The sequence below is a fragment of the Pinus tabuliformis genome, chromosome 7 (assembly GCF_031772625.1).
Source record: "Pinus tabuliformis cultivar Carrire ecotype Pingquan chromosome 7, CPIR1, whole genome shotgun sequence".
In the NCBI taxonomy this organism is placed as follows: domain Eukaryota; kingdom Viridiplantae; phylum Streptophyta; class Pinopsida; order Pinales; family Pinaceae; genus Pinus; species Pinus tabuliformis.
In genome coordinates, this window is record NC_142293.1 from 1,508,088,775 (window position 1) to 1,508,160,863 (window position 72,089).

The 72,089-nt window shown below is 37.5% G+C and overlaps 1 protein-coding gene across 1 annotated transcript; it reads right to left on the bottom strand.

Moving 5' to 3' along the window:
- Positions 1–27,272: 27,272 nt before the first annotated feature.
- Positions 27,273–28,769, bottom strand: LOC149253563 (endochitinase 4-like). The gene is made up of 3 exons (XM_089459958.1): positions 28,067–28,769; positions 27,805–27,919; positions 27,273–27,721 (listed from the first exon to the last, which is right to left on the bottom strand). The coding sequence occupies exons 1-3, from the start codon at positions 28,488–28,490 to the stop codon at positions 27,427–27,429; spliced, it is 834 nt and encodes a 277-aa protein (XP_089316084.1). The 5' UTR covers positions 28,491–28,769; the 3' UTR covers positions 27,273–27,426.
- Positions 28,770–72,089: the final 43,320 nt, after the last annotated feature.

A 72,089-nucleotide genomic window follows, 5' to 3' on the forward strand; every position in this document is an offset into this window, starting at 1 on the left:
CAGTAGTTGTAATGGCACATACCATAGTTTGCAACTAAACTTTATATGTCTTTCAAACACACTAATTGTAATTTCTTTTCTAGAGATAGAAGAGATGAAACATAATAATCATAAGACCAAGAAAATAAATTTTGATCAATTGCTCACCATCATACCATAGTTACCAAGCTGAACCACATGACATCTTGTTGCAAAATTACCTTGGAATTGTAACATCTTTTTATATAAATATTCCTTGGGTGCTTGCAAAATGAGGAAATAGGGTTCACTCATAATTATGTAGCTACAAAAAGAAACCAAAACAAATTCAGCAAGACTTCCATTTCTAAAATGGTAAGGATTCTAATAAATCTGAGTTCCATAGCCATAATATATATGATTAAACATCCTTTCAGGATTAAAATTAATCAAGTGAAAGAGAACGAGAGTTAAGAAAAATATCAAAGGTTCGGAAATATAAATATAGTTCTCTTTGTCTCATACCAAGCATCAAGATTTGACTATACACACTCATTGGTGTGTCAAGTTGTGCCATCATTTATTCATTTTTTGATTTTTGTTTCTCAGAGACATATATTCATCATTTTCAGATTAAATTATACTCCTCTTGTTAAAAATTTGTGCTAAATAAACCTTCTGATTTCTTTGTTGCTTCCCTTCAGTGTCCTTAGATCCATGTTATTTATCTTTACAGACATCTCTTATCTCCTTTTTCAACTACCCTTGTTGCACTAGGAAAATATCCTCTTAAGGCTGGTGTTGAAGCTATTCGACAAGTCTTCAATGTGCACCATTTATCTTTGATATACCTTTTTCAGCTTCATGTGCATCCTTCACCTTTTTATTTGCTAAATCTTTTCGAATTGCACACGATTCCAACACATCTGTCTTTTATGAGGCCTTTTCAAGAGAAATTGCTTCATCGACATTCAACTTTTCTCAACCATTTTCAGTTGACTGAGATTCAGTTCCTCCCAAGTGTTTATTAGTATATGTCAAGCTCTCATTAAACACATACCAAATGTATTTTACATAAAAAATGCTCATTACAAACAAGAACTTCAATAATGTACAATAGTAAGACCAGAAGTACAATTAATTTGTGACCAGCAAAATTCAAAGCCTCATATGATAAATATAATCAAAGTAGGAAGAGGCACAATAATAGTTAATATTTCAAGTTTAATCATTTCTAATATATATAAAAAATACAACTCTGTAATTAATGTATTAGCAGTCAAACAAGGGTTTTCAAAGGAAACCCTAACATAAAAATCCAGTCTTAACATAGAGTATCCAATTGAGCTTAAGTAAGTTTAAGGCAAATGGACTGTGTTTGGAGACTTCACAGTATATATATATATATATATATATATATATATATATATATATATATATATATATATATATATATATTTATTTATTTATTTATATATGTATGTATGTATGTATGTATGTATGTATGTATGTATGTATGTATGTATGTATGTAAGGCCTTTTTATATAACTTTTAATAACCATGGGGCCTTAAAGATCTCTACGCCAACTCTAACACAATCAATCAATTCAGGAAAATGTCGAGAAACATGCCAGCGTACGATCGACAAAAAGGGGGACCTATGGAAATGAAACAAAAGAGTCAATTTAGTAAGGAGCGTGGTAACATAGTGTGGTCATGCTCTTAACAACATTTGGTTGCGAATCAAACTTGAAAGTATCCAAGGGTTAGGGTTAGTAAAATTCATGGAAGGAAGAAAATCATAATCAATAATTGTTGCAACAAAAGAGTGGCTGAAAGATTACCTATATTTTGAGGTAAATAAGGGTCAAAGTCTCCAGAACCCTCTGCAAGGAGAACTAGAAATTAAAATAATTTACAGGAAATTAAGATGGTGATACAGAGTCAATAAGAATTTAGTTGCAAGAGTACATGATGAAGAGGCATGGAACATCACCCACAATCCTTGTCGTAGCTCGCACGATGCTATAAAGGGTAAAAAGACCAAGAAAATGCTTGAAAACACTAATAAAATTCTTTAATAACCCTAAGGACGAATTATAGGTAGCCATATTTGTTTAGAAAATGATTGGAAGGAGTAAAAAAAAAACTTGAACAAGTTCATAAACTACCAACAGAGTACCGAGTTGCAAAGTCGCTTCTCCAATTTCTTAGGGTTCAAATGAACTGGGGATGATGAGAGAGAAATGGGGGGTTTTCAATCCCACACAAATCTCTTGGTGTTTGAGAGCGCAAAATAGGCAGCACAACCGTGATACTGTAACCCCGTTGTCGCAACTTATGCAAATTGGGAGCAAAGTCCACATCGCTAGAAATCAAATGAATCAAAGAAGGAGGCCATACGGTTGACATCATTGGACATAAGGTTGTAGTCTTCATAGGTAGAGAAGGTAATGATGGTCTCTTCACTCTAGCATGAAAAATCAGTGAGTTGCAAATGTTTCCTGAGAAAGCCATTGAACGCACTCCCACCAGTATAGAGTAGTTTTCTATGTTCCACATAATGGCCACTGGCCCTTCCATGTCAAGGCCATCCATTTCTTATGTTGCTTTTGCGATGCCCATATCAAAGTTCCATGTCCTTGTTCCTCCTCTTCTAGAGTCCCCATTTTCATGTTCTTCACAGATATTGAAACCAGGTTATATCAGAGACAAGAAAGGCTCCTACCGAACTCAGAGATAAAAAGAATAGAATAAACCCACCTCATGCCATGGAGCACAGAGACCCGCACCATCTTGTGCCATGTGATCGAGGTGGTTTTGGATAACCATGCCAAGGATGTTGAAAATGAAACAATAAAATCCTAATTTAATTTTTTCCTTCAATTGAATTAGGAATAAAATTGTAATTCCACATCACATGACAACTTGTATTAGTTAACTAAGTTAATTTGACTTAGTTGGCTCAATTGATTCGACTAAGTTAATTTGACTTATTTGGCTCAATTGATTCGAGTTGAGGGTTTAAATTCAGTCATATAGAGCGTCTCCTAGATTATAGGAGCCCTGGTTGAGTTTATTTTGAGTTGTAATTAAATAATTCACTTTAACTCAGTTAAAGTCATTTAAATTAGTTTGAACTATTGGAGGAACTAGTGTCAGTCTAGTAGTGTGGTGTGCCTATAGTGATCAACCAGTTAACTGATGATTCACTCATAAATAACTCATGCATGTCAAATTTGAGAGTTACCCATTTGAGATTGGAGTTCAGGGACAATGTACTATCAGTTGTATAATCATTTGAATTGTACAGGTGGTGCATGCAATCAGAGGAAGACCTATGAGGATTGCACAATTCCAATTGAGGAATTTCCCTAATCAATAAGGGGATAATTCCCAAGGAAATAGTGCAAGGAAATAGGGACTTGGGCAAGTGATAAATTGGTTAAGTATTGGCCTGGGCTTGTCTATAAAGTTGTGAGGCAGATAGAGATAGTACAGAGGTTGCTCGGGCTTGAGAAAAGCATTGTAATCTTCTCATATTTTCTAACTAATGTAATATACAGATAACATGGCCTTTTAGTTGTGGCTTTCCCCAGGAAATCATTGTGTAATGCGTTGATTGAATTCTTTCTCTTGTATGATTCGTGATTTCACGATCATTTAATTCTTTTTGTTGATGAGTATAGTAGATTCAAGTATATTGTTTTAGTAAATTACAATCTACAAGGAATTTCTACATGGTATCATAGTAGAAATCACTCTAGAAGAGGAGAATATGATTTTGTCTTTTGTAGGTGAAATCGAATTTGCAGTATCATTCTTCAAAGTTAGCAGGATGTCGTTCTACGGATTGAGACTTGAATATGCCCTTGAGGGTAATTCGAACCATATTGCTTGGAAGGAGAAGATGAAGGCAATGTTGGAAGACAATGAGCTTAATCAATTCAAAGAAAAATATATTCCTAAGCCTCCAGCAACTGATGCTCAAGATCTGGCATAGTGGAGAAAATGTGTTGCAAAGGCAAGAAGGATTGTCCTAGAAGGAGTTCGGGATCATATTTTCTTGAACCTCTATGGTAAGAAGACTCCATATGCAATGTGGAAGGCCTTGACAGACCTGTTTCAAAACAACAATGACCACAAGAAGCTAGCATTGAAGGACAAGCTCAAGAAAATCATGATGGAGAAGGGCAACACAATACCAAACTACTTGACCAAGTTCACCCAATCTCGGGATGAGGTTGGAAGTGTTGGTGTTACAATTTTTGAAGATGATCTGGTCATCCTAGCACTTCTAGGCCTTCCCAAGAGTTGGCACAACTACCAAGATTCACTAGATAAGAGGGAGAATCTACCAGAGTGGGAGTGTTTGTGGTTTGACTTGGTGCAAGAAGAGATTTGACGGAACATCAGAGTTGGATCTTCATCAAAGCATGATGATGAGGAGAACTGTGCCTTAGATGGAAAGGAAAAGAAATGGAAATGGAAGTCATCCCATTCCAAATCATATTCTAGTCAGGGCGGCAAGAAGGACTTGTCGAATATTAAATGTTTTCATTGTCATGAGATGGGACAATATGCCACGAAGTGTCCACACAAGAAGGTCAGAAAGAATCGCTCGGGAGGAGCGGAAAGTGAAGCTCTTGCTTCAGAATTCGAGTCTCATCGCTTGCATAGTGAAATCGGGGATGGGTAGTGTGTGGTATCTGGATAGTGGGGCCTCATTCCATATGGTCGACAACAAATAATTCTTCAGTGACTTGGAGGAGAAGGACCTCCAGATGCACATTGAAATGGGAGATGATGGAAGTTATAGTGCGACCGACATGAGTGTTATGATGAAAAATCGCAAGTGTGGACACAAGCAATCTCCCTGGATTTTAAAGAACCCTAGTAACAAACAAGAAATCAAGCTAATTCCTTCCCTGAATCTAACTTCTCTTGAATCATAAGCTAACAAGGTGAGAAAAGGAAATTCATACCTTATTATAACATGCTTGATGAAGATCCCCCTTTGTGCTTCAATGGAACTCCTCCATGCTTGAATCCAATCCCGCACACATGGAAACAACAAAGGAGGAAAGGCATATGCAACATAAATGATTCAATAATTAAAACTAGTGATCAAGGAGAATAGTATCAAACATCATTCCTATGGACAAATAGAAATAACATAAACCATTCATGAGATTCATGAATTAATCCATTAAACAACGTAGTGAGAAGAAACGTTTATATGTATTAATTTCATAAACATAAAAGAGCTACAAAACTTGTGCCTTGATTTTGTGAATGTCCTCCCATTGATTTCAATCCTCTCCAAGAATGATAAGCTCTCCATCCTAATTTCTCCAGCATAAACTTATTCTTAGTAGCCTCCCTCAACTCCCCCACCTATGGCTTGATTAATAGGCCAAAAGGAAGTAATTTGAAATCCTTAGTCCAAGGATGAGATCCACTAAAAGAGGGATGAGGGCTCCTTGAAGAATGGGGATTAGCTCCATAAAAAATGAGGTTAGGCTCGAATAAACATGAGTTCAAGGCTTTTTGTTGGGACTGAATCGCACAAAAATGCTTCTAGATATCACTTGTTCTTAAGTCATGTACACACTTTTTAGTGGCATACAGAGCACACATCTGCGTAGGGATCAATATCAGTAACTGCCCATGCGTGAAAACTGACTAGAAAACTGCGCAGGAGACTAAAAGTGGGTTTATGGACCATGTTTCCCAGAATTTTTATTTTATTCAAGGTATATAAGTTGTTGAATTACAAAAGAGTGCTTCATGACACTTGTTGATCCATAAACTGTCGTGGATATTCCACTGGACAGTTCGTCACAATAGGTCTGATAATGCTATATTAAAAATATAAGATTCTACACTAATACAGTTTTATTTAATTTCTAGATCTGTAGATCTTACTGTAATTAGTGCATGCATGTAAAAGTAAATTATGCAGAAAATAAGAGAACTACAAAATAAGCACACACATCCACACATAATACACAAGATATTCTCTCTAGGAAACCCTTTCGGGAGAAGACCCAGCTAGAACGTGAGTTCGCTTCGCTCTCTTTCTTTGTCTAGAAATGTGGCTGCAGGTACAAATAAGTAATGCCTGTGGCCCGTGGGCTACTACAGTGCATAGATCCTCTCCATGGGCTCTACCTCCTATCTCTCTTGGCTATCTTTTCTCATCTATGGAAAAAATGCTCTCAAAATAATGGAATGCCTCTTCCTCCTAGTGGCCCAGTTATAACACAGCCCGATAACCTACTAGTGGTTAAGTTTGATGACATCAACTCTTAACTAGAGTTACAAAATAGACTCTTCTAGAGTCTTCTACATCACAAAAATGTGGCTAGCCCATTTTCCATGAATAATGGGGGCTGACGCGACATCCTCCCGAACTATAGGTGTGAAAACATGAAGGTTAACTTCTGAGTGGCATAACTTTTGCATATGGACTCCCATTGACACAATTCTTGCGTTGTTGGAAATATTTATGTGTAATCAGGCTAATTCCTTCCCTTAATATATCTTTTCTTGAATCATAAGCTAACAAGGTGAGAAAAGTAAATTCATACCTTATTACGACATGCTTGATGAAGACCCCCCTTTGTGCTTCAATGTAACTCCTCCATGCTTGAATCCATACCTGCACACAAGGAAACAACAAAGTATCAAAGGCATATGTAGCATAAATTATTCAATAATTAAAACTAGCAATCAAGGAGACTAGTAAAAAACATCATTCCAATGGACAAATAGAAATAACATAAACCATTCGTGAGATTCATGAATTAATCCATTAAACAACACAGTGAGAAGAAATGCTTGTATGTATTAATTTCATAAACATAAAAGAGCTACAAAACTTGTGCCTTGATGTTGTGAATCTCCTCCCATTGATCTCAATCTTCTCCAAGAATGATAAGCTCTCCATCCTAATTTCTCCAGAATAAACTTATTCTCAGCAGCCTCCCTCAACTCCCCCACCTATGGCTTGATTAATAGGCCAAAAGGAAGTAATTTGAGATCCTTAGTCCAAGGTTGAGATCCACTAAAAGGGGGATGAGGGATCCTTGAAGAATGGGGATTAGCTTCATCAAAAATGAGGTTAGCGTGAATAAACATGAGTTAGAGGCTTTTTGTTGGGACTGATTCGCACAACAATGCTTCTAGATCTCACTTTTTATTTTCACTTTTTATTGAGTCAAGTGCACACTTTTTAGTGGCAGATGGAGCACACATATGCGCAGGGATCAATATCAGTGAGTGCACAGGAGAATAAAAGTGGGTTTTTGGACCATGTTTCCTAGAATTTTTTATTTTATTCAAAGTATATAAGTTTTTGACTTATAAGGGAGTGCTTCATGACACTTGGATTGATCCGTAAACTGTTGTGGATATTCCACTCGACAGTTCGTCACAATAGGTCTAATAATATTATATTAAAAATCTAAGATTCTACACTATTACAATTTTGTTTAATTTCTAGATCTGTAGATCTTACTGTAATTAGTGTATGCATGTAAAAGTAAATTACGTAGAAAAGAAGAGAACAAAAAAATAAGCACACACACATAATACACAAGATATTCTCTCTGGGAAACCCTTTCGGGAGAAAACCCAGCTAGAAGGTGAGGCAGCTTCTCTCTCTTTCTTTTTCTGGAAATATGGTTGCAGGTACAAAGAAGTAATGCCTGTGTCCCGTGGGCTGCTATAGTGTACATATCCTCTCTATGTGCTCTACCATCTATCTCTCTCCCTAGCTTTGCTCATATATGGAACAAATTATCTCGAAAGAATGGAATGCCTCTTCCTCCTAGTGGCCCTATTATAACACAACCGATAACCTGCTAGTGGTTAAGTTTGACTACATCAACTCTTAACTAGAGTTACAAAATAGACTCTTCTAGATTCTTGTACATCACAAACACATGGCTAGCCCCTTTCCATGACTAATGGGGGTTGACGCAATATCCTCCCGAACTATAGGTGTGAAAACATGAAGTTCAACTTCTGAGTGGCATAATGTTTGCATACCGACTCCGATTGACACAATTCTTCCGTTGTTGGAAAGATTTCTATGAAATCAGGCTAATTCCTTCCTTGAATTTATCTTTCCTTGAATCATAAGCTAACAAGGTGAGAAAAGGAAATTCATACCTTATTATGACATGCTTGATGAAGATCCCCCTTTGTGCTTCAATGCAACTCCTCCATGCTTGAATCCAGACCTACACACATGGAAACAACAAAGGATCAAAGGCATATGCAACATAAATTATTCAATAGTTAAAACTAGTGATTAAGGAGACTAGTAAAAAACATCATTGCAATGGACAAATAGAAATAACATAAACCATTCATGAGATTCATGAATTAATCCATTAAACAACACAGTGAGAAGAAACACTTGTCTGTATTAATTTCAAAAACATAAAAGAGCTACAAAACTTGTGCCTTGATGTTGTGAATCTCATCCCATTGATCTTAATCCTATCTAAGAATGATAAGCCCTCCATCCTAATTTCTCCAGCATAAACTTATTCTCAGTAGCCTCCCTCAACTCCACCACCTATGGCTTGACTAATAGGCTAAAATGAAGTAATTTGAGATCCTTAGTCCAAGGATGAGATCCACTAAAGGAGGGATGAGGGCTCCTTGAAGAATGGGGATTAACTCCATAAAAAATGAGGTTAGGCTCGAATAAACATGAGTTCGAGGCTTTTTGTTGGGAATGATCCGCACAACAATGCTTCTATGTCTCACCTTTTGTTTTCTCTTTTTATTGAGTCATGTGCACACTTTTTAGTGGCAGACAGAGCACACATCTACACAGAGATCAATATCAGTAACTGCACATACGCGGAAACTGACTAGGAAACTGCACATAAGACTAAAAGTGGGTTTATGGACCGTGTTTCCTAGAATTTTTATTTTATTCAAGGTATATAAGTTGTTGACTTACAAGGGAGTGATTCATGGCACTTGGATTGATCTGTAAACTGCCGTGGATATTCCACAGGACAGTTCGTCACAACAAGTCTGATAATATTATATTAAAAATATGAGATTCTACACTATTACAGTTTTATTTAATTTCTAGATCTGTATATCGAATTGTAATTAGTGCATGCATGTAAAAGTAAATTATGCAGAAAATAATAGAACGAAAAAATAATCACACGCATAATACACAAGATATGCTCTGTGGGAAACCCTTTCGGGAGAAAACCCAGCTAGAAGGTGAGGTCATTTCGCTTTCTTTATCTATCTGGAAATATGGCTGTAAGTACAAAGTAATAATGTCTATGGCATGTGGGATACTACAGTGCATAGATACTCTCTATGTGCTCTACCTCCTATCTCTCCTAGCTATCTTTTCTCATCTATGGAACAAATGCTCTCAAAAGAATGGAATGCCTCTTCCTCTTTGAGACCCGGTTATAACACAACTCGATAACCTACTAGTAGTTAAGTTTGACTACATCAACTCTTAACTAGAGCTACAAATAGACTCTTCTAGAGTCTTCTACATCACAACACATGGCTAGCCCTTTTCCATCAATAATGGGGGCTGACGTGACATCCTCCCGAACTATAGGTGTGAAAACAGGAAGATCAAATTCTGAGTGGCATAACTTTTTCATACGGACTCTGATTGACGCAATTCTTGCGCCGTTGGAAAGCTTTCTATGTAATCAAGCTAATTCATTCCCTGAATCTATATTTTCTTCAATAATAAGCTAACAAGGTGAGAAAAGGAAATTCATACCTTATTACGACATGCTTGATGATTCATGAAGATCCCCCTTTATGATTCAATGCAGCTCCTCCATGCTTGAATCAAGACCTGCACACATGGAAACAACAAAGTATCAAAGGCATATGCAGCATAAATGATTCAATAATTCAAACTCGTGATCAAGGAGACTAGTAACAAACATCATTCCAATGCAAAAATAGAAATAACATAAACCATTCATGAGATTCATGATTTAATCCATTAAACAACACAGTGAGAAGAAGCACTTGTCTGTATTAATTTCAAAAACATAAAAGACCTACAAAACTTGTGCCTTGATGTTGTGAATCTCATCCCATTGATCTCAATCCTATCTAAGAATGATAAGCCCTCCATCCTAATTTCTCCAGCATAAACTTATTCTCAGTAGCCTCCCTCAACTCCACCACCTATGGCTTGACTAATAGGCTAAAATGAATTAATTTGAGATCCTTAGTCCAAGGATGAGATCCACTAAAAGAGGGATGAGGGCTCCTTGAAGAATGGGGATTAACTCCATCAAAAATGAGGTTAGGCTCGAATAAACATGAGTTTGAGGCTTTTTGTTGGGAATGATCCGCACAACAATGCTTCTATATCTCACCTTTTGTTTTCGCTTTTTATTGAGTCATGTACACACTTTTTAGTGGCAGACAGAGCACACATCTACACAGGGATCAATATCAGTAACTGCACATACGCGGAAACTGACTAGGAAACTGCACATAAGACTAAAAGTGGGTTTATGGACCGTGTTTCCTAGAATTTTTATTTTATTCAAGGTATATAAGTTGTTGACTTACAAGGGAGTGATTCATGGCACTTGGATTGATCTGTAAACTGCCTTGGATATTCCACAGGACAGTTCGTCACAACAAGTCTGATAATATTATATTAAAAATATGAGATTCCACACTATTACAGTTTTATTTAATTTCTAGATCTGTATATCGAACTGTAATTAGTGCATGCATGTAAAAGTAAATTATGCAGAAAATAATAGAACGAAAAACTAATCACACACATAATACACAAGATATGCTCTGTGGGAAACCCTTTTGGGAGAAAACCCAGCTAGAAGGTGAGGTCGTTTCGCTTTCTTTATCTATCTGGAAATATGGCTGTAAGTACAAAGTAATAATGTCTATGGCATGTGGGATACTACAGTGCATAAATACTCTCTGTGTGCTCTACCTCCTATCTCTCCTAGCTATCTTTTCTCATCTATGGAACAAATGCTCTCAAAAGAATGGAATGCCTCTTCCTCTTTGAGACCCGGTTATAACACAACTCGATAACCTACTAGTAGTTAAGTTTGACTACATCAACTCTTAACTAGAGCTACAAATAGACTCTTCTAGAGTCTTCTACATCACAACACATGGCTAGCCCTTTTCCATCAATAATGGGGGCTGACGTGACATCCTCCCGAACTATAGGTGTGAAAACAGGAAGATCAAATTCTGAGTGGCATAACTTTTTCATACGAACTCTGATTGACGCAATTCTTGCGCCGTTGGAAAGCTTTCTATGTAATCAAGCTAATTACTTCCCTGAATCTATATTTTCTTGAATAATAAGCTAACAAGGTGAGAAAAGGAAATTCATACCTTATTACGACATGCTTGATGAAGATCCCCCTTTATGATTCAATGCAGCTCCTCCATGCTTGAATCAAGACCTGCACACATGGAAACAACAAAGTATCAAAGGCATATGCAGCATAAATGATTCAATAATTCAAACTCGTGATCAAGGAGACTAGTAACAAACATCATTCCAATGCAAAAATAGAAATAACATAAACCATTCATGAGATTCATGAATTAATCCATTAAACAACGCAGTGACAAGAAACACTTGACTGTATTAATTTTAGAAACATAAAAAAGCTACAAAACTTGTGCCTTGATGTTGTGAATCTCCTCCCATTGATCTCAATCCTCTCCAAGAATGATAAGCTCTCCATCCTAATTTCTCCAACATAAACTTATTCTCAGTAGCCTCCCTCAACTCCCCCATCTATGGCTTGATTAATATGACAAAAGGAAGTAATTTGAGATCCTTAGTCCAAGGATGAGATCCACTAAAAGAGGGATGAGGGCTTCTTGAAGAATGGGGATTAGCTCCATAAAAAATGAGGTTAGGCTTGAATAAACATGAGTTCGGGGCTTTTTGTTGGGACTAATTCACACAACAATTCTTCTAGATCTCACTTTTTATTTTCGCTTTTTATTGAGTCATGTGGGCACTTTTTAGTGGCAGATACAGTACACATCTACGTAGGTATCAATATCAATAACTGCACATGCGTGAAAACTGACTAGGAAACTGCACAGGAGACTAAAAGTGGGTTTATGGACCATGTTTCCCAGAATTTTTATTTTATTCAAGGTATATAAGTTGTTGACTTACAAGGGAGTGCTTCATGACACTTGGATTGATCCATAAACTATCGTGGATATTCCACTGGACAGTTTGTCACAACAGGTCTAGTAATATTATATTAAAAGTATGAGATTCTACACTATTACAGTTTTATTTAATTTATAGATATGTAGACCTTACTGTAATTAGTGCATGCATGTAAAATTAAATTATGCAGAAAAGAAAATAACGACAAAATAAGAACACACACACATAATACACAAGATATTCTCTCTGCAAAACCCTTTCAGGAGAAAACCCAACTAGAAGGTGAGGTTGTTTCACTCTCTTTCTCTGTATGGAAATATGGGTGTAGGTACAAAGAAGTAATGTCTGTGTCCCATGGGTTGCTACAGTGCACAGATCCTCTCTGTGGTCTCTAACTCCTATCTCTCCTAGCTATCTTTTCTTATCTATGGAACAAATTCTCTCAAAAGAATGGAATGCCTCTTCCTCCTTGTGGCCCGGTTATAACACAGCCTGATAACCTACTAGTGGATAAGTTTGACTACATCAACTCTTAACTAGAGTTACAAAATAGACTCTTCTAGAGTCTTCTACTTCAGAAACATGTGGCTAGCCCCTTTTCCATGAATAATGGGGGCTGACGCGACATCCTCCCGAACTATAGGTGTGAAAACATGAAGGTCAACTTCTGAGTGGCAGAACTTTTGCATACGGACTCTGATTGATGCAATTCTTGTGCTGTTGGAAAGATTTATGTGTAATCAAGCTAATTCCTTCCCTGAATATATATTTTCTTTAATCATAGCCTAATAAGGTGAGAAAATAAATCCATACCTTATTACGACATGCTTGATGAAGATCGCCCTTTATGCTTCAATACAACTCCTCCATGCTTGAATCCAAACCTGCACACATGGAAACAACAAAGGATCAAAGGCATATGCGGAAAAAATGATTCAATAATTCAAGCTAGTGATCAAGGAGACTAGTAACAAACATTATTCCAGTGGAAAAAAAGAAATAAGATAAACCATTCATGAGATTCATGAATTAATCCATTAAACAACGCAGTGAGAAGAAACGCTTGTCGGTATTAATTTCATAAACATAAAAGAGCTACAAAACTTGTGCCTTGATGCTGTGAATCTCCTCCCATTGATCTCAATCCTCTCCAAGAATGATAAGCTCTCCATCATAATTTCTCCAGCATAAATTTATTCTCAGCAGCCTCCCTCAACTCCCCCACCTATGGCTTGATTAATAGGCCAAACGGAAGTAATTTAAGATCCTTAGTCCAAGGATGAGATCCACCAAAAGAGGGATGAGGGATCCTTGAATAATGGGGATTAGCTACATCAAAAATGAGGTTAGGATCGAATAAACATGAGTTCGAGGCTTTTTGTTGGGACTGATTCGCACAACCATGCTTCTAGACCTCACTTTTTATTTTTTCTTTTTATTGCGTCATGTGCACACTTTTTAGTGGTAGATAGAGTGCAAATTCACGTAGAGATCAATATTAGTAACTGCACATGCGCGAAAACTGACTAGGAAATAACACAAGAGACTAAAAGTGGGTTTATGGACAATGTTTACCAGAATTTTTATTTTATTCAAGGCATAGTTGTTGACTTACAAGGGAGTGCTTCATGAAACTTGGATTGATCCATAAACTGCTGTGGATATTCCATTAGACAGTTCATCACAACAGGTCTAATAATATTATATTAAAAACCTGAGATTCTACACTATTACGGTTTTATTTAATTTCTAGATCTGAAGATCATACTATAATTAGTGAATGCATGTAAAATTAAATTATGCAGAAAAGAAGAGAATGACAAAATAAGCACACATGCACACACACATAATACACAAAATATCCTCTCTAGGAAACCCTTTCGGGAGAAAACCCAGTTGGAAGGTGAGGTCGCTTCTCTTTCTTTCTCTGTTTGGAAATATGGCTGCAGGTACAAATAAGTAATGTCTGTGGCCCGTGGGCTGCCATAGTGCACAGATCCTCTCAGTGTTCTCTACCTCCTATCTCTCTTGGCTATCTTTTCTCATCTATGGAACAAATGCTCTTGAAAGAATGGAATGCGTCTTCCTCCTAGTGGCCCGATTATAACACAACCCGATAACCTACTAGTGGTTAAGTTTGACTACATCAACTCTTAACTAGAGTTACAAAATAGACACTTCTACAGTCTTCTACATCACAAAACCGTGGCTAGCCCCTTTTCCATGAGTAATGGGGGTGGATGCGACATCATCCATAATTATAGGTGTGAAAACATGAAGGTCAACTTCTGAGTGACATAACTTTTGCATATGGACTCCGATTGAGAATTGCGTCGTTGGAAAGCTTTTTGTCCAATCAAGCTAATTCCTTCCCTGAATCTATCTTTTCTTAAATCATAGGCTAACAAGGTGAGAAAAGGAAATTCATACCTTATTACGAAATGCTTGATGAAGATCCCCCTTTGTGCTTCAATGCAACTCCTCCATGCTTGAATCCAAACCTGCACACATGGAAACAACAAAGGATCAAAGGCATATGCAGCATAAATGATTCAATAATTAAAACTAGTGATCAAGGAGACTAGTAACAAACATCATTCCAATGTACAAATAGAAATAACATAAAACATTCATGAGATTCATGAATTAATCCATTAAACACAGTGAGAAGAAACACTTGTATGTATTTATTTTAGAAACATAAAAGAGCTACAAAACTTGTGCCTTGATGTTGTGAATCTTTTCCCATTGATCTCAATCCTCTCCAAGAATGATAAGCTCTCCATCCTAATTTCTCCAGCATAAACTTATTCTCAGCAGCCTCCCTCAACTCCCCCACCTATGGCTTGATTCATAGGCCGAAAGGAAGTAATTTGAGATCCTTAGTCCAAGGATGAGATCCACTAAAATAGGGATGAGGGCTCCTAGAAGAATGTGGATTAGCTCTATCAAAAATGAGGTTAGGCTCGAATAAACATGAGTTCGAGGTTTTTTGTTGGCACTGATTCGCACAACAATGCTTCTAGATCTCACTTTTTATTTTCTCTTTTTATTGAGTCATGTGATCACTTTTTAGTGGCAGGCAGAGTGCACATCTGCGCAGGGATCAATATCAGTAACTGCACATGCACGGAAACTGACTAGGAAACTCCACAGGAGACTAAAAGTGGGTTTATGGACCATGTTTCCCAGAACTTTTATTTTATTCAAGGTATATAAATTTTTTACTTACAAGGGATTTCTTCATGATACTTGGATTGATTTGTAAACTGCCATGGATATTCCACTAGACAGTTCGTCACAATAGGTCTGATAATATTATATTAAAAATCTGAGATTCTACACTAATACAATTTTATTTAATTTCTAGATCTGTAGATCTTATTATAATTAGTGCATGCATGTAAAATTAAATTATAAAGAAAAGAAGAGAATGATAAAATAAGAACACACACACATAATACACAAGATATTCTCTCTCGGAAACCCTTTCGGGAGAAAACCCAGCTAGAAGGTGAGGCCGCTTCAATTTCTTTCTCTATCTAGAAATATGGTTGTAAGTACAAAGAAATAATGTCTATGGCCTGTGGGCTGCTACAGTGCACAGATACTCTCTGTGTGCTCTACCTCCTATCTCTCCTGGATATCTTTTCTCATCTATGGAACAAATGCTCTCTAAAGAATGGAATGCCTCTTCCTCCTAGAGGCCCGGTTATAACACAACCTGATAACCTACTAGTGGTTAAGTTTGACTACATCAACTCTTAAATAGAGTTACAAAATAGACTCTTCTAGAGTCTTCTAAATCACAAACATATGGCTAGCCCTTTTCCATCAGTAATGGGGGTTGACGTGACATCCTCCTGAACTATAGATGTGAAAACAGGAAGGTCAACTTCTGAGTGGCATAACTTTTTCATACGAACTCTGATTTGACGTAATTCTTGCACCGTTGGAAAGATTTCTATGTAATCAAGCTAATTCCTTCCCTGAATCTATCTTTTCTTGAATAATAAGCTAACAAGGTGAGAAAAGGAAATTCATACCTTATTACAACATGTTTGATGAAGATCCCCCTTTATGATCCAATGCAGCTCCTCCATGCTTGAATCCAGACCTGCACACATGGAAACAACAAAGGATCAAAGGCATATGCAGCATAAATGATTCAATAATTCAAACTAGTGATCAAGGAGACTAGTAACAAACATCATTCCAATGGAAAAATAGAAATAACATAAACCATTCATGAGATTCATGAATTAATCCATTAAACAACGCAGTGACAAGAAACGCTTGTCTGTATTAATTTCAGAAACATAAAAGAGCTACAAAACTTGTGCCTTGATGTTGTGAATCTCCTCCCATTGATCTCAATCCTCTCTAAGAATGATAAGTTCTCCATCCTAATTTCTCCAGCATAAACTTATTCTCAACAGCCTCCCTAAACTCTTCCACGTATGGCTTGATTAATATGACAAAAGGAAGTAATTTGAGATCCTTAGTCCAAGGATGAGATCCACTAAAAGAGGGACAAGGGCTTTTTGAAGAAATGAGATTAGCTCCATAAAAAATGAGGTTAGGCTCGAATAAACATGAGTTCGAGGCTTTTTTTTTTGGACTGATTTGCACAACAATGCTTCTAGATCTCACTTTTTATTTTTGTTTTTTATTGAGTCATGTGTGCACCCTTTAGTGGTAGACAAAGCACACATCTGCGCAGGTATCAATATTAGCAACTGCACATGTACGGAAACTGACTAGGAAACTGCACAGGAGACTAAAAGTGGGTTTATGGACCATGTTTCCCATAATTTGTATTTTATTCAAGGTATATAAGTTGTTGAGTTACAAGGGAGTGCTTCATGACACTTGAATTGACCCGTAAACTTCCATGGATATTCCACTGGACAGTTCGTCACAACAGGTCAGGCAATATTATATTAAAAATCTGAGATTCTACACTATTACAATTTTATTTAATTTCTAGATCTGTCAATCTTAATGTTATTAGTGCATGCATGTAAAAGTAAATTATGGAGAAAGAAAATGAAAAAATAAGCACACACACACACATGATACACAAGATATGCTCTTTGGGAAACCCTTTCGAGAGAAAACCCAGCTGGAAGGTGAGGTCGATTCTCTCTCTTTTTCTGTCTGGAAATATGGCTACAGGTACAGTGGTTTGTAGAGATGTGAAGTTCGCTGAAGAGAAGGCCATGAGATGTTCCCTTGAGAGGGAGCTTCAATTCCATGCAGATGAGTAGCTTTAGCTCCAAAGGAAGAACCTCAGGATGATGTGGACTAGCCACATGCAGAGGAGAAGAGAGTAGATGCACCCACTCATGAAAAGACTTCTAGAGATGGAAGGAAGCACAACACAGAGGCTATTAGATTGATGCATGATGCTAGAGAGAATGTGGGAGCACCCACATCACATCGCAGGCAAAGGAAGTCACCAAATCAGTACACTGGCTACATGGCTCTGATGAGTGAAAGTGTAGAGATTGAGCCATCCTCATTCAAGGAAGAAGTGCAGCAACCAATACGGGTTGATGCCATGGTTGAGAAGTATGACTCCATTATCAGAAATAGTGTTCGGGAAGTGATCCCAAGATCATCAAACAATTGAATCGCGAGTTCCAAATGGGTTTACAAGGTAAAGCAAGTAGCATATGGGAGTGTGGAGAAACACAAGGCTAGATTTGTGGCTAGAGGATTCTCTCAGGTGGAGGGAATTGATTACGAGGAGACCTGTTCTCCAGTAGAAAGCTATTCTTTAATCAGATCTATTCTAGCACTTTTAGCACAGATGGGATGGAAGATACCTCAGATGGATGTAAAGACAACATTCCTCAATGAAGTGATTAAGGAAGAGTTGTACATTGAGAATTCGAGAGGATTTGAGGCCTTCAACAGGGAGCCACATGTGTGCAGACTCAAGCAAGCAATGTTTGGATTGAAACAAGCACCTCGTGCTTGGTACACCTCGTGCTATTTCACCAGGTTGGGCTTCACCAAAGGTAAAGTAGATGTGAACCTTTACCATATTGTGGTTGAAGGTAAATCATTTATTATAATATTATATGTCAATGATTTAATTCTAACAGGTGATGAGAATTTGGTAAAATATTGCAAAGAGGATCTTGTAAGAGAAGTCAAGATGAAGGACCTGGGGCTCATGCATTATTTCCTTGGTATGGAAGTATGACAAGGAGATGAGGAACTGTTTGTCTCTCAAGGTAAGTGTTCTAATGAGATAATGAAGAAGTTTCACATAGAGAGAAACAAACCCATGGAGACTCCTCTAGCAAGAAATTGGGGGAAGGAAGATGCTATTTTAGGTGAAGTAGTGGAGGCTACTATCTACATGCAACTTGTCGGTTCACTTATGTATTTGGTGAACACACGAATAAACATATGTTTTGAAGTTAACCAGCTTAGTCAAGCAACAGTTAAGACAACCAAACTCTATTGGAAGGCATATAAACATGTGTTGAGATACCTCAGAGTCACCACTCAGTTTGGTCTTTGTACAGAGGGAGTGAAGCTGCAAGGCTTCACAGATGCATATTGGGCAGGGAGTCCATCAGACATGAAGAGCACATCAGAGGGAATCTTCAGTATTGGGTCAGCAGCAGTTTATTGGTATAGCAGGAAGAAGAGATCAATTGCACTCATTTCAATAGAAGCAGAGTACATGGCTGCTAATCAAGCAACTTGTGAGGCTACTTGGATGAGGATGATCCTTGTTGGGTTATTTGGTAAGAAGATGGATCCTACAATGATTTACTGTGACAATCAGATTTGTATCAAACTCTATAAGAGTCGATTTTTTCATGATCAATCCAAACATATCAAAATTTGGTATCACCATCTACGAGATTGTGTGCAAAGGAGAATCATGTTGTTGGAGTACATTCCTACAAAGGAACAAGATGCAAATATTTTGACAAAGGCATTGTTAAGATACTAATTTGAGTTTCATAGAGGCAGGATTGGGGTAGAAGATAATCCCCTTCTTGTTGAGAGGAAGCGTTGAAAATGCAATAAGAAAATTCTAATTTAATTTTGTCCTTGAATTAAATTAGGAATAAAATTGTAATTTCACATCACATGACAACTTGTATTAGTTAACTAAGTTAATTTGACTTAGTTGGATCAGTTAATTCGAGTTGAGGGTATAACTTCATGTAGAGTGTCTCCTACATTATAGGATCCTCAGTTGAGTTTATTTAGAGTTGTAATTAATTAATTTAGTTTAACTGAGTTAAAGTCAGTTAAACTAGTTCCAACTTGGAGGAACTAGTGGGAGGTCTATTAGTGTGGTGTGCCTAGAGTGATCAACCAATTAACTAATGATTCATTAATAAATAACTCATGCATGTCATATCTAGGAGTTACCCAGTTGAGATTGGAGTTCAAGGATAGTGTATTATCAGTTGTATAATCATCTGAATTGTACAGGTGGTGCATGCAGTCAGAAGAAGGCCTCTAAGGATTGTGCAATTCCAATTGAGGAATTTCCCTGATTAATAGGGGAATAATTCCCAAGGAAATAACCTAAGGAAATAGGGACTTGGGTAAGCAAGAAATTGGTTAAGTATTCGCTTGGGCTTGTCTAGGAAGCTGTGAGACAGATAGAGATAGTGCAAAGGTTGCTCAAGCTTGAGCAAAGCATTGTAATCTTCTCATATTTTCTTAATAATGCAATATACAGATAGTAGGGTTTTTAGCTGTTGTTTTCCTCGAGAAATCATTGTGTAATGTTTTGATTGAATTATTTCTCTTGTATTGTTTAATTGTTTCCGCTAATGAGTATAGTAGATTCAATTCTATTGTTTTAGTAAATTAAAATTAGCAGTTTGAATCTACAAGGAATTTCTACAAAGGAATTCAGTGCAACCACAGACGATTGTTCAATCGTCTAACATTCGATGTGATGTTGTAGACTAGTGCACAGTGGAAACACTGAATTTTGTTTCCAAAGGGGAACACCTTACGACATAAATAAAATATTTATAAACTATGTTAATTTTAAAATGAATTATGGTTTTGGGCATGTGGTATTGATAAGAAATAGTATTGCCACATGGTATTGTAATAAAGCCTATTTACAAGTTAATAATATCCATGGTAAAATAGGGTGAATATCCATGGTTAAAAATCTTGTAATATTATAATTATTATGTTTTTATTTTAATTTAAATGTTAAAAATGGATCTTAATTTATAACTACTATTTATGTCAATTTATAACTATTGTTTACATGTTATATATTTTAATGCTATATGTATATTATACTTTTATTTTATTTAAAAAACTGTTTCTGATTTTGTTGATAGAAACAAAATTAGAATATAACAAATTGAAATAATTGAGCTAATATTTAAATGTTTACACTCATTTATGGACACTACAATATGGACACTACAATATATGCACCATATCTTCTTATTTTTCCTTTTTTTAAAATATTTTAAAATATTTTGATTTGGAAATCACTTATGGTTATTGGGCATTCGCTATTCATAGGTCATGGTATTAGACTATGTAAATATTCATGGTTAAAAATCTTGTTATAGTATAAGTTTATTGTAGGTATTAAGTTTTTATTTGTTAATTAATTAAATTTAAATATGTTAGAGAATGAATATAAAATGAATATGCTATGATAAAAAAAATATACATATGAATAATGTATTATGATTTTCTTTTTTACTTAAAAATTGTTAGTAATTTTATTAATAAAAACAAAATTACAATATAAAATAATTGAACTAAAAAAACATACATCTCTTTTATACTGAACTTCAAGATAAAAAGTATTATATTTTACCTGCTCCCAAGTGGGAAACCTGTTTTAATGGTTCCAGCAAGATAAAAATTATTATATTTTACCTGTTTTAATGGTTCCAGCCCTCCCCCCGAGCTTTCAAACTGTATGGGAACGTTCTCTTTTGAGTGGGAGCTACAATGGAAGCTGGGAAAAGTTCTGAGAGCTTTCAAAACTGTCTTTTTTAGTTCTGACGTTCCCTCGAGTTGGGGAATACAAAGCCAGTAGAGAAATATGTTGAACTGCCCACAAAACATGAGCCTATGTTGAAACCTTCCCAGGAAGAAAGACCAAATATATCCTTAACACCATAACTACCAAGTTCTAATTCCTCGGGTTGGTGAATACAAAGCCAGTAGAGAAATATGTTGAACTACCCACAAAACATGAGCCTATGTTGAAACCTTCCCAGGAAGAAAGACCAAAGATATCCTTAACACCACAGTTACCAAGTTTTAATTTGAATTTGATTCAATACTATAAAAATTCGAATGAAAAATTTCCAATTCCGAAAAAAAATGATAGTATACATCATTAAGATTTGAATATATATACTTTATTTTTTCTAATAATAAGATATTTCCATTATTTTTTTCTAATTCATTTTAGATTTTGAATATTTTTTATTAACTCTAGATTATATAACCACCTTTAAGATACAATTAAAAATAAAATACCCATACTTGTTCTTCCCACTAAGAAGTTAAATCCAGAAATTCTAATAGATAAATACATTTGTGGAATTGAGGCTTCTGTGATCTATATGAAGTTTATGAAAAGTTCTTCTGCGTAAATCACATGATGATACATTTGTCTACGCGTTTCGAACCAAGTGTGGTTCATCGTCAGGACAAGTTGAAGAATGCGATAATGGCTACATATTAAATAGGGAGAGTAGTTGGAAGTTGAAGAATCTGATAATGGCTACATATTAAATAGGGAGAGCAGATCTTCCAATGGCTAGGTATTCCTGGAAAATGGCTAAATTAGGTAAAAAACTATACACTGTTAAAATTGACTAAGAGACGGCTAGATTTTACTATTCAAATTGTTTAAATTATAATAATATTAATATGATAACATAAATATTATTTCAACCCTATCAAGTGTTATTATAAGGGAAAGGTTACCAAATGGAATATAATAATAGATTTAGGGAAAATTACGATAAGTAATTGAAAAAATTAATAATAATAATAAATATTGTATTATGGTTATAGTAATGTTATAGTATTAATCTTAATATTAATGGCTTGTATAATTAATTAATATAAATTCAAAAATAAAGTTCTTTAATCGGAGTAAGTATTAATGGAAATTAATAATTGTAAGGATTAATAATAAGATCACTATTCTAAATAAATACATATTTAAAAATCACTATTCTAAACTTATTTACTTAAAATCTATCAAAATATAAATATATTTAGAAAATGAATAGTAACCATTTTCATAGATTTTCTTTTTTCTATCTTTTGTAGGGTTCAACCCTACAAAACAGAGTGAAATTGAAAAATATAATTTTTCCAATTTACACTTTTTTCTATTTCCTTTCCTTTTCTAAATAGACAAAGCTATGTGTTCAAACTTCAAACCTTAACCTTATATGTTTATATGTGTTTATATGTCCAAGAATCTTGAGCAAAGATCTTAACGTTTCGAAACTAACCTAACCCCTGACTCCTTAAAAAGCTAACGTTTCGAAGCCAGTTCCCCTAACCATGAAGTATTGCTTTATTTGTTTATATGTCCAAGAATCTTGAGCAAAGATCTTAACGTTTCGAAACTAACCTAACTCCTGACTCCTTAAAAGGCAATAACGTTTCGAAGCCAGTTCTCCTGACCATGAAGTATTGCTTTATTTGAGGAGGCTCAAATGAATAAAACTGTAAACAAACCGACTCTTAGTTGAGGTAATGTGGCAGTGAGGCTGTTAATTTTTTCGCAAATTAAAGTTTAAAGATTAAACAAAAGTATTATTATTAAACGTATTACCTTCTAATTCTAAAATATACCCACTTGTGATTTATCAATCTAATTAATAATTATTAATAAAAAATGTATTTTTAAAATTATAATACATGTAATAAATAATAAAATCTTTAAAAGAAATTTTAAATAGCTTTTAAATTCCTCCGATTTTAGAGTTATATTTTGATTTTCATATAATTTATAATTTAAGATCAGTGTAAATTCTCTTTTTATGTTGTGTAATAATTTAAAATATAAGTGATGGAAATGTTAAAAATAAATAAATAAAATATAGTATTGAGATAAACAAGTTATTGATAAATATTTTTGGCCTATGTACTTTTTGCCACAAAATATTTAACATGGTAAACAATTCAAGTATATTAACAAGTGTAAGTGTAATATGTAACGTTGTTACAATTTCAGCGTATTAACAAGTGTAATATGTAATATTGTTGCTTAGTACTTGCTTTTTATGTAAAAGGTATTTAATAGAAAAATAAATAATAATAGGGTAGTATAATATAGAGTTATTATATTAAGATTTTGAATGTATAGATGATGAGATTTATATGTAGAAAGTATTTGATAGCAAAATAATCCTCGTGAGATTAATTAGAGTAGTATAATATAGAGTTACTATATTAAGATTTTGAAATTATAGATGATGAGATTTATGTGGACAAAACATGTGAAACTTAGTATCCCAACCATGTTATGTTCCCACCCCAATAAAGTTGTCAAAAAGAGTAGTAATTTGTGCTCACCCTAGTTAAGTTGTCAAAAAAAACATATTAATTTAAGGTCACTCTTATTGAGAAGGTTTACATATCACAAATGTAATATAAATTTTAATTTGTATATGCTTTATAATTTATAAATATCTTAGTGAATAATAATGAGTTTTACATTGTAAATGAAGAAATAAAAAAGAATGAAGTTGAGTAATAATCTACATTTTAAACTTTAATTTTAAAGCCATGTCAATATTTGCATAAAACTACAATTTTTAATACAAATAATATTCAAAATTACAATTTTGACTCCAAAAATTAATCAAATTTAATAATAATAAATAAATTTAAAATAATATAAAATATTATAATATTATAATTGGTATAAAAATATACCTTTTCTGTCAGGCCAGGGTAACTCCAGACTTGGCAGAAAAGACTGATTGATTATTTCATTAGGTAACTATTGTTTATATACATGAATGTGACTGATCAGTTCATCTCCTTGATGACTGTTCACATTCCAGTTTACCCAACCGTTGAGGATTAGGTGTCAACATTCCCCCCCTTAATCTGAAGGGATGTTGGTGAGTCCAAGCATCGTTCTCAATCTTTCAAGTTTTTCTCTTCCAAGCGCTTTGGTGAAGATGTCTGCAATTTGCTCATTTGTGGAACAATGACGGAGATGGATTGTTTTGGCATCAACATGATGTCGGATCAAATGATATTTAGTATTGATGTGCTTAGTACGATCATGGAACTTTGGGTTCTTGGCCAACTTTATTGCAGAGGTGTTATCAATCATGAGTGGAGTTGATTGTAATTGTTTTACCTGCAAATCTTCAAGAATTTTTGTGAGCCACACAATTTCTTTCGTTGCTTCAGCTGCTGCCACGTATTCTGCTTCTGTTGTGGAATCTGCTGGAACTGATTGTTTGTGTGATCTCCAGGAGACAGCTCCTCATCCAAGACTCATAGTATATCCTGAAGTAGATACCCCAGTTTCTTTGTCTCCATCGAAGTCTGAATCAGAGTATCCAATCAAGCTGAAGTTGTCCACCTGTGTATACTTGATTCCAAGGTCTTGAGTTCCCTTCAAGTACCTTAGAACTCTTTTTGCAGTAGACCAATGTCCCTCACAAGGCTTTTGCATAAACTTGGAGAGGATTCCAACAGCAAATGAAATGTCTGGTCTGGTAGTAGTGAGGTAGATGAGACTTCCTACAAGCTGTCTATATTTTGTTGCATCCTCAAATTCCTTTCCTTCAATAGATGTGAGCTTCAAGTTTTGTTCCATTGGAGTAGAAAGAGGATTGCACTCTGTCATGCCAAATCTGTTTAACAAATCTCCAATGTATTTCTTTTGAGAAAGAAATATGGATTTTGGATGTTGGGTTACTTCAATGCCAAGATAGTAATGAACATAGCCAAAATCAGTCATTTCAAAACTTTTTCCTAATTCTTTCTTTATGGATGCAATATAGCTTTCATTGTTCCCTGTCATTAAAAGATCATCTACATATACCATAAGATATACAACTGTTTTGCCAACTTTCTTGACAAATAAAGTTGCATCATCAAGATCAAAATGATTGAAGTTGAGTTTCAGAAGATGCTCAGTTAGTTTTTCATACCAGGCTCGTGGTGCTTGTTTGAGGCCATACAAGGACTTCACAAGTTTGCATACTTTGTGTTCATGTCCTTTCACGGCAAATCCTTCAGGCTGGGACATAAAAACATTCTCTTTTAGATCTCCATTCAAGAATGCAGTTTTTACATCCATTTGATGGACTTTCCAACCGTTCTGAGCAGCGAGTGCAAAGAGTGTCCAGATGGTGGCCCATTTTGCTGTGGGGGCAAAAGTTTCCTCATAATCGACCCCTTCCTTCTGTGCAAAACTTTTTGCCACAAGCCTAGCTTTGTGCTTGTCAAGTGAGCCATCAGCGTTGTACTTGTTCTTGTAGACCCACTTGTAGCTAATTGGTTTGGTTCCAAATGGAGGATCAACCAGCTTCCAAGTGTCATTCTTTATGAGGGCATCATACTCCTTTTGCATCGCTTCTTTCCATTCATCATGAGAAGCAGCTTCTTTGAAGGAAGTTGGTTCAAAATCTGTAGACAAATTCAATTCACAATCATAAGTAACATCCATATCAACAGGTGAATTAGAGTCATCTACATCACCTCCATTTTGTCGGTTTGAATTTATGGTTCATGTTTTTCCAATTTCATCAGGATGAACACTTTCAAGTGTCTTTGTCAGTGTCAGGCCAGGGTAACTCCAGACTTGGCAGAAAAGACTGATTGATTATTTCATTAGGTAACTATTGTTTATATACATGAATGTGACTGATCAGTTCATCTCCTTGATGACTGTTCACATTCCAGTTTACCCAACCGCTGAGGATTAGGTGTCAACATTTTCTTAATATTTTCTAATTAAATTAAAAATTTACCTTAAACAAAATTTATTATAACTTAAAATAATTTACTATATTACAAAATTTATCAATATAATATTAACATAATCCAATATTTATTTTGTTAAAAGCAAAAAAAAATTGCAATGAAACATGTGCTCATGTCCGGATCTTCTACAATTCATTCAAACAAACCCTCCACCTACATGAATAGAAATGTGCTCTTACAAGATTTAAAATTCTAAATTAATCTATCAATTCTCTCTCTCAATTTAAAATTTTATTATCATTATAATAGGATTATTTATTTTCTTATTAATATTTTTAAAAATGTATATTATATCAACACTGTCAATTTTTTTTTTTTCCGTTCTTTTTTGTAAAGTTTATTCTACAGCCAAGTATGATATATAACACTGGTCATCAAAATTGAAATTTTACTATATCTTTTAACAAAATAAAAATTTAAAATAATAAAAAAATAACTATAAAAAATATTAAAATAATATAAGCTCATACAAAAATTTGTGAGATCCTTCTAAATTCATATTAGATCTATATTTAAAATAAATCGAATGAATGCCTCACGTTGCAAATTTCTGTGTTGACTATATACGACGAAAAATCCATCGGCTTTTCTTCAAAGTAGTGTATGCAACTTAGCGTGATCTTCAACGTACAATGTGTGCAAAGTACGTACAATCGATAAAGTAGTTGTTGCTCTTCTTTGAATAGTAAGGTGCTGACCATTTGAAAAACTCAGCCATAACACAGAAGAATGGCCGCCTCAAACAACTCTTTAAAACAATAAAAGAAGCAACAACCCTATTTAAAACCAATCTATTATCTCAGTATTAATATTAAATATTCTGTGTTTTATTGTGCCCAGAAGGAGGCCATTAATATTTTGCCAGACTTTACCATTTTAATAACTGGAGCAGAATATCGAAACACAGGAAGACGCGTTCCTTGCAGCGCTACATTTTGAAACTTGTATGCATGGAATTTTAGTATGACCAACCTTACATATTCCAACTTTAATATTTGAGGTTCTTAATATTCAAGTTTTAATTTTACATCATATATAACAAAAATCACATTAAAATGCAAATAGTGAATGATAAATTCGAAACTGTTTAATTCAAAGAAATTTCATTAGTAAGATGAAGATGATATTTGCAAAGAGATGTGCAGAGCAATTTTTATTTACTAGGTGGCCATGGCCATGGACATCAATGATCATTGATGTCTTATTCATATTTTTAGTAGCCATGAAGAAAAAGAGAGATTTAGCACGAGACGTTGGCTCCAGGATCCACACCCAACTGGCTACAGATATTCTTGTAGTAGTTCACTCTGCTATTCACTTCCCCACTGTTTCCACCGTTGCATTCCTGGCTGTTGATGGCTTTGATTGTGCCACCGAAGCCCTGCCCTGACGTTATGGCGGTGTGGCAGTTGCTGTTGTCCATCCAGAACCAGACCGCCGTCTTGAACGAAATGGTGGAGTCTTGCCCCACCTTCTCTGGGTTGTTCACCCCGTCGAACCCAATGTTCTGCCCAGCCGCTCCATAATTGTAATTCCTGTAACAATCTAATTGTTAGTCTCAATCTTTTACAGAAGAGATGAGATGTGATTAGTGGGTGTAGAGTTTTCACATACATACCAGCTCAATTGGAGAGGGCCACGTCCATGGTAGCTCTTACCGCTCGCACACGGCCACGTGGCTGAACTCATACAGTAGTTCATGGGAGGGTTTCTCTCATTGATGTAGCACATCCCTGACATGACACACAAATTAATCAATTATCAGTGAAAAAATTGAAACCAAATTATAGATCGATCGGAAGGTAAATGGCAATTAAAGCTTTTTCTCATAAAGAAAAAGGATTACTAGGTAAATAATTATGATAGAGCAGAATATAGACCTCCAGTTTCGTGCATGACATTAGCGAAGAAGGCCGCGAGTTCTCTCTTTGTGACGTCTGCGGATCCGGTGGTGCCAAATCCAGAATACGCATTGGCCGCTGCGATGAAAGCATCGTAAGTATAGAATCCCTTGCCCTCGCAGGAGCTGGGAGCTCCGCCCGCGAGACCATTGAAGAAACTCTGGGAAATTATGGTACCCACGCTTCCACCTCCGCCACTTGGAGATCCTCCTCCTGAACTGCTACAAGGACCGCTCTGGCAGCCATCGCCGCAGTAAGCAGAGGTGGTCCCGCAGTATCCATACTTGCTGCAACACAGTCCGCTGGCACAGCCACAGTTTTGAGCATTAACACTGACACCCGCCAGTAGCAGGACTAGCACCACCACCAGCACCATTACCGAGTTACCGCTACTACTCCCCATTGCCAATAATTTCTTAAGACTCCCCACTCACAGAGATTATTTGATTTGTTGATTCAAGTTCGTTCTCTATTTATACAGAAACCCCGACCCACTCTGCTCCTCATTTTCTTCTTTGTGTCGGCAAGACTATTAAGGACATTGATTTTTCGAAACAATTGCAACCGGTCAATACAGGGCGGCTGCGGTCCTGATCGTTGAACGTAACGAGTTTTATAGTGCGCCGCCTTCGACTTACTTGCTCCTTACCGGTCTTCCACGCTCTTATCCCATCCATAGCATAGACTTCGCTTCTATGAGAGAATTTCTACAAGCTGAACACGCTGCGGAACGCTCAGGATAGTTGAATGTACCCATTTTCACAGTGTTGCTCCACACCAATGTGCCACGATAAAGATAATGTTTCACCGACTTTCATTGATTTAGTGGTTGTGAGAAGTCGCGAGATAAAGATGCCATGACTTTTGTGCTTTTTGGCCGAGTTAAATATTTTGGGGTAGAGATGTATATTTTGTTTACCAATGGCTTCTCCTGCTTTTTTGTCCATCTTAAATATTTTGTCTGTACTTTCGTGTGTAGTTTTTAACAATGCTGTACTTTGATTTTACGAAAAATTACAACATCTCAATGCGCGGGGGGACGCACTTCGCTCCGGATCTTTGAACAGAACCACTTTTTGTTTGTAGTGCACTGCCTTGCTCCACGCCAACGTTTAACAGTAATAATAGTTTTGTTCATTGATTTAGCGGTTGTGAGAAGTCACGAGATAAGATCACTGGCTTCGAGATGAGATTCTCCCACTTGGATAGCATGGTTTCTTTGCTTTTTGGCCCTGCTAAATATTTTGTAGCGGACATGCAAATTTTTAATTTGCCCAAATTGTAACCAATTATTGGTTGATCTAAAATAATAATTGATCTAAAATGTTGTTGTACATATATATTTTTAGTCCCTGTCATCTACCAATGGCATGGGATTATAGTAATCAGAATGGTCGCTATTTATATTAATATTAGTTTGAGCTGCTTACGATTAAAGTTTTGGATTCGGGATATATTTTTTACAATGAAAATTTTTCCGCCGTCTTATTTGGCCTCTTAAGGGGGAGAGGCCAGAACCATATGTTATATTTTTTTTATTTCCTTAGCATCTTCATTTTTCCCATCAACATTTAGAATTGTTGAACTAATGCTAACATTAATTCAAGACATTAGATATCCCATGCAAATGTAAGAGGCAACCAAAGTGGGATCTATATTTAGATAACGTCAAATTAAACACAACCTCATGCATGGTTTACACATGGCTCACCTAGCCAACGCACTGTCATTGCTGTCATTGTTGTGCTCAGGTAGAGTCGCTATGGAGTCGGTTTTGTTGAAGGAGCACAGTGAGAAGCTTATACAACATCATCAGCATCATCAACAGTTGATTCATTCCTAGAATACCTAACTTCCCATTAAAAATACAGAGGATATACAGAGGATACAGGGGAAAGACAAGAGGTCCATCAGGTATAAGTTTGTTTATACATACATTAACAAAGCAATCATGAAATTGGAGGTGCATGACTGAAGCAGCATTTCTGGGGTTTCTTTGAATGGCTTTCTGGAGTACAGAGGTTACCAGAGACTCTGCCTCTGGACAGCTGTTTCTGTAAAACCCACGGTGCAGTTCGGCTTCTGCTGCCTTCAAATCCAGATACGAGGGCCTCAAGAATATGCAGCAATTTGATCATTTGGCTTGCAAATACAACCATGATTTTAACAGCAACAGTAAGAAACTAGATGATTCCTTGCAGTCACACGCATTGGCAACTGGTCCGTGGACGTGTACCGGGCATTTGCTATATATGAGTGACAAATCTGTGGGCTAGCAAACCAGGTTCAGGTCGATGAAAGCTAAACCCCACAAACCAGGTTCAGGCCGAGGAAAGCTCTTAACCAGCACAATAAACTGTGATAATTGCTCTTAACCCAGGTTCGAGCCGAGGAGAGCTCTTAATAGTTGCATACATAGCTACGTAGTTGCTTACATGGCTGCGATACTGGCAATATGGCAACATCAGTTTCATCTGAATAAGGTAATCATGAACTAAGTTGTTGAATTGAACTAAGTTGCTTAATTTAAACACTGATATGCAATCTATGTTTTTGGAAGCTTACCATAGTCGTTAGAAATTTACCAGAGTCATTGTCCATCACCTAGGTAACCTGACTAAGCACCACCAGCACAAGTAGCAGAGGAAGCACCACCAACACAAGTAGAGTAGTATTAGCCCGCCTCCAACGCCGAGACAAGCTCCCTCCGCTCTGGAAGTATCTATACCCATGCAGTCTCCTCTGGTTTCTCCCTGCCTTCGAAAATTCTTTAGTGATCCAATCGTCATGGAAGTAGTTCCTCTTTCCTGCATTGTTTCATTTCTGAGCCAGCGAACCAGTCACCTAGAGCCGCTATTGTTTCATTTTTGAGCATTCTTGCATCTAAGCCTTTGCCTTTCTGAGCATTCTTGTAGCTAAACCTTTGCCTTTCTGAGCATTCTTGCAGCTAAGCCAGGTATTACCCAGCCCGACCCGATAAAGATTGTGCTTGCCAAGCTCCGCTGCGGAAATGCATCAGACAACTATTAGCCTTATTTATTAATCTGCCAACTCCACCATAAGCAGAAAGCAGGATAGCTTTACTTTACGACCATGGCCGAACAAAGAATTTCATGGATGGAGCTCAGCTTATCCTTCTCTCTTGAGCAAGAGGCATAATTTTTTGGGGGCGGTTTATTTTATTTTATTATGTTGTTCGAACTATCCAAGATTATGCTGTAATGCATGCAAGCTGGCGGGTCTTCAGAATGGTGGCCATGGTCTTTTTGTTCCATCAGTCGAACTATCCAAGATTATGCAAAACAGGTGTAACACATGCAGGGAGGGTCTTCAGAATGATGGCCACGGTCCTTTTGTTCCATTAGGAAGCTGGTGTTTTTTAATTATATTTCTAAAAGACTTTTATAATATTTTATTAATATATTTTGGCATTGATTTCAGTTTTTGCTCAACTCCACACACGACAGATCTATTATGCAAGAGCCACTGATCTTGTTCACAGTGCAGAATCACAGGGAAGACAATTCGATAAACTTGGGGTTTTTAAGAAAACCCTGGAACTCTAAGGGACAACAAATTACGATGGATTTTCACGTTTTCTGATGATAGTGGGGGTTCTGTAACTGTATGCAAGCATATCTTGTGTATATGTGATCATTCGATCAGAAGAATTTCACGTAGGCAAGAGGGCATGCTCCAGTTTGTAATCTTTTAATTGGGGGTCATTGACGGGTTCAATATGTTCTACAGTTCCGGGTCACAACCCTGGTGCATTTAATAGGTTGGTTATCTCATGAGATTACATGACAGCGGGTGCAGAATTTTGGAATTGTGGGCTAGCAGGGCTGGAATCACTTACTTCAAACCATTGATGGTTTCAGGATTATTAGAAATTTATGTGATTCGGAGACAATTTGCTTGTTGTAGTTGCACTATAGTACTCCAATTTGTGAATGAAGAGGAGCCATCTTTCCATGGCCATTTACCATTTTCAGCTTTACTTTTCATTGTTTGTGGATGAGCTATCTCTCTTACATGATGAATGGTGATATCTCATGCTTGCTTTTGTCTTTAATCAATATTAATGAATGATTGATGTGAAAAGAGAATGGCGGTCCAAAATTAAAATTGCAATCATGATATATGTCTCTGGCATCGTTGGAATGTTATGCATGGACATGCCTAATTATGGAAATACAGATACGTGGAAAATTATGCAGCCTCGAACTCCATATCACTGCTTGATTGCCACCGCCTTATCTTCATTATAAAAGTGTTTTATGGATAACAGAGGGTGTATCATTTTCGAGTTCTTACCCATAACCTTTAAGAAGCAATGGTCATTTTCAGCTATTATGCTTGAGTAGGAACATTGAGTAGCTTTGTGGACGATTCTCTTAGTGAATCTTTAGTTCAGTTATTTCAGTTGTTTTGTACTTGTATGTGGACTATTCTCTTACACGTAAACAAAGTAACTGTTTTAGTCTCAAGTATGATAGTTTTCACCCTCTCCTTTGCTCCAAGTCAAGCTATCTTGGCTTGGATAACTAAGCATTTTATATTAGAGTGCATTCATATTTTCACCTTTGTTTATTATATTGAATACCATCGCTTTTCTTTTGCGGCAGTTGGGCCCTTGTACGGGAGGAGGTAGCCATACCAAACGGGAGTGGGGCTAATTGGGACCTGCTACCGGGTTACTCTCCCTTGATCTGTTGGAGGACATTTTTTCCCCTTAACAGATTAAGTGGTGCTAGAAGGAGGGCCGAATATCCTGTTTGATAATTCTACCCTCTGAGTTTTATCCTCTCTTGTTAGTTTTGAAACCCTCACAGATTTATTAACTAAGAAGAAAGGCTTGTGATAGCTTTCTTTTCTTTCTCATTTTTAGAAGCCTGATCATCTTCTGAATATTAGAATGGAAGGCTAAAGTTATGAATGGCTGGTAGGAATACTTTTCTTCCTGAAGGATCAACCCGAGTTATCTCAGATTGCTTCTCAGGAGCCAACTCCTTTTAAGTCTCTTGAGCATCAATCTGAATCATCTTTGGTTCTTGATCCTTCTGTTTCACATGTGTTAGAATAAATTGAGCATTCAAGACCTATTACTAGAGCTTTTGCTAGAGAAAGAACTCAACATTTGCCTGCTTTTCAAGAGTTACCATTTGGTAGAGCTAGGATAAATAGAACTTATAATCTTTAAGTTCCTAGTGTATCTGTTGCTGATTTTGATACTTTTGGTGTGCAGGGTTTAGATCCAGAAGATCCATTAACTGCTGCACTAGCTACTGCAGCCAAGATAAGAACTGGTGGTGGTATACCTCCAAGTCTACCACAAGAACCTCCACAAGTTGCTGCAGAGCCACTAGAACAAGAGTCTCCAAGAGCAAACATGGAAAATAAAAGACCAAGACCTTGGATGCAACCAGGAGCCATTGCGGTACCTGGAGCTGTCCATGCTTTACCCAAGCATCTAGACAAGTTTTTGCCAAAGTTTGATCCAGAAAGAGGAGATTCACCTGAAGATCATGTGAATGCCTTCATGTTGGCAATCAGTACAATGAGTGTTTAACATGAAGATGCTGTGTGTAGATTGTTTCCTCTTACATTCATGGTAAAAGCATCCTCGTGGTTCTTCTCACTACCACCTGCTTGTATTACAAGTTGGGATGACTTTTAGGACCTCTTCATTGCCAAGTTTGGGGAAGACAAGTCTCCTGCAACCATGGTCCTCGAGCTTTCAAGAATGAAGATTAAGGAGAAAGAGAAAATAGAAGACTTCAATCAAAGATTCCTACAACTCAAGTATAAAATTCCAGATAACTGCCAACCTGCGGAGGCAGTATTAGTGGAGTTCTATCAGTCTTCTCTCCCCGAGTTAGTACAAATGTTTGTAAAGAGAGCGGAGAGACCAACTCTAACAGAGAACTTCTGTTATGAAAGCAGCTCAAGAAAAGATAGAAAAGATAGATCAACGCCTTAGAATTCAGCCTCTTCTAGGGGGCAACCTCCTTTACATTACATAAAAGAACAATTCTTCGATGATACAAATGACAAAACCTCCTTTCTATATATAGGAGTCTAAGGAGTCACAATATAATCCAGCCGACCTAACAATAATAATATAAAGCCACAAAAATAACAATAGAGGGATTCTATGGGGCACAGAAATAACAACATGGGGGTAATAGGGGCACAACAATATAAATAAGGGGTATAACTACAATAGTAATGGGGTAATCACTAGTATTATAGGGACCCAACATGCCCCTCTCCTTCAAAAAAGTGTTGTCCTCAACGCTTGAGTAGTTCTGGATACTTCTGCATAAAATTCTCATCCTCCCATGTGGAATCTTCAGCGGATAAGTTCTTCCACTTGATAAGATACTCTGAAATTGATCGATTTCGTAGCTGTCGAGTTCTTGTTTCTGTGACTGCTTCCGGTTCCAATATAATTTTTCCTTCCTCGTCAAGTTCTGGCAATATTGTTTGAACTGGGAGCTTGTCGCCTATAACCTTCTTTAAACATGAAACATGGAAAACTGGGTGCAATCGAGAAGCTGCAGGAAGCTCCAATTTGTATGCCATAGTACCAATCTTTTGCAACACCTTGTACGGACCATAATACTTTGGTGATAATTTATTATCCTTCTTAGCTTGCTTTAGGGACATTTGCTTATATGGTTGTAGCCGTAGGAATACCCAATCACCTACATCAAAACTTCTTTCACTGCGATGTTGATCTGCCTGTTGTTTCATTCTATTTTGTGCCAACACGAGGTTATCCTTTAAGAGTTGGAGGACTTGTTGTTGATGTTCGATGTGATGTTCCACTGCTTGAACCTTAGAATTTTCTCTTAAATATGATGTGATGGATGGTGGTTGATACCCATAAAGTGCCATAAATGGGGTCATTTTTGTTGCTGTATGGAAGGAAGTGTTATACCACCATTCAGCCAGAGGCAACCATTTGACCCATTGTGTCTGTTTATCAGATACAAAGCAACGAAGATATCCTTCCAAACATTTGTTTACTATCTCAGTTTGCCCATCAGATTGAGGATGATAAGATGAGCTATGAGCTAACTGAGTACCAAGACAAGAAAATAATTTTGTCCAAAAATTTCCAGTGAAAATGGGATCTCTGTCACTTACAATAATCTTTGGGTTTCCATGTAGCTTTTGAATTTTTTCCATAAATGCAGTAGAAACTGTACTGGCTTTAAATGGATGTGATAATGCACAAAAGTGTGCATACTTGGTAAGTCTGTCAACTACCACCATGATGACACTCTTTCCCTCAGACTTGGGTAAACCTGTGATAAAATCCATTGAAACCTCCTCCCAACGTTGGCTTGGAATGGATAAAGGTTGTAATAGACCCGGTGTCTTAATTGTTTCAACTTTATTTTGTTGGCAAACCAAACATTCCGCCACAAACTTTTGAATATCTGATTTAAGGCCATCCCAAAAAAATTCCTTCTTAACCCTGTGGTAAGTTTTTAAAAATCCTGAGTGCCCTCCTAAGGGAGAAGTGTGCAATTCCATAAGAATCTTTTGTTTTAGCTGGGAATTCTTACAGAGGTATAAGCGATCTTTGTACCATAACGAATCATTTTGCCAGCTAAATGTATCAGACGTACTGGAATCTTGTTGTAGCTTTCGAATAAGTGCCCACACTTCTTCGTCATTCTTCCATTCCTCCCTTGCTTCGTTTATCCAATCTGGTTGGATAATAGAAATGGCACAACAATGCTTCCACATCCTCATCCTTTCTTGAGAGTGCATCTGCCACCACATTTTGCTTCCCTTTTTTGTAGATGATTTCAAAGTCATAACCCAACATCTTTGTGACCCACTTTTGTTGCTCTTCAGAGGATAATCTTTGTTCTAAAAAGTATTTAAGGCTATCATGATCCGTTTTTACCTTGAAGTGTCTTCCCATTAGGTAGGGTCGCCATTTCTTAAGTGCATGGAGTATTGCCAACATTTCCTTCTCATAAATAGCTTTGCTTAAAAACTTTCCCTTGATTGGACGACTTTCAAAAGCAATGGGTCTTTCATCTTGCATTAGAACAGCACCAATTCCATTTCCTGAAGCATCACATTCCACAATAAAGGTTTTTGTGAAGTCCGGTGTAGCTAAGACCGGTGCTTGGCACATTGCCTCTTTAAGATGTTCAAAGGCCTTTGTTGCTTCCGGAGTCCATGAAAATGCATCTTTCTTCAATAATGTTGTTAGAGGTGCTGCTATTCTCCCATAATTCTTAACAAACTTGCGATAATACCCTGTCAACCCAAGAAATCCTCGCAGATGCTTTATGGATGTGGGGATTTTCCATTCCTTAATGGCTTTAATTTTGCTAGGGTCTACCTTAACTCCTTCATGAGATACAATATGACCCAAATATTCCACCTCCTGGACTCCAAAGAAACATTTGGATCTTTTTGCATATAATTGTTTCTCCTCCAATAGTTGTAGCACCCTGTCAACATGTTCAACATGATCCTTCCAAGACTTGCTGTAGATTAGTATATCATCAAAAAATACTAACACAAATTTTCTAAGGAATGGTTTGAAAATTGAATTCATCAAACCTTGAAATGTTGAAGGTGCATTGGTAAGGCCAAAAGGCATGACCAAAAATTCATAATGACCCTCATGAGTTCTAAATGCCGTTTTCGGAATGTCTTCAATCTTCATTCTGATTTGATGATATCCCGAACGAAGATCCAACTTGGTGAAGTAAATTGATCCATGCAATTCATCCAGTAATTCATCAATGACAGGAATGGGGAACTTATCTTTAATAGTGAGCTTGTTGAGCTCCCTATAATCTGGACACATGCGCCATGATCCATCCTTCTTGTGCACCAATACTACTGGAGCAGAGAAAGAACTTTGACTCGGTTGAATTATACCAGCCTCTAGCATTTCTGCAACCATACGTTCAATTTCACTTTTTTGGACATAGGGATATCTGTACGGCCTGATGTTTGGAGGAACACTTCCTGGAATCAGATGAATAGCATGATCATGATCACGCATAGGTGGGAGACCTTTGGGAGTCTCAAATACCTTGGAATGATTGTCCAGGACTTTTTGGAGATCTGGAGAAATAGATGATTCCAATGTGGAAACATCTAGCGAACATAATTGTGCAATTACACCTCTTTGCTCCTTTTTTAGAAGCTTTGTCATACCATTAGAGCTGATTATCTTTCCTGGTTTCCCTGCAATACCCCTTAATTCAACTTCCTTTCCTTCCGTAGAAAATTTGATGAAAAGTTCTTGAAAATTAAAAGCTATTGTACCCAAGGATTGTAGCCATTGGACTCCTAGTACAACATCAGCACCTCCCATTGGAATGGAAAGCATTGGGCTAGTCAATACATATTCTCCCATGGATAGCTTGATATTATGGCACTTTCCAGAGCAATTTATTGTTCCTCCATTTGCAATCATCACTTGACACTCTGGTGCTGGATATAGGAAGCAATTCAATTCTTTTGCTACCCTACAATGAATAAAATTGTGGGTGCTTCCTGAATCAATCAACACTATTACCTTTTTCTTCTTGATTTGTCCTTCTATCTTGATGGTTTGAGGAGTGGTAATTCCCGCCAATGCATTACAAGATATGGTCGGATTTATTTGTTCTTCATCTAGGCTTTGTTCCTGGAGTATATCTTCTTCTTTTGACCTTTCTTGCTCCTTTTCTTCTTCCTCTTCACAATCTATGTAGAATAATTTCTTCTCAGCACACTTATGACCTTTAGTGTATTTGCTATCACAACTGTAACAAAGCCCTTTTGCTCTTTTTTCTTCCAATTGTTGTGGTGTCAACCTTATAGGTTGTGGAAGACTAGGGGCAACAACACTTCCGTCTTTATAGTTGTGAGTGGTATGCTTCCTGGTTGCCATAATTTTGCTTTCCATTTTTCTTGCTAACCTGAATGCCTTCTCTAATGAATCAGGTTCCCAAAGGCGAACATCATGTTGGATATTATCCTTTAAAGACCCTATGAACACATCAATCCTATGCTCCTCTGGAATATCTTTTACCCTTATGTTCAATTTTTGGAACTCCTCAATGTGCTCCATTATTGAACCCTTTTGTTTGAGACTTATCAATTGGCTAAAAAAAGTGTTGCTTTTTGTATCCTCATAATGTGCTATCAATTCTTCCGTAAAAATTGCCCAAGTGATAAATTTTTACGAGAGCAAAGCCATTGATACCATACAAACTGATTTGGTTCCAAATATACAGTTGCCATACGTACCTTTTGTGTGTTTTGCACATTATTGAGATCGAAGAATTGCTCCATCTGTAATATCCATGTGGCGGGATCCTTGCCATCAAACTTCCTCATATCGATTTTTGGAATATGGTGGGTCTTCGATCCAACATTAGATCTATGGAATCATGATTAACATTTCTTTTGTTCACATCATGAGTTTCCTTTACAACCTTTTCACCATTAGTAAGTATTTCTTGTAGAAAATTTGTCAAATCTGTCTTCAAATCTGCCATGTCTGTCTTCAAATCTGCCATGTCTCTCTTCAAATCTGTCTTCGAATCATCCATCTTAGCTTCCATGTCATTTATCTTAGATTCCACGCCATTTATCTTAGATTCCACGCCACTTATCTTAGCTTCTGTTAGCTTTTGTGAGCGTGACATTTGTTGCACTTGTTCTTGTAATTTTGATATATCATGTAGCATTTCTTCCTCTTCTTCATGAGTCATGCTAGAGCTTTCAGGTTCCTTACTAGGTGTTTGCATTTTCTTTCCTCGGGGCATCAGTTACCGATAATAATGCTTTACTATGCCCTTTGAATTCCGTTAAACCAAGCTTACACAAAAATTTAAAAAAACTACACACCTTTTTTCACTTTATAGAAGCCTGATATTGAATCTGATGTATCTCTGTAATTTCAGATCATCAAGTTCTGAAATTGCGACCTGTAGTAGCCTTTGTGTCCTCTTTCCAATGCCACAAGTCTGACCCAAATTGGATTCTCCAAGGAAGAGTTATGTGAAATCTCCCACAGTGACTTGCTTTTAGACTAGTTCAGTAGAGCGAACTTGTACGACGTGCCACGAGTCACTGTTTCAACCTTTGAATCTGAAACACGTATACAAGAAACTAAAGTCCGTCCTCTTTCTGTACCTTCTTACAAAATTTCAATCCGATCCCAGAGAGAAAGTTATGACGATTTTCCCCAGGTCACCTGTTTTGAATGTAATTCAGGAGTCTGCAAAAAGACCAACTTCCTCAGATCATATCTCCGCAAATATCGCGCGAAAAGCTCTGAAATTTGGACCCAAGGTTCAGCGCCATTTCTTCTCAAATGGGTTTTTTTTGGAGACTTCTGAAACATCACAGAAAAAAATTTATAGCGAAAATGCCACGATGACCTGTTTGGAGCAGCGAAACCCTAGAATCCAAAGCTCTGATACCAAATGTTATGAAACCAGCTCAAGAAAAGATAGAAAAGATAGATCAACGCCTTAGAATTCAGCCTCTTCGAGGGGGAAACCTCCTTTACATTACATAAATGAACAATTCTTTGATGATACAAATGACAAAACCTCCTTTCTATATATAGGAGTCTAAGGAGTCACAATATAATCCAGCCGACCTAACAATAATAATATAAAGCCACAAAAATAACAATAGAGGGATTCTATGGGGCACAAAAATAACAATATGGGGGTAATAGGGGCACAACAATATAAATAAGGGGTATAACTACAATAGTAATGGGGTAATCACTAGTATTATAGGGACCCAACAACTTCACTGAGGCTCTGAAAGTGGAGAAACAGATGATCTCCATTTCTGGTCAAACACCATCGGAAGCAAAGAAGGAAGTGCCTACAAAGAAGCAAGCCTCTTCAAACAAAGTGTCTACCGAGAAGAGCAAGGATTCTACCGAAATGGAAGACTTGCATAGGATTGTAAAGAAGCTATCCGATGAGATGACTGACTTGAAGAGGAGCACTACTGAAAGTTATTCCAAGAAGACATTAAGACCTCCTTTCTGAAGAAACACTCCTCCACCAATTATATTACACAAAGGCATAGTCAGAAAATTGCCTCCAGGAACGTTGGATCACGCCTTTAAAATGGTGCAATGTAGGTAAACGTGCAAATGATGTATGTAAAGATGAGAATTCCATCGAGGAGAGCTCTATAGGGGTACTGACCGGGATAAAAGCTGATATCACTCTTATGAATAAGGGGCTTCATTATAACTAAGAACTTTAATTTTTGAATTTTATATGTAGATAGAAGCAGCAATTCCATGTGCGTTTCTGGAGAGAAAACACCACGCTTGGAAATCAAGGTATTTTCATCTCTATGAATTATAGCATTAAATGAATAAGTAGAACAAACACAGTATCAATGTGAGTTTTATTGATTCAAATTCTACATCATCAAGTTCAATCAGGTACTTTTTTGGTTTTCTAGTGAGCATTGATATTTCATAATATCAAGTCCTTTTCTAAGTTCCATAAGCCCAGGAATCAGCCGGTGATTGTGTGTTCTCATAAATTGGATAAAATCATCGGTTCTTGAAGATTTAAACTCATACCTCGGCATGTCTTCTGCTTGGGGAGACACTGATAGAGATTCCATGGCGCTGAGGACGTGTGCTCACCTCCGGCTCAAATTCCATTAAATGCCACTCTTTCTAATAGTAGCATTAGAACTGTTTTGCTCTGTCTGACTTACTTCATAAGCAAGTGTGCTCACCTCCGGCTCAAATTCCATTAAATGCCACTCTTTCTAATAGTAGCATTAGAACTGTTTGAGAAGTGGCTCATTGATTTAATTGGATGTCTTTGATTTCTTATTGGATGCGTAGAATGCTCCTAGGTATTTGAAAATCCTTTTTTGATGTGTAGAATAGTTTTCACTTTTCCATTCATTGTGCTTGCTACACCAACCATACTTGGTTCTTTCTGCTTGACTTCAAGCCAGCTCTTTGTCTTTATTTCTGCATAAATTTACAGGGGCATCATTATATGCAAATGTATTATTTTAGCCAACTCATTGCTGCAATGCTACTTACAAAATACTTATGTCATTGCTCAATTCGCCCACTCAACTACCCTGCTCCTTTCCTCGCTCCCCTTAAGGCAAGAACTAGCTTCTGTGCAACCCATATTGTTTAGTTTGAACCAAAATTATACCCCAAAGAGGAATATGCTTTAGGGTAGACATATACTAGTCTTTCAACCAAAATTATACTTCAAAGAAAAATATCATCATACGAGGAATAGTCTAACAATTATATATATATTTCAACCAAAATTATACTCTAAATATGAATATAATTCTTGCTAGGCATATATTAGTCTGTGAACCAAAAGTATATTTCAAAGAAAATATAATCCATACGAGGCATAGTCCAAGGAAGAGTGGAATTCACCCTCATCCAAAGAAGAGTGGATCTCCTTATCTCTGTGAATACCATCTCCGATCTCCTTACCCATGTGAATGCCATCTTCGAGAAGACCATGAGAGGCTTTGGAGTCCTTCCAGAAGGGATCTTGCTTGCAATCTCTCCTTCACCTTTACCCAGGTTGAGAACTTCGTATATATTGCTATTAGCCTTCATTGCAACATGGTGCCCTCTCTTGGAGATGATTTGGCTTAGGTTGGAGAGGTTAGGCCCTTGCCTTTGTTCCTTGTTGGATCACTTTGTTGTGGTTGTTCTGTTTGGATGGTCCTCTCTGCCTTTTGGGATGTTGCCATTGATCATGTTTTTCCACCTAATTTTGTTGCTCCTCAACCTTCTTTTTGCATCTTCTAGCAAAGTTTCTGTGTTCATGATAGACCTTGCACTTATCTTCTTTTTGCATCTTCTAGCAAAGTGTCTGTGTTCATGATAGACCTTGCACTTATCTTCTTTTTGCATCTTCTAGCAAAGTGTCTGTGTTCATGATATACCTTGCACTTAAAAAGAACTTGGTCATAATCCACCTCTTGGATATGGGACCATGGTTTAGATTTATGATGGCTAGAAGCCCTTTGTCAAGATCTACTTCCACATAGATCCCGACACAAGAAAACAATCCCGCTTGTAGCTTGACACATTCAATATACTTACCCAGGGATTTTCCAATACTTTCAATTGTGGCGTTGTTCCAACAACAGATAGGAAAGAAGGGGAGTTTAACCCAAATCAGAATTGTTGAAGGAACATCAGGTTTCGGGTTAAGATACATGTTCAATTGATCTAAATAGAGACCCTGGGAACCCATGAAATAAGGGTTGCTTCTCAAGATCAACTCCCAATCTTCCTTATTCTCGATGAAGAAGGTATAAAACCCTCTCTCGCAGAAAGAAGAGGAAACTTGACCCTTTATTAATGGCAACCAAGTTTTATTTACCCACTACATCAAGGAACACGGGGAAGGCCAAATCCCCATGATCTGGCCCACTAAACCTTGTTTCGCAAGTTGAAGAGCCATTATTCTGGACCAAGAAGCATTTATCTCTACCTTTGAAATATACTCCAGCTTTTTGGAAAAGTCTCAGGGCTTCATCTTCTAAAATTTTAGCTTGTTAGAGATTAGAGCATTGAAGGCGTCTATATCAGGCACCCATAGAGGGGGTAGGGAAGCAGGGCCACCCAAGCTAGTGGGAGATCGACTAACCACTGCAAAAACTCTCCCAATACCTTTATGCTATGGATGTCTTTTAAGAACACATTGAGATACACTCATATATATATATCTATATATATATATATATATATATATATATATAAATTTTATCCAAATTTTTATTATTGAATTTTATCCATATTACAGTATCTTAAATTATATGAAGTCAAAGAATTTGAAAGTTATTTTATTTTATTTTATTTCTTTCATCTTATTACTTGAACATTTTGTTTGGAAAAATATTGCTATCCTTTTTACTTGGGTTTAATTAACCGGAGTTCATAAAAAATATGCTTCAAATATACTCTGATAAACGCAATAAAATTAAAAATATCTTCTGAGTTTTGAGTAAAGTTTCTTGAAATTAAATTTGGTTAAAATGCCTAAATTAAGTCAAAATGTTTTATAGGTGCTTCAATGTCTTAAAATTTATAATAAACTTGTTGAATTAATGTGCCTCACTTAAGAGGAAATTTAGTACTTGTTGGGATAAAACTAGTTAAATATATAATAACATTAGAGATAATTTTTTGATAGGGCTTCTTGTTTTTTTGAGAGATATTTCATCAAAATGATGGAGTATTTTTCTATATTGTTGTTGGATGGTATCAAGTAGACTTCTCAAGGTAGAATAGTGCCTCTAACTTAAAGGGATTCAAATTAATCACTTGTAAACATGGAACTAACCAAATACTCATAAATGTTTACAATAATTGGTGGAACTAGTTCTTTGAACCTTTCTTTGTAAAATTATGGAATTGTCCTCATGGTCTTCATTGAATGAGTGAAAATATTTTTTAAAATATGGAATGGTCCTCATAATAGTCGATAAGGATGTCTATTTTGGAATATGGATTCTAGGATTTTAGTTTAATTATCAATAATAATTAAGTAGATGACAGAGATTTAATCTCCATGGAATATTCTAAAATATTCTCAGTAGTAGTCAAAAATCAATGGTTGAGATTTATCTCAAAAGTGGTTATGCTTTTTCTCTACTTTTAATTAAATTACTTAATAAAAAAAATGTCATATAAACATATCCCATATGAATATGAGTTATGACTTTTTGAGCATATGGTACTAGTAAACCACGACAGTGGTCACTTGTTGTAACAAAGTCTATTTACAGATTATAATATCCATGGTTAAGAATCTTGTTACATATTATAAAGTTATAATTTAGTTCATTTTTATGATTTTTTAAAATCTTGACAATGTGAGAAGTATCATGAGGTAAGCATTTTTTAAATGTATATGGATGCATTAGCTATATCTATAGTGACAAAAAAACTTGAATTAGATGGATACATTACGAGTGGTCGTATTTTCATTGTTTAGGTTATCACATTAAAGGAGAGGATATTGTTTTCATGATGTCAAAAAAGATACCTTCTATCTTGTTGGTACAACCTACTCATTAATATCTATACATGTAGGCCAATTGTTATTGGAAATAATCCATTGGATAGGGCAAACAAAAAATTTAAATACATCTTAATATTGAGCTTGTGCAAAGTACTACCTTCTAACTATCACCTTGAAGAAATGACTATCCTAGGTTTCATTGTTCATGTGTCATCCTTAGGTTCTATTGTCCATATGCCATCCTTAGCTACCTAGTCTACTTGCCTTAAACCACTCGGCCATGGTGCTACAGGGCTTATGCTCAATGGCATGCTTGTTACATAGATAAGCATCCTAAATATGACCACCATGAATTGCTACAAATTATGGAATCAAAGACAAATATATAAATGTTGAATGAAAGAAATGTTGTTTAAGTCCGTAGAACTAGATATAACAACAATTTTGGTTTTATATTCCACATAGGCCATGCCACATAAAATAATAATTATAATCTTGATAGGAGGTAGTAGAGGGGTAGAAGGAAAAATATTTTTGGGTTTCATTTCCAATGTCTAGATAACAAAAAATATTCAATATTTCTTTTTTTTGGTGACTAGAGGAATCAACAACTGGGTTGGTTTCCTACTCGTGTGACACAAGGTCGATTCTGATTACTATCACTATAACCTCTACATGCCTATGTATGCCCCTTTCACAAACACGAGTGGAGGGATTCGAACCTTGAATCTCTTGGTACATAAAACTTTATTATCACGACACTTGCTAATTGAGCTACCCCGCGAGGGCTAACATTTTTAGCATTTCATTATGGTCTTGAGGGTTTTGCTTTTTCTTTTTTTCTTTTCCTAGTTTTTTTAATGAATTTTTCATATGTGGGTCATTTTGATCTACTTCTCGCTAGTAAACACTGCCAATGTGACCAAGCAATAACTGCACAAGATAACTTCATTTATAGAGATGTTTGTGGATGTGTGCAAATGTCCATGCTAAAAGGGTTTATGTTTGGCCAAGATGGAGTTTTGGAGTCGGGAAATATTTGACTTGACTTGGGTTGTTTGCTAAAAAATGAGTGCAAGATTTTGATATATCCTTAATGAATTAAAATACACAATGCATTCTATGGAAGTTAACATATATATAGTCCATGAGATGACTCATCTGCTATATGTGTTTTCTTGATAGCAATTTCAGAAATATTTTCTCTCAAGTACAAAATTTGCATGGAGGGAGAGTGAAAGTGTGCCAAGTCCCATAATTGATGCCATTCATTCCTAAAATGGAAAAATAAGAAAGTATGCTATCAATATTAACACCATAGGAATAAAACATGGTGAAACTAGGTCATTTTCAATGTACAAATTAGTTATAGGAATACTTTAAAACCTTAATGTTCCTTAATCAATATTGAACATGACAAATTTCATTCATTGCATGTTTAGAAATTTATTCATAGAAGCTTGCATGAAGGAGAAATGGCATCTATTTTTTCATTTGTTCAACTAGAAAGGAAAGACACGTACATTGAGGCTAGTTGTTTGTATACAAGCCTATTGAAGGTCCTATTAAATGTATTCAAGCCACAAGTATTATTTTTGCTAATTTTACTTTATGGATGCCTTGGTGGGGGATGGGCTTCTTGGATCTATGACTACCTTGGTGGGAGTTGGGCTTCATTTGTAGTTTTTTCTATTTTTACTTTATGGATGCCTTGGTGGCGGATGGGCTTCTTGGCTCTATGGCTACCTTGGTGGGGGTTGGGCTTCATTTGTAGTTTTTGTTATTTTTACTTTATGGATGCCTTGGTGGGGGATGGGCTTCTTGGCTCTATGACTACCTTGGTGTGGGTTGGGCTTCATTTGTAGTTTTTTCTATTTTACTTTATGGATGCCTTGGTGGGGGTTGGGCTTCATTTGTAGTTTTTGATATTTTTACTTTATGGATGCCTTGGTGGGGGATGGGCTTCTTAGTTCAATGACTACCTTGGTCGAGGTTGGGATTCATTTGTAGTTTTTGTTATCTTTATTGATGTCTTGGTGGGGGGATGGGCTTCTTGGCTCTATGGCTACCTTGGTGGGGGTTGGGCTTCATTTGTAGTTTGGGATGGTCCACTCCCATGCCATAAGAATGCTTTCCATTGTACAATATGTCTTATTTGTATGACAGATGAAAGGGAAACGTCTTGCTAGGTGAATGTGGTGGTTAAATAGATGGTGGATAAGTTCTAACAAAATAAAATTATAAAAGTTTTTGTGTCCAATTGTTCACGTTGCAAGAGAGGTTCAATACATACAAGTTAAATGTTATGTTAGTTTCTTGTTCATTGGTGTCTTATTCATATATTTACTTATTGGGTGGCCATGGAAATCAATGATCATTGATGTCTTATTCATATATTTAGTAGCTATGAAGAAAAGAGAGATTTAGCACGAGAGGTTGGCTCTGGGATTCACACCCAACTGGTTGCGGATTTTTTTGTAGTAGTTCACTATGATATTCACTTCCCCACTGTTTCCGTCGTTGCATTCCTGGTTGTTGATAGCTTTGATTGTACCAACTGTTATCTCAAAATCAGATCCTGATAGGCTGCTGGTCAGGTTGACTTTAAGTAACTATTTCAACCTACTTTAGGCTGAGGCTTAGCCTCCTCAACCTGAGAGGGCTCTCTCTTGATGGATTAATGATTTTGATTAAAGATAAGATGGCTAACTCTTATAGAACAACTGTGAAAAATATGAATGGTGGAAACACATTAAACAAAACTATCCATTGGGCTTATGGAGTCAACAACACCTACATGAACTCAACCCTACATGGAAGTTAGGGCATTCAGCATTTAAACATTCAGAACATAAACTCATATGGGACCACACAGTTTATAAATGTATACAGGAAGTCAGAGCACATTCAGTGAATTCTGAGTGATTATACATCCATACCACTGTAAGAATTAAGGAAAGGACAACATCACATATTCTGAACATAAAAAATCCTTCATGAATCCTGAGAAGTAAAGTCAAGCATGTATTACTAAAAATGAGTCTTACATAGGCCAAATACAAGTTTTTCCATAAAATTTTCCAACCCCGATTACATTGTTGTTTCAGCGATATATAGAGCTCTTATTCTAACTGATCGAGATTCCTCCTCAAGCATGAGGGGAATTCGAAAACTACTTCTATTACTGACAACTCTTAAACTCCAACTACTTAATAAATACAACAAAGTGTTGACTGGAGTTTTTTAGAGATCTAAATCAACTATGATTCTAACTCCATATTACATGCATGATGGCTTTAATTAAGATGATTCCTTTCTATGACATCTGGTTCTCTTTCAGTTTGGCTGAGATGGGTGTTTAATGCTCCATGTTAACCTTGGATGCTGTATCTTCTTCACTGTCCAGAAAAATTAGGAGACTATCCTTGCTTCTCGGCTGTATGATCTTCGAATCTTCATAAGTCGGTTTTTTAATTGTTGTCCCTCAAAATATGACGGTGGCCACGTTTTGGTGTGCTGTCCGCTGTTATGAAACCTGATGTGATGATGTGTCATCCACTGTTTCGAAAAAAAGGAAAACGTATTCAAGCTGTCTGATACATGCTTCAATTTCCTTATGATATGACAAAATGCCACTTTTTGATTCAAACTATTTATTTCCACTTGTGCTAGTCTGATTGGTTGTTGTAACTTCAGGTGTTCTCATTGTATACAACTATCCTTCAAAATTTTCCCTCTTCAACTTCAAAACTGCTTGATTTATGTTGAAATCATCACTTTCAGCAGTTTCGTAGCGCGCTACAAAACTGCTGAGTTATTTAAAACAACTTGTTTTTAACCTGAGACCTTTATTAATCGAGTGTTTGATTGCCAAAAACTTCTTTAGACTTTCCAAAGGCCGAATAGGGATTTAGATTTCTTCAGAAAGATAAGATCAAGCAAACTTATCAAAATTTTGAAATAGAATCTTACTTGAAATGAAAACTCATTTAGCAGGTCCTTTAAGTTGGCTTAGCTGTGCCTTCAGATCTTTAATTTGTTTCTTCATAACCTTATTCCCAGCTCTCAGTTGCATATTGATCCTTCTGATGTACTTGGCTTCTTTGATTGCTGGTACTGTCCAGGTGTGAAATTGTGAATGGCCATCAACCACTGAATTCACCTGGGCTTCTACAGTTACATTCCCTTTCCATAGAGTTTTATAATAGTTTGCTTGTATGACTGCATGTCTTCTAGCAGCTTTCTTCAATTTGGCAATCTCATGCTTAGCTGATTCTAATTGGCTCTTCAGGTCTGCTATATTATCTTCTTTAGATTTGATGACTGTTTTGCCTGTGTTTTTCTTTTGCCAACGTTGTGTCCCTTCCCCTGTTTCCTCTATTCTTGACAGTGCTTCCTGTACTTGCTGGAATCTCCTTGTCATAGGTCTTCTAGGTTTAAAAACAAACTCTTCAGCTGGCTCATCAAATTTAAGCCTCTTTGAGGCCTTGACTTTCTTGGTGCTTTCTTGTTCTGACTGTATCAACTCAATTTGAACTGGTAGAGACTGCTCAAAGTCAATAGCCTGTAATAAGGCATTTAAACTTCCCTTGGACACTGGACTTTCTTCGACTGCTACAGCTTTACCTTTTTCCTTATTCATCTGGCTTCTTGTTCTTATCCTTGAGACTACTTCAGATGTGCTTGTTTCAGGTATAGTCTTTTTACCATGAGCTTTTGCCTTAGTTGATTGCTGAGGTTGATCTTGGATGATGAGTGGCTTCACTTGTTTTCTTACTTGTGAATTTGGAACTCTTTTAGCTCTTGCTTCTGTTTGGAGCTCAGCTATTGTAAAATCTCTAGTAGGTAGAGGAGTGAGGCCAGTCTGGCTTTTGAAGCCAGCCATAAAAATGAATGAATTCCAATCTCTGTCTACCTTTTGGAGCCCATCTAAAACCAGTAGTTTGATCAAACCATGATGAAACAAAGAGGTTTCACAATCCTCTTTCCTCAGCTGTACCTTATCACACATCTTACTCAAACTACGGAAAAGATAAAAAGGTAAGTCTATGGAGACCTTCCCGGTGAAATGCAAAAGAAGTTTAAAATGGTAAGAGTAAACCTTGTTATACCTTCCTTCACAAGTTAGATATTTCTGTATGCAGGTGATTAAATGAGCATAATATTCTTTGACATAACTCCTGGGCACTGCCTTACTTAAATCTTCATTTACAAATTCATCCTTCAAAAACTCCTTGCAAGGATTCATGTCAAACTTGAAATTTTTAAACCATTGCTCTTGTCCTCGTGGGATCTCTGTCACAGTAGATATCACTTCTGGCGAAACCTACAATTCTATCATGGCTACTTTTGAATTCAAGCCTGTGAAGTTAAGTGCAAATTCTTTAGTTACCTGTGCGTGCCCTCCTTGTAACTTTTTGCAAAAATTCCAGCACCCGGCCTTTTTAAATGCTTTCTCCACCTCTTTATTTCTCAGTGTTATATCTAAGCCTTCAGGCTCAGTCCTTAGACATTTGCCGGATCTGTGCTCCTTTTTCTCCATTGATTCTTCCAAATCTTCGCAAACAATGACTACCAACTCCGGTTGGAATTGTGATTCAGCTTCTATTTGAATTCAGCCTCGCTTGATTATCTTTGCAGTTGAATTTTAAATTTTGCCGTTTAAAATCTTTCAAGTTGTAATCTTGCAGATTTGTCATTTCATGCAAGACTTACGACCATCATTAAGTTTTATGCACGGTGGTCTTTCTTGGAAATGATGATTCATGCGTATCAACAGATCTAGTGGTGGTGATAGTGGCAATGAGTGGTGAAATGTGATAAGAGGGGTACATGAGCTGACATGAGAAGACACGGCTATGACTCACCTAACGAATTTGACATTTCGGGAAATATTCGCTGCGAAATGTACGAATCCATGATTTCGCAGCACTGTCAGTTTTAAATTTGAATGATGCGCTGCGAAACTGCCTAATCAGGATTGCGCTGCGAAATTACAAAAAGGCACGGTGACTGACATAAGATAACAGGTGGCTATAAAACAATGGTAGATGGAGGGGAACCAATGGGAGCTAAGAATAACTTGACTCAAAAACTCTTCAAAACTTCAGATTCTAAGGGAAGAAAATTAAAACAAAAATAAACTAGCACTGACCTTTGTCATCGGGCTAGGATGAAGAGTTACATATATCAATTTTAGTTCTAAGTGATAACAGTGGCTCCACTTGGGATAGTGTGCTCCTGTAGTACACTAAGAACTCGTATGTCCAATGCTTGTCCAATTTATGAAAAACATAGATTTGCTTGACGAGCATTCCTTTCCAAATTCTTGGGCCTTCACCTCGGGCTTAAACTTGATGATCATTGTGAGATAAAGAAATCTACCACTACTGAAAAAAAAAAATGCTTAGTCAACCTTGAGCTTATTTGCATTTACCTACCTACCTACCCTATCAGCTGCAAGCTCCACTTGTAGCTCAAGCAACATGATATTTCCAATAAAGCCAATCAATTGTCCTCTCTGATATTGGAGGCTCTTGACTGCATTCAACCTCAAAATAACCATGGTAGTGAGATGACCAAATCAACCTATAATGTATATGATCTTCATAATGCAAATGAAATTGAAATACTGATGTGCAAAACTTTGCCATGTATTGATTTATAGGGTCAAAGAAAACATGGTTATTTTGATAATCATCATAACATTCTATCTCTTTAGACAACTGATCCTTAGCCACACAAAATTCCTTTGATGTGCTATCCAACTGCCTTTCTGCATGATTCCCATAGACAATGTAATTTTCCTCACTATTGTGATCATTCTTTGATGTAAGCTGTTGCAAGGAATCACACAAATGAACAACCTTTTCTTTTGCCTGAGGATTATAAAAAATTTCTTCCAGTATTTCTTCTTGGTGTTTGCAATCAATTTCATATTCTTTATGATTAAAAGACTGACAAATCTGCTGCATCTTTTCATTCATATCAAAGGATGAAACATGGTTTTCACAAATAAACCCCTGCTAATCTTCATGCTGCGTTTCATGAGATGTTATACTTTCTTCTTGGTGTTGAAATGCATTGTTATGAAGAGCCTCTAAAATTTCTTCATCCATAAATTCATCATCATCATAACAATCCTCCAAATATTGAATAAAACTTAAAGAATGTTTACAACAATCTTGGACCAGCAACAAGGAGGGATAACATTCTTTATACATCTCATAGAATTCATCATGAAAACTAGCGAGCGAATATATTGAACCATTTTCCAAACTTTTATACCAAGACCATGCTTTTCCTTCTAAAGTGGTCATAAACATCCTCATGAGACAATCTTCAGGGAAATGAACCTTAAGACTGCGTACATGCATATGAAACCTAACCAAATGAAGAGCAGCATTGTCTTTCTTTTCATCTTTGAATATCGGAAGATCCTCTAACCAATCAACCTTTGGCATAGGATTTGGAAAACCAGGGATATGAGACCGATTCATAGGAGCATACCTGGCATTCATTCTTGCAGTGGAATTCATCTTGAAACTTCATCAAGCTACTGATCTTCTAGCAGTGGAGTCACCTTCCAATTTCTTATTCGATGTGTGGAGTCGCCAAGGTAGTTTTTCAGCCTCAAATAGATGTTTGAGCTCCTGATACCTTCAGAAGTTCAACCTCTTAATTTCGGGAATGAATAGACTTCAGGCTCCCGGCAGACGCACCAAAATGTTATCTCAAAATCAGATCTTGATAGGCTGCTGGTCAGGTTGACTCTAAGTAACTATTTAAACCTACTTTAGGCTGAGGCTTAGCCTCCTCAACCTGAGAGGGCTCTCTCTTGATGGATTAATGATTTTGATTAAAGATAAGATGGCTAACTCTTATAGAACAACTGTGAAAAATATGAATAGTGGAAACACATTAAACAAAACTATCCATTGGGCTTATGGAGTCAACAACACCTCAATATAACAATGAACTCAACCCTACATGGAAGTCAGGGCATTCAGCATTTAAACATTCAGAACATAAACTCATATGGGACCACACAGTTTATAAATGTATACAGGAAGTCAGAGCACATTCAGTGAATTCTGAGTGATTATACATCCATACCACTGTAAGAATTAAGGAAAGGACAACATCACATATTCTGAACATAAAAAATCCTTCATGAATCCTGAGAAGTAAAGTCAAGCATGTATTACTAAAAATGAGTCTTACATAGGCCAAATACAAGTTTTTCCATAAAATTTTCCAACCCCGATTACATTGCTGTTTCAGCTATATACAGAGCTCTTATTCGAACTGATCGAGATTCCTCCTCAAGCATGAGGGGAATTCGAAAACTACTTCTATTACTGACAACTCTTAAACTCTAACTACTTAATAAATACAACAAAGTGTTGACTGGAGTTTTTTAGAGATCTAAATCAACTATGATTCTAACTCCATATTACATGCATGATGGTTTTAATTAAGATGATTCCTTTCTATGACATCTGGTTCTCTTTCAGTTTGGCTGAGATGGGTGTTTAATGCTCCATGTTAACCTTGGATGCTGTATCTTCTTCACTGTCCAGAAAAATTAGGAGACTATCCTTGCTTCTCGGCTGTATGATCTTCGAATCTTCATAAGTCGGTTTTTTAATTGTTGTCCCTCAAAATATGACGGTGGCCACGTTTTGATGTGCTGTCCGCTGTTATGAAACCTGATGTGATGATGTGTCATCCACTGTTTCGAAAAAAAGGAAAACGTATTCAAGCTGTCTGATACATGCTTCAATTTCCTTATGATATGACAAAATGCCACTTTTTGATTCAAACTATTTATTTCCACTTGTGCTAGTCTGATTGGCTGTTGTAACTTCAGGTGTTCTCGTTGTATACAACTGTCCTTCAAAATTTTCCCGCTTCAACTTCAAAACTGCTTGATTTATGTTGAAATCATCACTTTCAGCAGTTTCGTAGCGCGCTACGAAACTGCTGAGTTATTTAAAACAACTTGTTTTTAACCTGAGACCTTTATTAACCGAGTGCTTGATTGCCAAAAACTTCTTTAGACTTTCCAAAGGCCGAATAGGGATTTAGATTTCTTCAGAAAGATAAGATCAAGCAAACTTATCAAAATTTTGAAATAGAATCTTACTTGAAATGAAAACTCATTTAGCAGGTCCTTTAAGCTGGCTTAGCTGTGCCTTCAGATCTTTAATTTGTTTCTTCATAACCTTATTCCCAGCTCTCAGTTGCATATTGATCCTTCTGATGTACTTGGCTTCTTTGATTGCTGGTACTGTCCAGGTGTGAAATTGTGAATGGCCATCAACCACTGAATTCACCTGGGCTTCTACAGTTGCATTCCCTTTCCATAGAGTTTTATAATAGTTTGCTTGTATGACTGCATGTCTTCTAGTAGCTTTCTTCAATTTGGCAATCTCATGCTTAGCTGATTCTAATTGGCTCTTCAGGTCTGCTATATTATCTTCTTTAGATGTGATGACTGTTTTGCCTGTGTTTTTCTTTTACCAATGTTGTGTCCCCTCCCCTGTTTCCTCTGTTCTTGACAGTGCTTCCTGTACTTGCTGGAATCTCCTTGTCATAGGTCTTCTAGGTTTAGAAACAAACTCTTCAGCTGGCTCATCAAATTTAAGCCTTTTTGAGGCCTTGGCTTTCTTGGTGCTTTCTTGTTCTGACTGTATCAACTCAATTTGAACTGGTAGAGACTGCTCAAAGTCAATAGCCTGTAATAAGGCATTTAAACTTCCCTTGGACACTGGACTTTCTTCGACTGCTACAGCTTTACCTTTTTCCTTATTCATCTGGCTTCTTGTTCTTATCTTTGAGACTACTTCAGATGTGCTTGTTTCAGGTACAGTCTTTTTACCATGAGCTTTTGCCTTAGTTGATTGTTGAGGTTGATCTTGGATGATGAGTGGCTTCACTTGTTTTCTTACTTGTGAATTTGGAACTCTTTTAGCTCTTGCTTCTGTTTGGAGCTCAGCTATTGTAAAATCTCTAGTAGGTAGAGGAGTGAGTCCAGTCTGGCTTTTGAAGCCAGCCATAAAAATGAATGAATTCCAATCTCTGTCTACCTTTTGGAGCCCATCTAAAACCAGTAGTTTGATCAAACCATGATGAAACAAAGAGGTTTCACAATCCTCTTTCCTCAGCTGTACCTTATCACACATCTTACTCAAACTACGGAAAAGATAAAAAGGTAAGTCTATGGAGACCTTCCCGGTGAAATGCAAAAGAAGTTTAAAATGGTAAGAGTAAACCTTGTTATACCTTCCTTCACAAGTCAGATATTTCTGTATGCAGGTAAGTAAATGAGCATAATATTCTTTGACATAACTCTTGGGCACTGCCTTACTTAAATCTTCATTTACAAATTCATCCTTCAAAAACTCCTTGCAAGGATTCATGTCAAACTTGAAATTTTTAAACAATTGCTCTTGTCCTCGTGGGATCTCTGTCACAGTAGATATCACTTCTGGCGAAACCTGCAATTCTATCATGGCTACTTTTGAATTCAAGCCTGTGAAGTTAAGTGCAAATTCTTTAGTTAACTGTGCGTGCCCTCCTTGTAACTTTTTGCAAAAATTCCAGCACCCGGCCTTTTTTAATGCTTTCTCCACCTCTTTATTTCTCAGCGTTATATCTAAGCCTTCAGGCTCAGTCCTTAGACATTTGTCGGATCTGTGCTCCTTTTTCTCCATTGATTCTTCCAAATCTTCACAAACAATGATTACCAGCTCCGGTTGGAATTGTGATTCAGCTTCTATTTGAATTCAGCCTCGCTTGATTATCAGCCTCGCTTGATTATCTTTGCAGTTGAATTTTAAATTTTGCTGTTTAAAATCTTTCAAGTTGTAATCTTGCAGATTTGTCATTTCATGCAAGACTTACGACCATCATTAAGTTTTATGCACGGTGGTCTTTCTTGGAAATGATGATTCATGCGTATCAACAGATCTAGTGGTGGTGATAGTGGTAATGAGTGGTGAAATGTGATAAGAGGGGTACATGAGCTGACATGAGAAGACACGGCCTATGACTCACCTAACGGATTTGACATTTCGGGAAAGATTCGCTGCGAAATGTATGAATCCATGATTTTGCAGCGCTGTCAGTTTTAAATTTGAATGATGCGCTGCGAAGCTGCCTAATCAGGATTGCGCTGCGAAATTACAAAAAGGCATGGTGACTGACATAAGATAACATGTGGCTATAAAACAATGGTAGATGGAGGGGAACCAATGGGAGCTAAGAATAACTTGACTCAAAAACTCTTCAAAACTTCAGATTCTAAGGGAAGAAAATTAAAACAAAAATAAACTAGCACTGACCTTTGTCATCGGGCTAGGATGAAGAGTTACATATATCAATTTTAGTTCTAAGTGATAACACCAACGAAGCCCTGCCTTGATGTTATGGCGAAGTGACAATTGTTGTTCTTCATCTAGAACCAGATGACCATCTTGAAAGAAATGGTGGGGTCTTGCCCCACCTTCTCTGGGTTTTTTACCCCGTCAAACCCAATGCTCTTCCCAGTTCTTTATCCAGAACCAGATGGTCGTCTTGAATGAAATGGTGGGGTCTTGCCCCACCATCTCTAGGTTGTTCACCCCATCGAACCCAATGCTCTTCCCAACCACTCCATAATTGTAATTCCTGTAATAATCTAATTGTTAGTCTCAATCTTCTTTACCATTACAGAGGAGATGAGATGAGATGTGATTAGTGGGTGTAGAGTTTTCACGATCCACGCATCATACATACCAGCTCAACTAGAGAGGGCCACGTCCATGGTAGCTCTAACCACTCGCACACAACCACATGGATGAACTCTTACAGTAGTTCATTGGCGTTGAGCTTATCTCAATTTCATATTCATAAAGCTCGTTGACATGGCCAATGGGGCCCTCTCGGTCTCCCTTGTTGGTTCCGTTAACGTAGACAAAAGCGCCCATCGTTGAAGTGGGAAAGAGCCGCCAAAAATCACGAGGAATTTGCAGTAGACAACCCTTGGAAGGTATTTTCACTGTACTTAGCATACGGTGATTACTGGGAAAATATTAACAACAAGTCACTAAGCCAATCATTGGCTTAGTGACTGACCAACATGCATGCATGGTATGGATGGAAATTACATATCTCCCGGTGAATGGATAAACTTTTCCGGTAGACAGCCAATGGTGTTGATTGACGGCTTATTAATGCGATTGTTGTATGGGAAATGGATGACGTCTGACCAAGTCTTATTAATGCTCTTATCAATTAATGTGAAATGGCTTGCCAACTACCAGACATCGAGCTGTTTAATATCTGAAAACCTACCTGGTGCGGGAGCCATACCAGAAATCGCTTGAGCATTCTCTGAATATGATACTACCTAGTTGTCGAGAAAGAGCACGAGCACAAGAAGGAGCAGAACAGGTTGGTTTCCCCATTTTTTACTCACTGATATCGCATTATAATTTGTGAAAATATAATGGCTTCGCCTTCTATAATTCGGCATTTCTTCTCATTCTCGTTCCCACGGACTGTAAAATGTCTTCACAAAACTGCGAGTGTTGATACATCCACTTCTCTTTACTCTACCGCGCTTATAGGTTATCCGATTCTGTCTCCACTAGTGAATACAATTAGTACGAAGGAAATAGGAAAATATTTGCATTTACTTTACTTATTTCATCAAACCCAACCATAGCTAGTGTCGATGAACCAGAAAACGAATATGGAAAATCTAGACTAGAAGATACTCAACTTGCAGGAGGAGATTCGTAGCCGAGAGTTGTTTCACCTTCAGACCTAACTGTAAATCTGAGGTAACCATTCGATGTGCCCACATCGTATCCACCTCCATCAATTATCACATTTCTCTAAGCTCCATAGCTACTCATTTTTATTGCAAATGAATAAACTACGCCTACCGATGAAATGCCTGGTGTCCTTGTTGCCGGTGAGTTTTGTACAAACCTATGTAGTCCTTGTTGCTGGTGAATTTTGTGCAAAGCATAAAACCCCTGCAAAATTTAACCAAATTATAGGGATTTCAAACTGATTGGCACCTCCATCAGAGTGTATATCCCTTGCTAAACCCAATTGATAGAAGCTGCTAGCAGCAATCCCTTGCTGAACCCAATTGGAAGAAGGCCAAAGGAGCAAGGTAAACCAATCTAAGACTTCAAACAGAAGCAGTTCTTGCCCAGACACAGCTAACAGAACACCAAAGTAGTAACATTTATGGGAAATGAAAATGAAACTCACACTTTCAAGAATGTTAAAATAAGATATTTACTCCTGCATGAGGAGTTGGCTACACTTAGAGAGTCAGTTAATTGAGTTTGAGGGTTGAGTGTGTTAGCTCTGCTACAACTTCAATTTTTAAGGGTCAAATTCAGGTCTGGCTGGTGGGTTCATGCCAAAATGGGAGCTTGCAGCAGTCTCTTTTTTGTTCCCCCTTCAGTTTCCTCACACCCTCTTAACCTCCTGCTGTTTCTATTTTCCTCCAAAATCCTTCGTAAACCTATATTCTCCTCCGCTCCCACTTAATCCCTTGTATTTTGCTGCCTCTGTTTTATCCTTCTAAAACTCTTCAAAATCCCATGTTTCCTCTAACCCCGAGCGATAAGCTTTAGCAGCCATTTGACTCCTCGCCCATATAACCCCAGCCACAATCGCAGTCGTTGATCTACCGTGTTCTGATCTGACAGTCGCTGTTGATTGTTCCCGCACGATAAACTTCTTGCACATTCCCTGTCATCTCGCCGTCCATCGCGTGATTGGACGGTAGTTGCGAACCCCGCTCGCACGAGCTGCCTGCGCGTTAACTCGTGATCGCGATGGTTTTGTTCACGTCACATCTGCCACGCGTCATATTTTTACTGGATCGCGCCATCGCGTACGTAAACCGCTTGCCTCCCGTAAGCGGTGCGGGGAAACCGCTTACCGCCCATACGTACGTCCTCCCGCTTGTTAACGATCGCACACCTCTGCCGCCCGATAGCCGTCGGATTTGCCCGACTGCGATCCGACGGCCCATGTTCGTCTACCCGCGATTACTCCCGATAACCCCTATAAGCCGCTCTCCGCCATTGATTCACGCATATCAATGGTTGATCTTTCCCTGTCAAGCCTCCGCCATATTGCCCGTGTCCTTAGCCTGTTCAATGCACCCGAGGGAGAAAGGAAGCCAGCTACTTGTACCCTGCGTAATAAAGCTTCAAAAACTACATTTAAAGGAAAGAATGGCCGAGGAAGGAAATAGGACAGCCTCGAGCAGTTAACGCATTTATCAGTTTTGGGTTTCTTTCAGTCAACATTCCACCTGCCTGAGAAGGACTGCAAAGTACCAGAGAATGTCAATTTCATCCATTAATGCAACAAATCATAACAGAAGGCCCATTCCAGAGAATTAATGTGGTTGGTGGCTAGTTATGACCCCTCCACGCATAGGTTAGCAGAGATTTTTGTAATCAACCTCCATATATACTCAGAAAAAGATGTGTTGATGGTTGATGAGTGTTATTTTGATGTAAAGTTTGACTTCTGGAGACTGTAACTACTGTGATACCTGTAGCTTCTGGTCTTCATTTTCAGCTAATGCAAGCTTCTTTTGTTGTTAATTTCTCACTTTCCACTTCTTCTTTGTTCCAGGCTGTGCCTGTTATGCATTTTTCATGTGCTCTTGATGTTTGGCATTAGAAGGGTTGTCATCCCACCTCTGTGTTAGAATCTAGTATGTATCATTGAATTTGTATGCAGGTTTCTATTGTTTTAATGCCAGAGAGCTGTCATCCTGTCTGTGCATTAGGAAATAGATTTATAGACCTTTTAACTGGTTTCAGCTGGCCATCACAGGGTCCCGTGCATCTGCTGGTTTGATCAATATTCTCCATCATCACATTTTCCTTAAACTATGAGTAAGTGGTGGTCTAAAGCCTTGTAGTCTAGGGTTGTTCACCCATGTCTGGGGTTAAGCATAGTATAAGTGGTTATCTGGCTTGAATATGCATCATTTCTTCCATTCATCCACCATTTTCCAACATTTTTGTTGAGTTTGTAATGTTCCTCAGCATCTCTGATATACAACCTAGGAGAGTTTCTTGGGGTGATAACATTAATTGGCGTCGTTGCTGGGGAGAGGAGAATTGAAGCTCAGCTTCCCTGGGAAAATGACACAGTTCCAGATTTTGATGATAGACAAGGTCTGGGCACATAATCTGGTTGTAATCATCTATCTGGTGACTCCACTGGAGGAAGACCATCCTTTGGCGACTCCACATCGCAGTCCTGGCTCAGTTTGTGAGGCTTGCTCGAATATATCTACAGAAATCACCAGCTGAATCAGTGCCTAATCCTGAGAAGATCGTTAAGCAGTAGAAAGTATCGTAGAAAGGAGCACCAGGGCCAGGTAAGCCTTAGAAATCCTACGTATCTCTGCTAGTGAAACTCAGCTTCAGAGATTCATAAAGCTCCTTGGTCATTCATTTCCCTTTCGGACCTCAGTAGAAAGAAGCATCCATGATGTCCATCATATTCCTCTGTTTCTATCATTCTTTTCATTAATTTATACCACTCAGTCTACCAGTATCCTTCCATTTACCTCAATCATGGCAAGCTAGTAAGCTCTTACAAAGATAGAAAGAATCGTTGCTGCTAGGTATGGACCTTTGGTCTTGCCTACCCCTTTGAATACCATGCCTACAGGAGATTATTAAGAATGTATGCCTAAGTTTACTGGTGCAGAAGGAGTAACAACTGAAGAGCATTTAGAGACCTTTTATAACTATGCTGATAACCTGGATATCAATGAAGAGGATGTATGGATGAGGGTTTTTGTCCAAAGCCTAGATGGGGAGGCTAGAAAATGGTTCAGAGAATTACCCCCTAGGTCCATTGCAGACATTGAGGCCTTAGATGATGTGTTCTTAAAGCACTAGGGGAATAATAAAGATTCGCTCTTTTATCATACTGAATTTGGAAACTTGCAGAGAGAAGATGGTGAGCTACTGTCTGATTTCAATAGCAGGTTCAATCATATATACAACAGAATACCAGCTGAAGTCAAACCCACCCCTACTTCTGCTATGATTACTTATGCCAATGCTTTCGATTCTCAGTTCTGCCTACTGTTAAGAGAAAGAAGATGTGCTTCTTTGGCTGATATGCAAAATGCAGCCTTTGAAGTAGAAGCAAACATCATTGTTGCAGAAGCACTCGAAGGTGATGCTGAAAGGAGAAGACAGGGAGGAGAGTCCTCATCATCCTCAAATCCTGAGATCGACATATTGGTCAGGATGATAGAGGCATTAGCCTTTGAAGTTTCCAAACTAAAGGCTGAGCAGTATTCTGAGGAAGCAGGAGCGACTTGTTCCTTTACTCTTTCAGAGCCAAATCAATATAGAGGAACACAGGAGCAATTGCAGATTTTGCAAAGAAATAAAGATGCAAACGAAGATAAAAGGGTGAAAACCCTTTTTCAGAATATAGTCATGGAAGAAGAGTTGTTTGAAGAAGAGGAGGAGGTTCATGGTTTAGAAGATAAGGGTAGTGCCCCCTTCTTAACCAGGGCTGCTTATGAGAAAGTAATATCCAAAGGCACTGCTCGTGAGCTTGTTGTAGCTGCAGAACAACAAGCTGATCAGCAGAAGAAGTCAGCAGCAGGTCCTACCAACTTCCAAGAATCTGTGCTCAGAGCCAACTCATCTTCACATGGCTATGCAGAGTTGCAAATTAGCTAGCCTGCTTTTATCCCCTGCCCAGTGATCAATAAGGGAGAAGAATGCTCCCTATCATCTTATGTTTCTCTGCCTGCTCAAAAGACAAGCCTTCAAAGTTGCCCCCTGAACACTGAGGCTGAACAAAATTCAAAGCCCAAGACTAATACTGATCATCTCAGTCTTGATATTCTAATGCCTGCTCAGATGGCGCCCACACAGATTGAAAAGGCGGCCTATTAGATGACAAAGGAAGAGGGTGTAAAGTTGTGGGACTCCTCATTGGATGAGGATTGTTCCAAGAAAGATTCAGGAGCAGGTGATTTCTGTGAGTCCTCTACACAAGGATACATAGGTTCGCCTTTCATATTAATTGTGCAGACCACAGAAGACACAGACAAGTACACAACAAACATGGTTATTCAGCAGGTGTACAAAGGCTCCCATGATGGACATCCAAGGAGGAGAGAACACACAAGGGAGATGAAATTTGATCCATATCTACCTATTAAGCTCACAAGTCCTAAACTCTTTGAGGCAGAGGAATCAGGATCAAATAAATCCAGTTTTGTTGATCTATGATAAACCTATCAAGAGGAGGAGAAACAATTTTGATGGCGTATCAGTTGGCCAATTTTTGAATAATTATGTTGTTTAAGGTCCTCTGGCCTTAATGATTGTAAGCAGTTTCTTTTTCAGGTTTTAGTGTAGACTTGGTTTGACTCCATGCCCAATGGATACTAGGCAATGTTTTTAAGCTGAGTTTTGTATGAAGGCATTGGTCTGCAGTTCTTGAGACCTCACAGGGAGGATCTCATCCCTAGAAGGAGCCAGTGTTAGCTCTGCTACAAATTCAACGTTTAAGGGTCAAATTCAGGTCTGGCGGTGGGTTCATGCCAAAATGGGAGCTCGCAGCAGTCTCTTTTTCGTTCCTCCTTCAGTTTCCTCACACCCTCTTAACCTCCCGCTGTTTCTATTTTCCTCCAAAATCCTTCGTAAACCTATATTCTCCTCCGCTCCCACTTAATCCCTTGTATTCTGCTGCCTCTGTTTTATCCTTCTAAAACTCTTCGAAATCCCGTGTTTCCTCTAACCCCGAGCGTTAAGCTTTAGCAGTCGTTTGACTCCGCGCCCATATAACCCCAGCCGCAATCGCAGCCGTTGATCTGCCGTGTTCTGATCTGACGGTCACTGTTGATTGTTCCCGCACAATAAACTTCTTGCACGTTCCCTGTCATCTGGTCGTCCATCGCACGATCAGACGGTAGTTGCGCACCCCGTTCGCGCGAGCTGCCCACGCGCTAACTCGAGATCGCAGTGGTTTTGTTCACGTCACGTCCGCCATGCGTCGTTTTTTTACTGGATTGCGCCATCGCGTACATAAACCGTCTGCCTTCCGTAAGCAGTGCAGGGAAACCGCTTATCGTCCATACGTACGTCCATCCGCTTGTTAATGATCACACACCTCTGCCGCCCGATAGCCCTCGGATTTTCCCGACTGCGATCCGACGGCCCATGTTTGTCTACCCGTGATTACTCCCAATAACCCTTGTAAGCCACCCTCCGCAGTTGATTCATGCATATCAACGGTTGATCTTTCCCCATCAAGCCTTTGCGATATTGCCAGTGTCCTTAGCATGTTCAATGCACCCGAGGGATAAAGGAAGCCGGCTACTTGTACCCTGTGTAATAAAGCTTCAACAACTGCATTTAAAGGAAAGCATGGCTGAGGAAGGAAATAGGACAGCCTCGAGCAGTTAACGCATGTATCAGTTATGGGTTTCTTTCAGTCAACATTCCACCTGCCTGAGAAGGACTGCAGAGTACCAGAGAATGTCAATTTCATCCATTAAATTAGCAGATCATAACAGAAGGCCCATTCCAGAGAATTAATGTGGTTGGTGGTCAGTTATGACCCCTCCACGCATAGGTTAGTAGAGATTTTTGTAATCAACCTCCATATATACTCAGAAAAATATGTGTTGATGGTTGATGAATGTTATTTTGATGTAAAGTTCGACTTCTGGAGACTGTAACTACTGTGATACCTGCAGCTTCTGGTCTTCATTTTCAGCTAATGCAAGCTTCTTTTGCTGTTAATTGCTCACTTTCCACTTATTCTCTATTCCAGGCTGTGCATGTTATGCATTTTTCATGTGCTCTTGATGTTTGGCATTAGAGGGGCTGTCATCCCACCTCTGTGTTAGAATCTAGTATGTATCATTGAATTTGTATGCAGGTTTCTATTGTTTTAATGCTAGAGAGCTGTCATCCTGTCTGTGCATTAGGAAATAGATTTACAGACCTTTTAACTGGTTGCAGCTGGCCATCATATGGTCCCGTGCAGCTGCTGGTGTGATCAATATTCTCCATCATCACATTTTCCTTAAACTGTGAGTAATTGGTGGTCTAAAACCTTGTAATCTGGGGGTGTTCACCCATGTCTGGAGTTAAGCATAGTAGAAGTGGTTATCTGGCTTGAATATGCATCATTTCTTCCATTCATCCACCATTTTCCAACATTTTTGTTGAGTTTGTAATGTTCCCGAGCATCTCTGATATACAACCTAGGAGAGTTTCTTGGGGTGATAACAGAGTGTTTGAGTGTTGAGTCAATTCGAGTTAAGTGATAGATGAATTTTAGTGTTTGGTTGCATGTCAAGATATTTTAGGCAAGTCGCTAGTTGGAAAAGGTTAAACACCCTTCACCAGGTTCATTGCAAGAATCAAGTTTTTTGTGATCAATAGAAGAGCCATAGCTCGTGTGTTTATGTATGAATTATTTGTTTTGTCTCCTCCACCTTTCCAACAAATTGGTATCAGAGCGAGGGAGAATAAATTAGCAGCAAGCAATCTGTGTGAGAGAAGAAACATATTTTTTCTCTTGGTTAATGGTATAACACACCTTGTAGGTTATGCATAGGGCGTTATAAGGCATATTGGTGTAAACAAAAACCGCGTTACAAGTTTCAAAGTTACCGCGATTTCCACGCAGGCGGGTTCCTTTGGTGTTTGAAGCATTATAGGAATAAAGCAAGAGTCTATCACTGTGTAAGGTGATAGCACGCATACCATCACCACAATGGCCCCATTAATCAACCAAAGGACATATGTAACTACGAAGTCAAAGGTCTTAAAACTCACGTGGGAGTAATAAGGTTTACGTTATTGCTTTTCATAAAGTGTTTTTATGAGGTTCACTTGAGACTTACATAAGGTTTTGTTTTTAAAGTTATATAAAGTATTTTTCAAAAAAGACATATTACTAAAAGGGGTTTATTATAAAGGTTTGGGGTTTATTATAAAGGTTTTTTTGTTTTTTATATATAAGGATTTTTTTTTTAATAAAAATAATTTTTTTATAAAAAGGTTTTTATTTTTTTTTATTATTATTTTTTTTAATTTAGGGTTTTATTGAAAGAGTTATTTTTGAAAAAGGATCTTTGCAAAGCTTATAAAAGGAGAATTTTATGGTTTTTTAAAGAGAAATGTTTGGAGAAAGATGGCTTTCTCAAATTTCCAGTCCCAGTTCCCACCGTTTACAGGGAAGGATTATGATGTGTGGGCCATTAAGATGGCAACCACTTTGCAGGCTCATGATGTTTGGGATTATGTCCAGCTTGGGTTTTCAGAACCTAAGGATGAAGCAGCAGAACGAGCTCTCAATAATACAAAGAGGGAACAATGGAAGAAAGACAAGAAGAAGAATGCACAAGCATTGCATCTTATCTAGCAGGGAGTGGATCGTGCAATGTTCCAGAAGATTATGATCACATCTTCAGGAAAAGAAGCATGGGATACTTTGGAAACAAACTATACAGGTATGGCCAAAGTCAATATTGTTAAGTTGCAGAATACTAGGAGATATTTTGAAAGTCTGCATATGAATGAGACAGAGGACATTGATTCTTTCATGAATCGGGTCATAACTATCGTAAATCAGTTAAAAATCTATGATGAGGAAATTAAAGATCAAACAGTGGTTGAGAAGGTCCTCAGATATTTGTCTACCAAATTTGATGTTGTGGTAGCAGCCATAGAAGAAGCCAAGGATTTGGCATCATTAACAATTGATGAGCTGATGGGATCACTTCTATCGCATGAGGCAAGGATAGACAAAAATATGGATTCCACTTTAGAGACTACTTTCAAAATCCAGGTTTTTATTTCAAGAGACAAAGGTCAAGGTAGAAGTAGATCAAGAGGCAAAGGATGAAGCGAAGATATGGTGGTCAGAGAGATGGCCGAGAAGAGCATGAACATGAAAGTGGAAGCAACTATGGAAGCTTCAACAATAATAAAAGAGTTGACAAGTCAAAGGTGAGATGTTATTATTGCAATAAATTTGGTCACTATGCTTGTGATTGCAGGAAGAAGATAGTTGATCAAGGGAACCAGAGAACTAATGTCACTATAGTGAGTGCTAACTCCATGTTCCTAGCTTGTCATACTATGCATGAACCTTCTTCTAGTGTGTGGTTGTTAGACAATGGTTGCAGTAACCACATGACAGGCAATAAGGATTTGATTGCAAATTTCGATTAATCTGTGAAAACAAAGGTAAATTTGGGGACTGAAAAGACTGTGGATGTAGATGGCAAAGGAGTGGTCAACATTCTGACCAAGCAGGGGGAGCTGAAGAAAATATCAAAGGTATATTATGGTCCTAGTCTCAAACATAATTTGATAAGTGTTGGTCAATTGACATAGAAAGGATACAGAGTTATCTTTCAAGGTCAAGAATGTGTTATATATGACAAGCCCCCAAGCAGGCACCTAATAGAAAAGGTGTAGATGACGAGGAACATACTCTTTCCTCTAATTATGAATTATAGTGGTTAGGTGAGTTCTTTTACGGTTGCATTTTCTGATGATTATTGGTTATGGCACTTTCAATTTGGACACTTGCTCATTTTTGGCTTAATATTGTTGCAGTAGAAACAGATGGTCAGAGGATTACCTCCCATCAAAGAACCTGCTAGTACTTGTGAGTGTTGCATCTTGGGAAAGAAATACCATGAAAGTTTTCCAAAGGGAGTTTCATACAGAGCAAAGCAACCTCTTGAGCTAGTACATATAGACTTCTGTGGACCTATGAGGACACAGTCGATTAGTGGAAGTTGTTACTTCCTTACTTTCATTAATGATTATAGTAGAAAGACTTGGGTTTACTTCTTGAAGCAGAAGTATGAAACTTTTGTAAAGTTCAAGGAATTCAAAGCCTTAGTAGAGAACCAAAGTGATCGATAGATCAAGGTATTGAGGTCAGATCGTGGTGGAGAACTCTACTTGAATGGTTCATGAGGCACAATACTTGCTAAGGTTTTGTAAATGGGGTAGCAAGCTAAGTGGGCTTGATTATGGGGAAAACTCCACAGTTAATCGCGCTTGAGCTAGAGGCAATCTAGGATGGGTGACCTCCCGGGAAGTCCTAGTTACCGAGTGCAAGCCCCGGAAGTGATGATTGACACTATGTAATTCGTTTCACTAGTTTCAATCCCACTTCTTCACCCTTGTGAACATCACCTGATGCAATGAATGCTAAGTGAAATATTCAGAAATCATGAGAAATTAGTCAGTTACGACTACCTCTCATGGAAATGGTCATAGATGAATGACTTACTTAACACAATTGAATCCCAAAATGATATCTAATATAATGCATTACAGAAACCCCTTAATACTTAAATTCAAAAAATAATATGTTAATATTATTTCATATTAACCTATTATTTTAACATAAATTTATATTAAGTAAGCTTAAAAACAATATTATATTTTTCTCAATATTTTTTTATTATATAATAATAAATTTATATTAAAATATTTTTTAGAATTTAAAAATATCTAAAACGGTTTTTTTGAATGATTTAAAAAAGTATATAATATTTTTAAATTCCAATTAAAAAATGTTAATTAAATTTTAAAATGTTGAAAATTAAAAAATTAAAAAAAAAAACATTATGTAATAGGTATAGTAAATTATTTATAAAGAAATAAATTTATGTTAAATAATTTAAAAAATAATATTAATTTTTCTTAACATTCTCATATATATATATGAACGCTATTTTTTTAAAATGATTATTTAAATTGATGTGTATTTTAATATTTGATAGTTCCATTATTTTGGTCCATAACCATAATTTAAATTATAAAAAAATCAATAATTCATTGAAAAATAAACATAGTCTATTGAACATTAAAAAAAATAAGATGTTAATTAAGTTTTTAACATATTATTTTTATAATTTAAAAGAAGAGAGAAAATAATATGTTAATATTATTTCATATTAACCTATTAATTTAACATAAATTTATATTAAGTTTAAAAACAATATTATATTTTTCTCAATATTTTTTTATTATATAATAGTTTATATAATAATAAATTTATATTGCCCCCAATCGGGGTGTGAAGGGATGTGAGACCCCCGTAAGGATCATCGTTATGATTAAATAAGTGTGGAGCAGGGAAAGTGGGTGGCCCACCCAATGCAACCACATGCTCAAGGCAATTAAGGATTTGACGACCCGTAACCAAGTGGCAAAGAGGACCTTGGGCACGATAATTTGGGTTTTACAAGTGGTAGGTCTGGCATTTTTCATGCAAATGTTGTGGTTTCACCTCAGGAGCTGTTGTGAGGTGGTGAAGGTTGTTCGCGGGACTGGAGACCTGTGCCACAGGCTGAGCACCCAGCGAAACATCAACAGTGTGACAGAAAGGCAGGGCTACTGGTATGTCTCTCAAGCCTTCTTAGTTCATGAAATGGTTGTCTTGCTGCGAGGAATGAAGCTGGAATGACAGGGTTTGGTGATGGTAGTGCATGGGTTAATTGGGATTGGGTTAAGTTTGTCTCTGTTAGCATCTGGAATGTCGATTTCAGTCTTTTATGGAAATCTACTGGCTTAGATGGGCATGTATGGGGAGTTGGGGCCTGCATTTAGTATTATGTCTATAAATTCTATTAATGTGTCCTTTAATTCTAAGCGTATGAGGCTTGGATGGGCCTAGGGTCAGTTAGAGAGTCTGATGTCTTCTGGAAATATTCTAGCCCAGAGGGGCATGTGTTGGCTTGGTGGGTCCTGACCCAGGTTCAGAATTAGTTTCACCAAACAAATCCCTACACTACTGGCCCTTTCGGCATCAATCCGCGGAGCATGGACTGAAGTCTCACTCGAAGCAGGATGGGGGGATGCTGGGACCAAGTTTCCGCACCCAGAGATCAATGTAATGTCGTTTTACGCCCTAAATCTGCCTTCGCGCAAATTGATAAGCCTTTATGGCTTATCGATATAACTCCCTTTAATCAACCTTTAGACCTCCGCGAAGGTCTACAACTATATTTCGCGGAATCTGAATAGGTGAATCAACTACTTACGTGCATCAAATATTACTTATAACTTGGTAATTACTCAGATCGGCTTAAATGTTCGATAACTTCAACATACAACAAGATAATCTTTGCGTAAACAATTAACATCAATTGTGTTCATACAATAATACAAATCGTGTAAAGTCGCACATTAATAAAGTATAATTTCATAAAACCATCATTCATCACAACATAAAGCGCATTCACATAAAATAGGAGTAAAGAGGTAAACATAGGTATTTCTGCAACAACTTTCTTTATTAATATCCAATTTAGCTTACAGACTCAAGACTTCCCTGCAGACTTAGCTGCAGGGGTCCGTGCACTCAGCTGCAGAATCTACCCTAGGCCTCTACGCACACAACTATAGAGCCTTTCTTATACTCTAAGACTTCTACGATCTTTCTTCCACTGACCCATTACATTCGTCTTCATCATCTCTTACTTGCCTTAGACATCCTAATACACACCTATTTATACAATCCCATGGTTCGGCAGATCCTCAAAAAGCCGACTCAACATACATAAAGAAGGGTAAAACCCTTTATGACTCCTTAACTATCTACGTGCTCCGCGACCACAATTTGTAGAGACTCTACATTTTATACAACAAAACCTGGGATTTTGCCCAAAAATTGACCCTAGGGGACGCCATCCCAACAGGCCCCAACACAAAGATTGTGACTCGCCCTCGAGTCACTCTGCTGGCACGAAGATCTTACTGTGAAGATTCCCCAGCTCCACTTGTGCCACTACCACTTTAGCCGCGCTCTACGTGGCTGCCTACTTGATCTGCTCCACTAGTTGCTCTGTTGCTGGCCCTGTGGTGGAGTAAAATTATAAGTGCGGACACGAACGAATTCCTCTAGCCTAATAATGTGTCTAGCCACAACAGATACATTCTATGGAAGATTTCCTTAGGTTAGAATCAATCAAGAGGGCCTACCTCTTGGTCGCTTATCCTACTTGATGATGTCCTTGCTTGCTCGCTCCAGCAATATTTCGCTTCCTTTTTCAAACTCCTAAAACAAGTAAACAACAACAACACACAAACATAATAATAGACAAATTGCAATTCAGCCTACTTAACAAGTCAAGAACCATTAAGCCATTAATATGTAATATTACAAAACATGTAGGAAATCAATCAATAGTTGCATATATTAATATCAAAGAGATATTACAACCATTCGTCTTGACGTCGCAGTCTTCCTCTAACAAGACCAGGTTCCCACACACTTCTGCTAGCATTCCATGATGGCCTCAATCAACAATAGTTTTAAGGCTCTTCCCTTTAGAATTCACTCCAAACCAAACACACTTCTCCCTCACACAACTAGATGGCTACAACTAGTAATAGATTGCTTGTCTAATCGAAATAGTATACTCACACTCAACCAACAATCTAATTGTGACTATTTTGTGCTTGGGAAGAAGGGAGGTTTATATAGGAAATATGGATGGGAGATGGATCCTCTTCTCATGGGAGAAGGACTTATCCCTTGAGGTAGTTCCATCATTATAGGGGAAAGGAGCCCAAACCGTCATCCTCAACCCCATCCAGCCAAACCATTTACTAGGCTTCCGCTACGAAGCTTCTAGAGTTGGAAGCTTCGGTTCTAATTTAAAAAACTTTCCCTAATAGGACTGATGTGACTGGAACACAGCTCAGTCACACTGATCGGCACGGGGAATAGTGCTAATCTCTGTACATGGGTGTGGGGGAGACAAAGGCCAATAGCGCTGGTCTTGTAAACTGGGAAAAACATAAGATTCAAGGGAAATGGTGCAAAAGGGAAGTGATCTACTCATGAAGAGGGACATAATGGGAGTTTCTTCATGAAGGCAAAGCATGTGGGGTTCACTATAGAGGTCCTCCAGGATCAAGGAACGGGGAGTACAGGGACAATGACAAAATGTCGTGCAACAGATGCCCCCTAAAGCGTGAAGGCCGAGCTGGAGTGAGGGATGAAATGCTTTATAAATCAGTGAGGGGAACCGGCTTGCCATCAGAAAACCTGCAAGAAAGTACATATACATATACATAAACTGAGATCTCTTTCAAATAATACATGAATCGTGGCATTGATGTAGCCATCTAGAGAATGATCACGTAAATGGATCCAAGTATGGGCACAACCATCCATCAAAGAGGATCATATATGATAAATCATGGTCTGGTTGCATCTAACCATCTGAAAGAGACATGCATATCATCATAAACCATGTCACACCACTTCGTAACCTGGATTTGTGTGATATGAGTCGAGGGTCTTGTGCTCCAACATGACTCGATCAAAGTACATATTATAGCATGCGAATAGATGTGTTGACGTCGAACATGCTAGAAAGTCACTTGATTACCAGTCAATGATGTAAACTATTAACAAGCGCGAGAGAAACCATCAATAATGACAATGGCCCTCAAGGTACTATCATCACAATTCACGGAATGTGAATACAGGAACTGAAGTCAAACACCCGTGAAATCACTTAATCGAAAGCCAATGATGTGAACTTGTCGTCGAGTGTGAAGAACTTGCCATTGAGGCATGCAAGCTCTAAGGTACTGGAAGGGAGTCTCTCAGTCAACTTCCCGGATAATGAGTTGAAGTCGACAGAAAGTGACCGTGTCGAAGGAGGGCCATAATGAATCCCACATCATCGATGCGAGACGAGAGGATGCAAAATGATTTTGGATGATATAGAGAATTAGAGGTAAGTGTAACTGCAAAAGGACAACTCTTGAACATATCGGTGACACAAAACTAGAATTCTGGCAAATTTTGGATCCATAGGATCAATGGTCATGATGACATGGAAGAGATCAAATAGAAGGCAAAAACGAATGGCCCAAACCCAGGAAGGTCAATGATGCAGAGGATGTCCCAACCTGACACAAAGCAAAGAGTGTCATGTTCGAGAGTAAGCTACTGACACGATTGATAGATTTCCAAACTTTTCCCCACCATTTTTGGCGAGTACCCCAATTATTTTTTTAATCTCAAGCTTGAAGGGGATAGCATATGCTTGCACTGTAAGTTCATCCTTCGAACGAATCCAACCTAGTAATTTTAACGAGCCCTAGGAAGGAGAAGCTCGTGTTCGTCACAGTGATGAATCTAATGTCGTTTAATAGTTTAACGAGTCCGAAAAAGGTGTAACCCGATATCTTTTTCATGCTTTGGAGAGTTTGAAAAAGACACATAAAAGAAAAATACTCATGGTCCCTTTTCATAGATTTGTGTCTCTCGAGCTCGAAAAGGTATAAAACATTACTTGAGAGAACCGCTTGACCATTTGAGTCAAGGAGTACCTTTTTCGTAAATAGTTCCTCCCAGTGCGAAAAAGGGATAAATTTATATTGGGCACACAACGTTTCGCATCCGTTAACAAGTTCGAAACGATAAGTGATCGGCTATCTTTTTTCTTTTAAAGGGTTGGAAAAGAGCTAAAATTGGACCCCCCATTTTATTCTCTCTTAAGTCTCAAAAGGAAAAAATACTCGACAATATTTTCATTTTTTACAAGTCAGAAAAGAGCTTAAAGGTGACTCGTCCTGGAGGAACGAGTGGTATAAAGGGTAGCAACTGGTTCCAATGGTGGAACCACTCAAAACATGTAATGGTTAAGCAGATGGCTAATAAAACCAGTCATTGCTGTGGTCCCTTAGGAAAGGAAAAACAACCAAATGAAAGCATGTGATCAGCCAAAGAGATGGTGGCGATGGAATGAAACAACCAAGGCTCATCTAGTAGAAATTAGCTGATAAAAACAGAAATCACGAGATGTAAATTGGGCATGGGTTCATTTTTACACAAGCTTGAACCATGGAGAACTCCGCTTGGAT

Bases quoted from the DNA above. Each gene is read 5' to 3' on its own strand.
- LOC149253563 (XM_089459958.1), bottom strand. From the start codon at position 28,490: ATGGGGAGTAGTAGCGGTAACTCGGTAATGGTGCTGGTGGTGGTGCTA. The intron at 27,920-28,066 runs GTCTATATTCTG...GTGTCATGTCAG, and splicing joins TGTCATGCACGAAACTGGAG to GGATGTGCTACATCAATGAG. The intron at 27,722-27,804 runs GTATGTATGTGA...AGATTGTTACAG, and splicing joins GGCCCTCTCCAATTGAGCTG to GAATTACAATTATGGAGCGG.